The 61,188-nt window shown below is 42.2% G+C and overlaps 4 protein-coding genes across 4 annotated transcripts; 3 read left to right on the top strand and 1 right to left on the bottom strand.

Moving 5' to 3' along the window:
- The first annotated feature begins 5,873 nt into the window (after nucleotides 1-5,873).
- Nucleotides 5,874-11,296, top strand: LOC308139294 (15-hydroxyprostaglandin dehydrogenase [NAD(+)]-like). Its single transcript, XM_080508691.1, has 7 exons — nucleotides 5,874-5,991; nucleotides 7,256-7,379; nucleotides 7,816-7,922; nucleotides 8,064-8,160; nucleotides 9,312-9,388; nucleotides 9,476-9,633; nucleotides 9,723-11,296. Exons 1-7 carry the CDS (start codon nucleotides 5,899-5,901, stop codon nucleotides 9,841-9,843), a joined length of 777 nt encoding a protein of 258 aa, XP_080364817.1. The 5' UTR covers nucleotides 5,874-5,898; the 3' UTR covers nucleotides 9,844-11,296.
- Nucleotides 11,297-11,417: 121 nt separating this feature from the next.
- On the bottom strand, nucleotides 11,418-15,223 carry LOC308139295 (15-hydroxyprostaglandin dehydrogenase [NAD(+)]-like). Its single transcript, XM_080508692.1, has 6 exons — nucleotides 13,897-15,223; nucleotides 13,425-13,548; nucleotides 12,922-13,028; nucleotides 12,748-12,844; nucleotides 12,410-12,486; nucleotides 11,418-12,305 (listed from the first exon to the last, which is right to left on the bottom strand). Exons 1-6 carry the CDS (start codon nucleotides 13,984-13,986, stop codon nucleotides 12,147-12,149), a joined length of 654 nt encoding a protein of 217 aa, XP_080364818.1. The 5' UTR covers nucleotides 13,987-15,223; the 3' UTR covers nucleotides 11,418-12,146.
- Nucleotides 15,224-17,684: 2,461 nt separating this feature from the next.
- LOC308138956 (15-hydroxyprostaglandin dehydrogenase [NAD(+)]-like) lies at nucleotides 17,685-26,053 on the top strand. The gene is made up of 7 exons (XM_080508245.1): nucleotides 17,685-17,798; nucleotides 20,242-20,365; nucleotides 20,487-20,593; nucleotides 23,114-23,210; nucleotides 23,638-23,714; nucleotides 25,445-25,602; nucleotides 25,690-26,053. Exons 1-7 carry the CDS (start codon nucleotides 17,706-17,708, stop codon nucleotides 25,808-25,810), a joined length of 777 nt encoding a protein of 258 aa, XP_080364371.1. The 5' UTR covers nucleotides 17,685-17,705; the 3' UTR covers nucleotides 25,811-26,053.
- A 1,158-nt stretch (nucleotides 26,054-27,211) lies between these two features.
- Nucleotides 27,212-35,546, top strand: znf346 (zinc finger protein 346). Its single transcript, XM_080508397.1, has 7 exons — nucleotides 27,212-27,283; nucleotides 29,512-29,615; nucleotides 30,503-30,598; nucleotides 32,231-32,378; nucleotides 32,483-32,722; nucleotides 32,818-32,917; nucleotides 34,023-35,546. The coding sequence occupies exons 1-7, from the start codon at nucleotides 27,226-27,228 to the stop codon at nucleotides 34,312-34,314; spliced, it is 1,038 nt and encodes a 345-aa protein (XP_080364523.1). The 5' UTR covers nucleotides 27,212-27,225; the 3' UTR covers nucleotides 34,315-35,546.
- The last annotated feature ends 25,642 nt before the right edge of the window (nucleotides 35,547-61,188 follow it).

The raw sequence follows: 61,188 nt of genomic DNA, 5'->3' as shown, positions 1-61,188 counted from the left end.
CATTGCAAACCAACATGGTGTGTTATTAAATGGACACAGTGGCACAGAAACCTGGATAATCCTGCAATGCCATATTAATTTTCATCACTATCCAAGGAACTAATGTAGAATATGTGTGTTATTCACTGGATTTTCATTCAAACCTGCTTTTCGATGTGAATATTGAGAGTACTGGCAGTGATACTCTGGAACAAAGCAGTTCTTTTTTTCTGATTCACACAAGATGCTACAAAGACATACAGCAAAATCAAACTGCGAGAGCGATTATGGCGCATCCCAGGCCCCTCACCAGCCGCCTCAGAAGCAGCCCCCCCCCTCCCTTCCCAAAGTGGGTGTGGTGGACAAGATGGGACCGGCCGTTCTCCTCTGGCTGATTTTTCTGGTTTGAGTCATGTGACTGTTGAGTCAGTCCCGAGGCTGAGAAAGCAAATATCTTCCTGTCATATTCCTGCCTGAACATAATGTCATTAAAAAAAAAAAAAAAAAAAAGAGTTCAGGTGTGGAAATCAGTTCCAGATAAAGAAAAAAAAAAAAAAAAGGAAAATGTGTTATCGTCTTTTCATCAACTTGGTTTTGAAAACTAAACAAGGGCTCCACAATGCAATCAGGCTGTGAGATAGAACGCACTCTTTGACCCTGCCGGGTTACCACGTCCTTCTTTTGGCTTTCACCGCTGGTTACGTGGAACAAGTGACAACGAATGGAGACACTTTATACTTTCTGGAGCTTCTTCTAGTTCCGTGTATTTAGGATCAGATGGCTTTAACTGCATGTCACTAATATTGTGTGTACAATGTCAACTATTCCTGTCTCTCCATCTCTGTCCAAGCCGGTGCTCTATTGCTCTCCGCTGACCCAAACTGGTCCCAGCAGCACTATTACCTCAGTGTTTTGTTCTCTATAACAATATTTTTTTTATAGATTATATATATCCCATGTAAAGTTAGTAAACTAATCTGTTCTTCAGAGTCATTTCACAGATGCAGTCATCTTTCCCAGCTTTCTTGGGTTAATGAAATCCCATCGTGACGAGTCTGTCGTCGGTTTGTGTTTCAGTCCTTTAGTGCTAAAAGCTCCTGGTGGTTCTCCTTCCCACTGGAGCCAGCCGGCCCTGTTTGCTACAACGACCAGCTGACAACAAATCCACATATTTACACGCCACGCGGAGCAAATGTTTATTCTCGTTGAGTCAGCTCGTTGCCAGGTCGGGTCCTTCACTGAGGGAGGAAAGGTGCAGACAGTGCAGGAGGAGCACACAGACGCTGTCGCACATCATATATGGGTTATTCTTCAAGGGCAGAACAGTCGTGTATTCATGAATGATTCATGGGGGGGGGGGGGGGGGGGGGGGGGGGGTCCCCCCCGGGGGAGCACAAACATGCCTGCAGGTAAAAGACGTGACGCTTTTCCAACCATAATTGTTGGCAGAATCAACACACACACACACACACACACACACACACACACACACACACACACACACACACACACACACACACACACACACACACACACACACACACACACACTTCCTTTTTACCTGGAGCACTCGTCACACACCCTCAATGATCTCAGCACACACACATACAGGGTAAATCTCTTGTATCAACACTCGTGGACTCCCATAGGCAGCGACGTGTTGACATCGACACACACTCCGTCTACCCCCCCCCCCCCCCCCTACCAGGGCCCCCCGCACTGTAAACAGACCAAAATTTTTGCTCAATGCCGGCTGCCTATTGTTTGAGGGCCGATGACACTGGTGACATGTAAAGCTCTCTGGCATTGTCCAGCTCACCGGAGCTCTTTAGCAGTGTAATCACCGGTGAAATGGCAATGGGCCACTGGGATGAAAGCACAAGTCAGCAGCTGGTCAGCAAATCGCAGCTGAAAGCCGTTAAATGGTGGATTTGCCCCGTAAGCAGGACGAACCCTGGGTGGGTGGGTGGGGGGGGTGGGAGGGGCCTTTGTGAGCTGGGCCTGTCAGGGCGCTCGCGCTGAATGAAAAGATTTCCCATAAGCCATTATGTAGGCTTGATTCATAACGTGTCAATTTACACCTTGAATTCCAGCGATCAGGTTGACTTGGTCAAACTGATGTTCATTAGTTAATTTCAGTGTCACCGTAGGTCCCAGCAATCTAAGTTTACAGTGAGGGGAGAGTTCTCGCCCCTCCTCTGCAACCTATATGACCAAAAAGGCCATTTTTAATCGCAATTCACCAAAACAAAGTTAACTGGAGCTGCAAAACACATTTAATGTTTAAAATGAGGCGAATACAGCGGCTAAAGTTTCATATATAGTTTTGATATATATATATAAAAAATAAAAAAAACCTGTGTCTTATGTTGCTTTTATGAAGTTTTCATTACAAGTTAGGATGGCAAGGATTTAATTTTCATCTGATTTTAGTGGTTTCAACCTTAATTTTCAGCATCTTTTCAAACCCAATTTTGACATCTCTGCGGTTTTAAACATTTTGCCCCCAGATGGTTACCCCCTCAGCCGTGTCCCACACACAGTTGTTATCTGTCACATTACAAGGCCGCGTTTACACAACAACAGTGGTTGGAGTCACTGAAAACACAACTTTTTGAAAATGCCCCCCAAGGTTGAACATTTTGAAAACTCTCTGATAAATGCAGCTCCTACATGTGCAGCACGGCCGTCATAAATACATAGTTCTCATATAGTGTACGGACATCCAGTCCATATTTTCCCGGGACTTGGTCGTTTTATTTTGACAGTCACTGTAATAACACGAGAATGTCCGTGTTCTGTTCGTGTTCATGTTTAGGACAGTGGCTTGTTACCTGCTGCATGTGTTGTGTGTGATATACACAAACAACCAGCATCATTTTCAGCATTTCAAATGCAAAAACAATTCTTTCTCTCTTGAACGTGTTGTTTTGATAGAATGTTTAATAGTTTTACTAAGGTAGTTATTTGTTGTTTCCTCAATTTATTCTCATACATTCTACTGAAAAGCTAAATCATAACTGGGGAAACAGCTCTGGACTGCAGGGGAGGATCATCACAGAGGCAGGAGAGCTCACCACTGCTCCACTGTGCCGTATCACAATGGATCGAATAAAACAATCCGGCTGACTCAGCTGACCCCCCACGGAGTGAATTCTGAGTTTTAACTCTGAGATAGAAGTTACACGTTTACATGTCAATACGGGCAGAGGTCAGTTCTCTCGTGTGGCCATGTGTTTGCTCTGTCTAAGAAAACTGATGTAATGAGGTCAGAGAAACAGGCAACACCGTGTCACCATGTGGCGACTGTCGACGCCCCCTAGTGGCCGCTCGGCCGCTCTGCAGAGTCCAACACAATTGTGTTGTCTCATATCGTTACAAAAAAAAGTCGTGTTCATATGGTAAATGATTCAATCTATAAAGCGGTGTCCCACTGCCTGAGCAGCCCTCGAAGTACTTTACACTGTTAATCACATTTACTCAATACGAACATTGGAAATAGTTTGGTGGAAACGTGAAACAGCATGCTGGAAGCTTTTTGACAACTAATCAGATTCCAGATTGCACTTTCGACAAAATTCAGGTTGTACATACTAGACTTTATCGGAAAACATGTACCAGTTGTGAGTGGTTTTGCACTAAACCTAAATTAAATCTTTGTTTTGTTGGTTTTTATAACCCAATTGAGATCATATTAGGCTGTATGGGGCATCTAAAGTGAAATTAGTTGTAGAACAGCATTGCATTAAGTCGTTTTTATGAAAGAAGATTATAATCTGGATCCTGAAAATGAGAAAATCCAATATAATTGGCAGTCAGCATTGAAACGGTGTATTTTCTCTTATTAAAGAGGAATGTTAAGTCAAAAACATCCACGTTAAAGCTGTTTTTCTTCATGCCAGCTGTTAAAAGATATTTGTCTGACTGGTGCATCCTATCATAACAGCAATTATGCTTGTAGGCACAACTGTAACCACGTGATTTACTCCCTCTGACTCATAAAACGTTGAACTCAACAGAGCGCCTGGACCTGGTGCAATCAGACCACTGGCGCCCTCTGGTGGAGAATAAGGTGTATAGCTGTTGAGGCAAAGTGCAGGTCTGAGGCTTGACAGTACATTTGCCGATGCAAAAATGTAGTTTCTGCATGCATACATCGAATTATGCATGCAAAGCCTTTTCCACATGCCTGAAAATCTGAATACACATGCACAGAAACATTTACTGAACTGAAAAGTTGCAGCAATTCCAACTCAGTTGCACTTTCCTGTATTGTTTTTTTTTCTTTAACTCCTGTGACTCAAATGTTTTACATGTGCTGATGACATGCACAGTCATGTCAAATATGATTGTGCGCTGAACAAGCACACACTTTTATAGGTGTGAAATTCGAGACGCAGGATGCTGCAAAGAAAGATGGAGGTATGCCAATATCTCTTTCAAAAGCAAGTGTATAGACTCACTGACAACTGCTGCAGGAACATTTCAGCTCAAGGTTTTTCCTCCTCATGAGTTCACAGAGCAGATTCTCCATAAAACACGAGAATTATTTTTAAAAAGTAAAAAAGTGACAAGAGGTTCTTTTGTTCAGTAACGTGGCTCAGACTCGACTCATTAACAGAAAAGTTCCTTGGTTTGAAGATTTACTAAAGTGATTCAGACACACGTATCAAAGCAATGATCCAGATTTGTCATTTAAACCCATGTAAAAAATTTATTTCATTTGGTGTGAGATGGTTTGTGTGAAACCCCCGAAATCGAACTTTACATTTAAAATACCTCTTATCAAGGAAAAAACAAGCATCATGGTATTCATGGTTTATAAGAGTGACCACTATAGGACAGTCTGACGTTACACAATCCAATACAAACCCAATTCAGAGAGCAAAACAAGCGAGGCGGAACGTCAATTAGATGTAGGATGTATGTTTATTAGAATGTGTGTAAATATAGATGATCTAGATAACATATTGTTAGACACAATTTTTTTTTTTTTATCAAAATACAATTTGTCATCCCAGATAGACGTTTCCCAGTGAGACGACTTATTATAATTAGTGAATTATTTGTATCCTAGGTCACTAAAATGTTACAAACAATTCACTTATTATATTAAGTCGTCTAAATGTTTTTAGTCCAGCATTCTTTTTTCTTTTTCTTCCGCCGCCGCAATTTTGAACTGTGTCTTTATGTGTAAAAATACTTTACTATTCATCCGAGGTCACCGACGTGTTACACGTAATTCATTTATTATATTAAGTCGTCTAAACGGGAACCGTCTATCTAGGAATCATCTAACTGGGAATCCTATTGTCTCTCACCAAGATGGCAGGATGACATAGAAGAATTCAAGTTAATATAATCTAACAATGTATATGTTGTTGTTTTTTTTCCAGGCGTGAACACTGAACTGTTGCATGCCTGAAAATAATTCATGACAAAAACAGAAAAGATAAAATCACAGACTGGACGACGGAGATGATGGCGTGAGCATTGAAGAGAAAAGTCGGCCACACCATCGCTTCCAGGTGGAAAAAAGAAACAAAACAACAGACTGAACAAACAAGAAAGAAAGAAAAAAATTATCCAACAACCAAGTCCCATGAAGAAGTGGTCATGCAGCTCATGAGGATGTCTCCTCCTTGTATTTTCAGTTGTGAAACGTGAGATTAAATCAAGCCTTTGTCTTGTTTTCCAGGTTTTGTTCCACATTTTTCCAACAGAAAAAAAAAGAAAAAGCCTCCATTTGAGGTAAGAAGCAAAACAAAGTGAAACGTGAAGCTCCACCCTGGTGCTCTGTGCTTGTCTCAGCCTGCTGTGGGTCTGAACCTCCCACAGGCAGGAGAGGAGGTACAAAACCCTGGGACTCCTGTCCTCTTTCAGTCTTCTGCTGACCTCCTCCTCTCTCCAGCCACAGAAATGTCCCTCCATGGTAAAGCTGCAGTGGTGACCGGGGCAGCGGCGGGAATAGGAAAGGCCATCGTGGAGATTCTCCTGCAAAATGGTGCAAAGGTAAAGTTCTTTTTTTTCCCCTCCTCAATTATGGAGCACATCTCTTTACACGGAATCAAGAAAAACCCAAAGTATTTACTGCGTTGAGGTGAAAATACTTCAAATTTAAAATACTATAAAGAACAAAACTACGAACTAAAAAAAAAGAGGAGAAAAAAAAGGTTTCATTCACATTTGGTGTCTGATCACAATATCATTACCGTCATTTACTTGAATTCCTTCGTCCATAAGTACTCCAAGTGGGACACACTCATCTGGAAACAGTTGAAAACATGCTGAAGCGTTTCGCGCCCTACTGGGGAGAAGCTTTTGCATGCCATTTCCTTGTTTTGGCAGAGTATGTTGCACGAACGGCAGCTCAACCTCAGCCAGCTGGAATTTGTGACGTCCACATTACACGTCATTTCCTGCTCAGGCTCTTCTTCTTTGGCCTTTGGTTCTGTGGAAACCAGATTTTAAACAATGAGATGGACAAATAAATCAGAGCGACAGTACTTGTCCACACACCCAGTAATTTGAAGCACGCTGAATTGTGTCTCACACAAGAGGCTTCGTTCGAAGACGGGATTCCGATCGGTCGATTTAAATGAGAAATGAAGCAAAGCATGTTCCTCTTGAGAGACTGCGGATATTAGTGTTTGAACGAGCAGAGAGGAGAACTTCCAGGGTGGAGGGCGAGACGCTTGACAAAACTGAATAAAAGTGTCCTGAGCTTGCGTGAGTCAAATGGAAACTTTGGTAATCAGGCACGTTGCCTCATCATTCAGGGAATAAATAGCAGCGTGAAGGAGAAACAGGACGCGTCGACTCATCCAGCACTTTAAATGAGGACAGTTTAAGTGTTACGATAATCAAAAGTCTTTTGGCTGTCGGCTGATTTCCCAGGCAGGAGGACACGGTTCATGTTCAGGACGCTGAGTGAGGAGTCAGTGATTCATGGGGCAAAGTTACTGGTTTCAAGAAACGTGACCTATTACATTTTCAGCTATCTTCTGTGGTACAGATTCCTCCCGTGACCCCCCCCCCCCCCCCGAAGAGCGTCATCAGAGCCGAGCGTCACATGCTCGGCGATGGCGACTTTCAGAAAGTAGTAGATTACATCATCGCAGGTTGAGTCAGCAGGTGTCAGGAACTTTGTGGTTACAGGAGGAAGTTATGGCTCTTATTAAAGGAGTGTATTTTCTTTAGATTTGCCAGTTTTTGTTGTTGTTTTTTTTTTAAATAAATCTCCGTATCAATAAATCTCTGCTGGGCTCGTGTGCAGGCGGCCATCTTGGACCTGAATAAAGCCGCAGGAGAGAGTTTAAAGGAAGAAATGAACAAACAATATGGATCCGAAAAAACTTTGTTCCTGGAGTGTGACGTTGCGTCAGAGGAGCAGCTGAAAGGTGACACACACACACACGCACGTGCACGCACGCACGCACGCACACACACAGGAGGTGAAACAGCTGGGTTGGTAATTACTGAGATAAACTGATTGGGGGAAAAAACACAGGAAGCACAATGTTTTTGTGACTCAGACTTCAGGAAGCTCACAAATCATTTTGTTTTAAAATTTGGCTTCAAATGTGAGGGTTTAAAAAAAACAAAAAAACAAATCCACAGGTGAAGAATCCACATCTGTAAACTGACGGAGGATACTTTCGAGGACTGGATTGTGACTCAGTCCACCACAGGAAGTTCACACATTTAGAGACAATTCGACGTCTGTATTGATCCGTCAAAATAGAGGAACATTTCTTACCATATCACCAGTAATGTCAATAAAAAAAAAAAAAAAAAAGTAAGCTTCTAACTTTGTGGGTTTTTTTTCTTCCAAAGCTGCTTTTGAGAAAGCTGCAGGAGCCTTCGGAGGGGTCGACATCATGTGCAACAACGCCGGCGTCATGGACGAGGCCGCCTGGGAGAAAACTGTCACCATAAACCTGGTAGGAGTCGACACTTACAGTTATTATTGGAAATACACGACGGGTACAAAACTAAAGTGGGGGGAGACATGTCGAAATGTTGCATCCTCTTGTACGAGTCATGATTGTGACTGGGCCCCTACATGACCTCTGTTGGGGCAGATGGGCGTCATCAGGGGGTCGTATTTGGCTCTGGAGCACATGAACAAGCTGAGCGGAGGTCGAGGAGGGGTCGTCGTCAACATGGCCTCCCTGGCAGGTACGAACCGCCACGTGTTCTTCCACCGAGTCAAACAACTCTCCTGGTCGGCTTCCACTACAATTTAGTTTCTTCAACAAAGTGACTCCTCTTTTTTCTGACCGCACGGCTGAGAAGACACTTCAACTTGATTCCTAATCTACAGCAGATTATCATTAACAATTGACCCATCAATGATTAATATTGAATATTTTAAGAACCAACAGGACAACCTGTGCTATGACAAGCTTTGAGATGTTGCTGCAGTTGTACAGCAGCACCTTTAATCCAGATGTTATTATTGTTATTATTGTCATTATCATTGATCTAAATCCTTCTTTTTTAAATAAACTTATTTATTAGTACTTTTTATACATAAAACTTTGGAATCTGTCTCCTGGTGTTGCACAGTTTGAATTACAATAAAGCTATTTACATGCAAACAGGTGTATATATTAGAAAAAACAGAAGGAAAAGCTAAAACAATAGAAAATACTAATCTTCCTACATCTCTTAATCAAATGTCAAGCTAACATTATATTGCAGGACATGATATTGTACGGTGTATAAAAATGTTGGAGCTCCACTGGATGTAAATTTGCTTCAAATAATGTTGCATGACGATAAACATCATGATATGGAAATCATTTTTAGTTATGGTGTTCTGAAATTTGCAGTGAAAAGTAGTTTTCATACATGTAGTTGTCACTTGGAAATTCACCAACAGATGCCGTGTAACAACAACACTGAGATCTGAGATCTGGGTGTTGAAATAAAACCATGATGCTCTCAAAGACTTGAAAATCCTCCCGTCAGGGTGAATTTGTAAAAACACCTATAATGCAACGTCTCTGGTAGACGTGTTTTTGGACATTTCACTGTGTTTTGCACCAGAAGATTTCATCAAAATTGGTTTATTATTGTCATTTTTGGGAGGCATTTTGCCCCCAAAATATGAACCTTTCCATCACATACAACAAAGAAAACTTTAAAGGCTTAAATTTAAAATGAATTATGGCATTATTTTACTGGTCCAAACCACTCCAGATGAAATTGGGCTGCATGTGGCACTGGAACATGTTTGACACCCCCGCTGAAGGAAATCACTTTGAATGTCTTGAAGCTGATCAAACGTTTGGATCATGGCCTTTGCTCGTGTCTCGTCTCTGCAGGTCTCAGACCCGTCATTACCTCTCCTGTCTATTCGGCTACAAAGCACGGTGTGGTGGGCTTCACTCGAGCCATGGCGGTGAGGAAAGACCGACTTGGATCACCTGTGACTCCTTTGTAAAAAAAAAAAAAAAAAAATGTTGAATTGTTTTCTATCTGGACCCAGGCGGCCTCCACGGCGTTGGGCTACGGCCTACGGTTCAACACCATCTGCCCGGGTTTTGTCCAGACCGAGATGATTTATAACCTCTCGTCCAAACTGGGACGATACTTTCACCTGACCGAAGAGAGCAGTCAGCTGAGAGAAAGGATCGGGGTCATAAAGTGAGTGACGTCGGACGTGGACCAACGCACGTGTGGTGTAGCACGAGAATGAATGTACACAGACGGCCCCTCTGCTTCCTGTCGTCCAGCGTGTCCGAGGTGGCCGAGTGTCTCCTGGAGCTGGTGACGGACGAGACGAGGAACGGCGAGGCGCTCCTGGTGTTCCAGAAAGGAAGGAAATACGTGACCTTCCCATCGTTTAGCGAGTAGCTGTGAACCGCGACGTTAGCCTGTCGACCTTCATATTGTGCAGTCCAGACACAAATCAACTACAAAATAGATTACTTGAAAAAGTTGGCAGGAAAAAAACCCCTAAAAGACACAAAAGAACAACTGATTCCCTTTAAGGCAGTGCTTCTCAAATGGTGGGGCGCGCCCCCCTGAGGGGGCGTGGTGGGGTGTCAGGGGGGGCGTGAGGCGGGCACGACTTTCAGTATTAGTGTCTTTATTCATGCTTGAAGGATAAAAAAAAAAAAGGGCCTCCAGACACCAGGTGGCAGCAGTGCTCAAACTAATCAACAGGCTGCCTGTTCAACCCAGTAGAGTAGAAGAAGTACTACACCAACACCGGTGTACAGAGCTGGCGGAGGAGGAGGAGGAGAGGTGGAGAAGTTTCTGATAGGAGTGAAAAGAAAAAAGGATGAGGCGTCAGAGGAAAAGAAAACAGGTGACTGTAAACATAAAGCTAGTAAGAGCAGGAGATATGACGATGCCTACATAGCCCTTGGGTTTACCGTGAACACGTCGGAAACCAGGAAACACCCATTTGTGTTTTATGCCTAAAAACTCTGGCAGCGGAGCATGAAACCAAACAAATGAAGACGGCACCTGGAGACCATACACCATACACCTGGAGACCGGCGCTGAAAAAAATTCTGTCCTCTAGGGGGGGCGTGACAGAAAATAATTGAGAACCACTGCTTTAAGGTGTGAAGGCCTTTTCTTTTCTTTTCTTTAATTCTCTGAATGACCTGCTGACCTCATCATCATGGCTCCGCATTCTGCAGTTTCAGGTCAGTTCGGCAGGTTGAAGGTCACGATTTTAACACTTTGGCTTTACTCTCGATTGACATTATAAAGAATAGACGCTGCGTCGACCGCTACTACCCATTGGCGCCGCCATCTTGGCCCGGTCACCTGCAGGGTTCAGTCTAATCTGCGCTACAGGAGCAATGAAGTGGTAGAGACGTTAATCTATCACAACTCGCTGAATACCAAACTGACCTTCACCTGGTTTTCTTTCCTGCAAACTTCATACATGTAGTTCTGATACTGGACACATGGTTTGGTGTATTTTGATGTTCCCACTGGACTAAACAATAATGGAATGTTCTAGGTAGGTAATTTGTAAAATGCCACGCAGAAAAAAAAAATAAAACTTAAACCCTATCCAATATTTAATAGTGCTCCGTCACGTTCTCAAAATAGTATCCATGCAGTAAGTATGCTATATAATATAAAGACAATGTTCCATCTTATCTGTGACATAAATGTCTATGGGTTTGACGACCGGAGCAAGATGGCGGCTGTATTCCCTGCTCAGCCTATGCGCCGTCTACTCCCGCCATCAGCACATGGCCCTGATGGTACCCAGAAAGGTCACACGTCTGTTTCACTTCATTTGACTTGAAGAAAATAAAGTCGACCTTATGAGATTACTATAGCCGGCGCATCCGACTTGGTTGTTCTTGCAGGCAGTAATGAAGAAATTCTTCCCGTTTTCGCCCACAAGCACAATGTTTATTATCAGCGTTACAACTGTTACATTTCAGAACATCTGAAACATAAAGAGGTTGGTTACAGAGGAGTAGAGCTGAATTCAGAAAAATCTACCTTTTTTCAGACAGTCGTACTCAATGGAATCATGTGAAGGTCATCTTGTTCTCAATGTGAATTTCAAGTTCTTTTCTGGGTGTCGGTCCAGACATTGGACATTCATCCATGTGTCCAACAACAGCATGTTATGTGAGCTAAAATGCAACACTTTGAAAATGGCAATGCTAAAACGATGGTTTAGGATTCTGTTGAGTTGCTCAATGTTCATATACTTGGAGTACAAAAACAGGCCATCAGGGGGCGCAACACAGACTCACGTTTACCCTCAAATGTTTTCTGTCACAAGACAATGGACGAAACAAATTATTAGAGAATACCAAAAAAATTACATTTGTCATGTCAGCTGAATGTTTAAAATTGTTCCTCTCTTGTGAGCCAACGTTTCGTATGAACTCATGAAAGACGCCCGTCGTCCCTTTTAATTCTGTGATCAAGTCTTCGGCTCAGTGTGACGCTCTTGTGGTCTCTCGGGTCATTTATAATGTGGGAAAAGTCATGTATTTCTTCGTGTCAAACTTCAGGATGAGCGCTTCTCCATTCTTCACCTCGTCGGCCGCCAGCTCCAGGGCGCACTCTGCCACCTGAGACACACTGAAACACAAACGTACAGCGATTTACAACAACAACAACAGCCGCCGACCAACGCCAACGGACACCCGAAGCATAAAAACAATGACTTACTCCAGAATCCCTTTCTCTACAGCCTTTTCAACCAGGTAGTACAAGTGGGAGAACGGCCCCATTTTGACTTTCATGTCGGTGAAGAAGTCGGTCTGAACGCCGGCAGGGCAAAGTGCATTGAAGCGAACGCCGTAGCCTGAGGCGGCGGAGGCAGCCTGGGAAAACACGCACACACTTCAATTACTCTGAGACACAGTGTCATTAAATCTAACCTCAACAGTAGATTTTCCCCAAGCAGAACTCTTTACTGTGACCTTACTGCCATGGATCGTGTGAAGCCCACCACGCCGAATTTGGTGGCCGAGTAGACGGGGAAACTCGCTGCTGCCTGGAGACCTGAAAACAACAGACCGAGACTCGAGGACTAAGACACCAGACCCCCCTGAGAGCATTAAACCAGGGGCGTCGAACACAAGAGGCTCCAATCAACCAACAAGCAAATGCCAAAACAGATTTCTTAAGAGTCGTGGACACCGAGACCCCAGTGTCTTCATTTGGAACTATTGCAATTTGTGTATGTATGAGAGTATTTATCCTTTGCATTGAACTCCGAGCTGCATTTTTTTTTTATCCGTTCAATGAAAGCCTGAGTTTTACCTGCCACCGACGCCGTGTTGACGACGACTCCTCCCCGACCTCCAGTTAACTTGTTCATGTGCTCCAGAGCCACATAGACCACCCTGATGACTCCAGCCTGCCGCGGCAGAGAAACCCGGGAACAGTCAACGTCCATCCCGTGTGATTGAGGAGAAACGACCTGCAGGACATTACCAGGTTGATGGACAGAGACTTTTCCCAGTCGGCCTCATTCAGGACGCCAGCGTTGTTGCAGACGATGTCGATCCCTCCGAAGGTTTCTACTGCGCTCTGAAAAGCATCTGGACGGACGAAACGGAGGACAACGGCACAGTCAGATTTGGTCCCGCATGTCTCGCTGCTCAGGTCCACCTGAATCTTATAGTTATTTATGTAGTGTTGCCAAATGTACATTCATGACTACAAGAGAATTCAGAACAGCTTTTTAGCCTCCATTGCAAGTGACTCACCAAGTTTGTTTTATTCATTCGGACTTTTGACCATCTTTTTTCTCATCATTTTAACCGTTTGACTTGTTTTTGGTGCAGTCTTGAACAGTTTCAAACATTTAAACCAGGCTGCAACACACCATATTAAACATGTGGATGACATCAGCTCCCAATTCAACTTTGGGATTTAATGAAATATTAAAGCCACCATTTAACTTTTCTCATCCAATATGATCATCTTGTCGTCACCTTTGACGTCCTTGTCGGACTCCACGTTACACTGAAGGAAAACCGTGTTCTCTTGGCCGTACTCGTCGTCCAGAGATGCCTTCAGACTCTTTCCTGCTGCTTCGTTCACGTCCAGGAGGGCAACCTGCGCCGTTAAAGGTCGGTCGGAGAGCAAAACACACCAACAAAGTCTTTGTTTTTATGGCTCCTTTTATTGCTTCTATACTTTTATTGCTGCATCAAAGGTGGCTCGACTCATTCATTGCTGGAACAGGCTGTGCTTTCTAACAAGCTGAAACAAAGGGAGTAGATTTAATCAGAACCATGCAGTGATCTCGATGAGTTCAAAAGATATGCACGTTTGCACAATGAGACATGTAAACAAACAACCAAACAAAATCCATTTGATTCACATTCATAGTAAAACACCTCAAACTGTTCTTTTTTTTTTACTGTGAAATAGAGGATCTGAAACCATCTGAAGCCACTTTACCTTGGCACCATTCTGCAAAAGGATCGTGGTCGTTGCTTTTCCGATCCCCATTGCTGCTCCAGTCACGACTGCAACTTTACCTTTCAACATGATTCCTCAAGTAAAGGTTTGAGACCGGCGCCAAAATAATAATAATTTTTTAAAAAAGAAAAGAAATCCGAAGGAGTTGTTGGAACAGTTCACAGAATGAAGCAGTAAAGCTCCTGGGGGCAGTGTGTCAGGAGGCAGTGGGGAGTGGCTCCAATCAACAACACCCACAAGACACACACTGGTCATCAAGGTCAGACCAATCAATGAAATTCCTTAAGAAAACAAAATGAGAGAAGCCCCTCCCCCCCATTACTTTTTCATTTTGTTTGTCTGATTTCCTGTGCATTCTGTTCTATTATATTCTTTATTACTGGGAAATGACAGACACTGTCAGGGACCAAGCAGTTCGGCAACCAGGCAAACAGGTTTTTCTGAAAATGGGGTTCTATTTACTCAAAGAAAATACAAAGTACAAATTAGTTTTCTTTGACAAAGAAATGAGGTCAACAAAACAAACTCAAAATATCTAATGCACTGAGATGTTCACACAACAAACTGACCTCCCAAAATGAGCCACTCGGGAGTATATATATAGTGACCAGGTAAAACCAACTAAGACATGTTAAAACTGACCAAACTTAGCTTGGCCTGGCTTGTCATAAATAGTTAAGATAAGCCTCGGGGGTGAAAGACCGGTGACATGCAATGGGGGTTGAATGTGACTCTTTGTTTGTGTGAAGCTCACTGGGGGGACAGCGGCCCCCCCCTCAAACAATTCCATCAAACAGCCTCCCTTCAAGCAGCCCCCCATCAAACAGCCACAGGAAGGCGGAGACTAGGAGTAGAAAGAATATAGGCAGCATTTCCGGCGCGAGCATTCTCTCTCTCAGACTCTCTCTCAGAGTCTCACACTCTCTCTTTCTCTCTCTCTCTCTCTCTCTCTCTGTCGCTCTCTGCTGACGTGGTTCTGGAGCAAAATCCTCTCGTGGTGCCATGCTTCAAAACCCAGGAATATTCTTGTAAAGGCCGGTACTTTTTCTATCTTTTGTAATAAACTCCTGTGTTAATCCGTTCTCAAGGTTTGTAGGTTTATAACTCACTGTGTATCCTTTTCTCTCTTCTCGGGGAGAAAGATTGTCACTCCCTGTCTGTGCGGATTCGAAGGAAACAGACTTAGACAGACACAAGGGGGAAACAAATGACGATACACAAACTGATGGGGATGGGGATAATGATGGGGAAACTACCTCAAAATAGAAAAACATAATTAATACAACAGAAATGTGGCAGTGTGAAAATGTGTGCACTTCATTTAAACAGTGGAAGACTAGAAAATCAATTATAAATATGTGGAATAAATCAAGTGTGGTGTGAATATGAATACTGCATACTATTTATACCTTGTTAAGTCTTTTAATTGTTTATTGCTCAATTCTACTGTTCTCTATCTGCAGCTTGGTCCTCGGGAAACAATTCAACTTATGGAATTGTGCATTAGTGGCTTAAGAGTGTTTGTGGGTTGTTATTTTTGTTTTTGTTTTTATGATTCAGTTTGGAACAAAAATCTAAGTAATCAAATCCATGCGTGCCTGGAGATCATCTGTATGCAAACAAGTGTGCAACACATCCAACCAAAGTTAGAAAATGCTTTGCAAGAAAAAACAATTACAAAAAACAAATAGTTCCCTCAAATTAATGATACAACGGAACAGGATGATTTAATCTGTGGCCTCGGGATAGTAACTCGTGGCATCAGGTTATTAACTTGAGGGAACAAATTATTGTCTCTTGGCCACGGATTGCAGAAATGCATGCATGTCCCCCGTGCATGGGGGGTGACATGCAAACTCCACACACAGAAGCCCAGGGCTGTATTTGAACCCACAACCTTCTCGCTGTGAGGCAAAAGAAACCACTGTGGCACCATGTGCAAAAGGAAACAAAACAAAAGGGACAGTTTGATGTGTACGCTCCGCAGTCAACTATTCACAAATGTTCTCTGTTTAACATTGTTTTCAGTTCCACACAGTTAAGTTAAGCTCATTAGTCTGAAGAGTTAAACTGCTGAAGGACAATTTAAAAAAAAAAAGAGCCTCAGTGTTCCCTTGTGGATTATATTGGAGAAAATTATGAAAAGAAATTCACATACGATCTTGGATTTGTCAGGAACTTTAAATGTCAATCAGGAATAATGAGCAGTGATGCTGGAATTCATCACTCTCATATGACCTCTTTTATTCAGTAACAAGTAATTTATTGTGTTACTATTTCCAAACCAGTAATAAGATTAAACTTACTAAACATATTAACCAGAGCCTGGCAGTGTAAGCAGTCCCTACCCGCCGCCCTTCTCCACTCTCCTGAAGAATGGGAAACTTCAAACTTCATCACTAAACCCGAACATTGTATTGGAGGATATTACATGAGCTACGCTATGGCCACTGCTCATGTGTATGCTTAGATACTGAAACTCAGTTGAAAGGTCGCATAGAGCAGGTAGTGCAAAAGATAAATAGTGCAACAACAGACTACAACTGCGTCTCTTTGTAAATAAATCAATTGCGGTTATAGTCAAAATGTGATCGTAAAAGCGGGAATCACATATAAATACAAACAAAGAATGAAGGTCAAAGGTGAACTATGTACCAGCAGGAGGCCAGGCGGTGCTCATGATTGTCATGTTTATGTTGAGACGGTGGGGCATTGTCGACAGCTGCTGAACGTCACTAAACATTACTTGTAATCCATCTTAGTTACTGTTTAAAAACAGGTAATCAGTTCATTTTAAAGGAGTGACTCGTGACCAGTCTGATCACTTTTTCAAGGTAACCGTGGCAACACTGATAACGAACCAATCGAACCACAGGAAAAGTGACGTGCAGGAATGCTCCAATAAGCAATGCTTGTTGTCGTTTGGCCAGTCCGTCAACGTTCAAAGGAAAATGCCACAAAGAAAGTGCAAAACTCGTATGCATCACTTACAGAAAGCAACAGTAAGAGTCCTTTCATGTCTCCATGTCTCCTCCACCACACCGACTGAGGATGACTGACAGCATGTGACTGGAAAATGGATTGAAACAAGCTCACTCACACTTTCAGCAGCTTTGGTTTATTATCAGAATTTATGCATCAAAATAGCAGGTTTTTTTTTAAGAAAGGTTGTAAGGAACTGGAAGGAAGAAAATAAGCTTAATCTCTTTTATTAAAATGTTTTTGGTTTGACTCTCAAATCTCTTGTTTTCATTTTGAAGGTTTCCCAAAGACAAAGATCTGAGGAAGAAGAGGGAGGTGGCCTTCAGGAGGAAAGATTCAGGAGTGGGTGTGTGCATTGTTTTTCCTATCGTGTATCACAAATCAGAACATTGTATTGTTGTGTAGCCCACTGCTGACATTAAAATACGCCAAACCATGTGTCCAGTACCAGAACTACATGTATGAAGTTTGCAGGAAAGAAAACCAGGTGAAGATCAGTTCAGTATTCAGAGTTATGAGGGATTTTCTTACACTTCATTGCTCCTGTTTCATTTTATTTGAATAATCCATGTAAGCTTGCTGATAAAGTAATACAAACTTTGAATATTCTCTGTGTTTTTGTTGCATTTCCTCAGATTTTTTTCACGTTGATTTTTATGTCTGTTATGCGACCAGAGAAAAACAAATTGAAACCCCGCCTGTCCGTAGTAATGCTGCTGTTGGGCGGTGCTGTCAGTTCAGGATTCTCCAAAACTTTCCATTCGTGACCTGCAGCATTACTGCAGTCACTCTGCCGAACAGCTGAAATGTCTTTAAGTGGTAAATCCGCAGTGGTGACCGGAGCAGGGATGGGAATAGGAAAAGCAATGACGGAAATTCTTCTGCACAACAATGCAAAGGTAATGTTTTCCTTCTAATCTATAAAGCACTGTGTTTTAAAAAGGAAGTGTGTGCAGGGGTTTGTGTTTTTGCATGTTAAAAACAAACAAACATGCCGCCCACCAGATTTTCAGTGGACAAAAAAAAAAAAAAAACTCAACTGAGGTCATTTTTTCTTTAGTTTTTTTTGCAAATCTAGTTCCATCCACACACAATAAGAGCTCCGTAACTGCACACTGTGACAGCCAGCCTGCCCACTATGTAAGCGAATGTGGCTTCATAAATCAATTTGAAATGTATTAACAGAAATACTTTTTCATTTTCAGATTAAACTGCACTTTTTTGACTCATTAATAAAAAATGAATGAGAAAGGGTTAGCAGCTGCTGACGTCACTCATTTGGAAATGCAAAGTCTGAATTTCGAGCCCTTTTTCACACTGCGGACATGAAAGCGAAAAAGCAATCCTCTCTTTAGGTTTTCTATTGAGTTCTGTTACAAAATGTGCAACCTGAATAAGGAAATGCAAATGCAGTTTGGATGATGCATTAATACGTTTATTTATGAGTCAAACTATGCAGCTAGAACTTTGAAATGAAAAAGCATTTCTGCAAATGCATTTTAATTTTCAAATTTGGCATTCCAAAATGAATTTTGGCCACTATTTGCTGGAGTGTCTTTTGAAAATTAAAACTTAATCGTCATTTTCTTTTTCATTTTAATCAAGCCACCAAATAAGCATCCTTGTATAGTTCTATAATGAGAGCAAATACAATAGTTTGGACATTGCTCTCATTGGAACATAATAAAATGATTAACCAGGCTCTGCTGCAATAACACTGGTCGAAGTCTGTTTTTGATTCGTAAATCAAACCATGTTTACACCGTTTGACCTTGCATTTCAGACCCAGGCCTTCACTGCTGGTCTGAGTTAATCCACCCCTTAATAACTTCTCTATGGCTACAAAAACCACGTCACCATGCAGAAATGCAGTATAAAAAGCCATTGCATCACAGATGGATACTCGTGTAGCCAGAATAAATTCCTTTACGATTGAAAACAAAAATCCAAGATGACGTCTCTTCTCCTGCTGCAGCTGCATAAAAAAGCAGCTGCTTTTCCTGAAACTTCTGGAGGTTGAGGAAGGAGACAAACGTCAGCTTTTCCTGGTCTTGAAAATAATATAATCTTGAATCCTGCCAGGGAGTTTATAGTGAGTGATGGTAAATGCACTGGGAGTGCTGCGGTGCGTTCAATGACCTCTTAGAAAAGTCACGCTTCAAAATTGTTTTGACAATAAATCTGCAATAAAATGTCTTTATCTTCCCCTTCAGTCATTGTAGGTTGATAAAAACACCATTAAATAAACACAACTATATTGTTGTTCGTGCAGCTCGCTACAGATGCAGCTAGCTAGCTGGCGAGTGAACTCTCTGACGAGCCAATCAGAGGGCTTGAAAACGCTGATGTCAAGATAGGCCTTCGAGAAGGCCGAGCCTCCCCAATATCAAAATCTGATTGGTTGAAGCAGCAGCGCGATCGACACATTTTTAAAAAAAACTTTTTTTATTCTACCACTCGACACTAGTTTTACTCTGCAGATGCCTGCAGAATTGATTCTGAAGGCCTCAGGCAGCTTTTTTTACCCGGCAACAGACGATAGCTAAAATGCGATTGGTTAAAAGCTGTTGTTAGGTAAAAAACCTGCAAGAATGAGAGAAGAGAGACAACCCCAGTATCGAGAGCAATAAAGAGTCAAAACAATAAGTCAGCTTGTACAAATCACCTCCGGAGCTGAAGTTCATCGATCGGCAAAGATCTTCATTTCGCTGCCCAGTTTTATTCAAAGTGAAAGTAGGCGGTTACATTTTCATACACAGATACAACAAAGCAGATTAACACTGGTTCTCAGGCCTGTGTGTATATATGTGTGTGCGTGTGGTTGCACTTCTATATGGTTCACACAGTTGAAGCAGGAATCTCCTCAGATAAGATGTCCCCCGGCCCAGAGGCCAGAGACGTTGAAGACGTCTCAGAGAGTGGTACAGTTTCAATATATCTTTTCGTGAATACAAAGAACAAAGACTCGTGGCCTTGCAGGTGTGAAACAGTGAACAGTGGCTATAATAGACAGGCATGAATCAACGATAACTTACAAAATGTTAATTGCCATTATATCAAGTACTAATAATAAACATAAAGTACAAATTCACCTAACAGCTATAATGTGGAAGTACGTGTCTGGAAGCAGTGCAGCCGGGGAGAAGTGATGAGAAGAAGCGGACAGACCATTTGGAATTATTTAATAAGTATTCATGGACAAAATATAATCAACTTCAGTCTGTGATTCAGATCTTTTTCTTAGGCCTGCAGAGAAGCTCTTGAAGGCCCTGACGGCCACCACTGGTTTCCACACAACTGCATCAGGTTAGTTTCTATCTGATTTGTTCTTTGCGTGTCCAGGTGGCCATCCTGGATGTGAATAAAACTGCATTAGAGGATTTAAAGACTGTCCTCAATAAACAGTATGGACCAGAAAACACCTTGTTTCTGGAGTGTGACGTCGAGTCAGAGCAGCAGTTCAAAGGTCAGACCCACACGCTGGAAACACAGCAACTGCAACCAGAACTAAATACTTGGAATTCATCTACAATTTTTGTAACTCATCCCTAAAAAGTTCTACCGACTTGTTTTCTTCTTCTTTCAAGCTGCCTTCCAGAAAGCTGTGGACACTTTTGGAGGAGTAGACATCTTGGTCAACAACGCTGGTGTTTTGAATGAGGCTGCGTGGGAGAAAACCGTCTCCGTAAACATTGTAAGAAAGAGCTTTCTCTCATTTTGTACGAGACGTTCATGCGACGTAGTTCCAAGTGAAAACGCATGGTTGTCTGGTTTGTTTGCGTGTTTATTTATTTATTGGTATGTCTGTACGTATGTAGCCAACTTTTCACAAAAACAACTCACCCAAATTGCATGAGATTTTCAGGGATGATCTGTCATCATCCAAGGACCAATTGATTACATTTTGGGATGTTAATGGGTAATTGTTTCCCAATAAATCCAACAGAAACCTGTGAAACAATGTCCCATTCGTCTCCTTTTCTGTCATCACACTAAAGTTCCTTTGAAATTTCTGACTAATAAAAGCACGAATACATCTTCCAGAAAGCCTCGCAGCCTCTCTGTAACTTAGCTGATCCATTTATCTGCATTTATTTATTTATGTATTTATTTATTAGTCCGTATGTATATACTTTACCAACTTTGCGCAAAAAACTACTCACCAAAATTACATGAAGTCGCTACCTGACAACCTTAGTTAAAATCAACACGAGCTAACAGCTATCATGCTAGCAATGCTAACTCAGGTTCCATAAAAAAAATGTGGCATTGGTGAAGGTCTGAGCTCAACCCAGTGCCAGCTGTACTTCATTTTTGTAATGACACCATTCACACGTGCTTGCAGAGAACAATAGGCTATAAATATTAACAATGGAGATATTCGTATCAACGTTGCAGTGACTGTCGACCATAAAACTACCAAGTCGCAGGAGAATATGGACTGGGCGTCACGACACTCTGGAGGCCACAATTATTGTTATTTTCTATCAACTTTCACATGTGCAGAAGAGCCTTTTACTCCAGCCGTGGCACTTCCATTGTTTACACGGAGACTAGTCGGAGTGTTTTCAAAAAGCTGTATTCAGTGGCTTTGCCCACCATTGTCGTGTAAACAGACACCTAAAATGCAACAAACGTTTTGTGTTTTATCTTGAAACCGTTGTCGTGTAAGCAGGGCCCAGATGTGTTCATGCTTACATCTTCATAAGAAGGAATGATATTCAATGGAGTGTGGACTCTGTGTGGCATCCCAAGAATGCCTGTTTATTTAAAATGTTCATATTATGCAAAATTCACTTTTAATAATTTTCCAAAAGTAATCATCGTCCCCATACCAGGACCGACGCCCCAGAAGTGAAGAAAGTGTGTCCACTCTCTCCCTGGCTTGTTCCAGGTTTTAAAAAGTGTGTTGCTCCAACCAGCCAATCAGAAATCAAACCCTATATAGTGTCATCAGGGGTTTAGCCAATCACAATCAAGGTAGGCTCCTCCCCCTTTGACTCCTCCCACAATCAGGCAGCTCTGCTCCGGCACATGGCACCACGAGAGGAAGTACTTCCTCCTCTTCCCATAGATGTGCTTGTGTCTCCAAGTAAAAGCGCTCTTTCTCTGTTATTCATTTTAAAAGTTGTTTTTTAGTGTTTGATTCTCAGTTTTATGTCCTTATTTTTACCACCAGGTATGAAATAGTTAGTGCTTTGAATCAAATAAACATTTCCATTCATTAATCCCATAATAATTGTGAATTCATCGTGATTGTTCTTGCTTGTCTTTCATTACATCTTCATGCATTGCGCGGTCTGGTCTGTGTGTTAGGAACTTGTCATTGCAGTAGATTTACTCTATTTTGTGTATCCCTGCTTTACAGGTTAACAGGCTTTCTGACAGTAAAACTGTCCATCCAGTTAATACCGTAGAAATTATTAATTTAAGCCAATTGCAATATTCTTAACTTCAAGTATTTGTACTGTGGGAGGACTCCAGAGAAAAGTAGCAGCATCTCAACAGTGGACAAACTTCTAACCAGCACAGACCCCCAAAATTTACAATTTGGCACTTTTAATGTCCAATGCTGGTCTCTGGTGTGCAATGTTTCTGATTTATTTATTGTGAGCACATCATCTTTATCATCAAGCAATATCAACGTGCAATAATGTAAACAATGTCGTGGTTTTCTGCCTAACTATTTTCAAATGCATCAGATATTTTTTTTTGTAAACGATTCCTTCCACTTTTTATTTTGCCGGTCGCCATTAAAATACTCAAAGCAATAAAGTCATATCGTGTGTAAATTAGAGCTTATTGCCATCGTCTATTGATCCCAAAGTGTCCCAATTCTGTCACTGCTGATCTGAATGCAGCTCCTATGATCCAATATTGAAGTTGGAATTGGGTCAATCAACTTTGAATACAATGATTCTGGACCAACAACACCCATGTGAAAGTGTTGAAAAGTTGGATAATATGGCCCTTAATGCTTCGCTAACATTTTTGTCCTAATGCGGCCAGCGTGCTCATAACGGTTGCCAGACTCAGAACATTTTTGATTTCTTTCAACACAGTTTGCACTGGTCTTCATAGATAATCCATCCGACAGCTGCAGCCGATTCAAAGCGCTCCTCCAGTCCGTCATCGTTTTCCTTTCACGTTGTGCTTTATAAATAAAGTTGCATTGGACTGGAAGCTGACGCCTGAAATGAACTCCACGTTGTAGATGGGGGTCATCAGAGGAACATATCTGGCTCTGGAGCACATGAACAAGTTGAGTGGAGGTCGGGGAGGAGTCGTCGTCAACATGTCGTCCATTGCGGGTAAATCCCACAATGCAGACATTTTAGCCACGTAGTTTTGCATCTTGCATGAGTGTTTCATTGTGGAAATTCCCAATTTTCCATTACACATATTGAATAAAGAACTTATGTCAGATGAGTAGTTGACACGAATACACAAGTAGCAGATAAGACAGTCTCTGCAGATTCTTATCTGATCTGTCCTGCAAAGTGCAAAGTGGAGTTGACCTCATTCAATTTGGTTTATTTTGAAAACATTTTTTAAGACAGCTTTGTATTAACACACAAGGAACATATTTAAATGTATATGAGCTATCAAAGATAGCAAAAAAATAATACATATGTTAAAGATATATTTATATATTTGACCCCTCCTTACTGGCTGATGTTTGCAGTGTTTTATTGAAAACAGATTGTATTTGATTGTTTTCTAATTGTTGCCCCGCAGGTCTCGGCCCTTTCGTCTGTTGTCCCGTCTATACAGCCACCAAATACGCTGTGACTGGCTTCACTCGCACCATGGCGGTGAGGACATTTTTCTTGTGACACAATCCACCGTGACTAAAAAGATATTTTTGAAAGACATGCGCCACTGAAGGAGAAAACATGCACACTGCTGCCACAGGGAACGATAGAATCTGTAGGATGATAAAAAAATAAAAACAAAAAATTAGCCTGAGATGATTGGGATCTCCACTTCAGTCCAATATTCTTATGTTGTCAGTTTTATGCTCTGATGACGTAGTTCTGGTAAACACACACACACAAAAAAAAATACTTCCAGGACCAGAAGATGAACAAAATGAGCAGATGCACATTTATTTTAAGTTCACTTATATTAGATAAAGGTAAGGTTATGTCTGAATTATTCAGTCATGGTTTGACAGATGCATCATCATCATCATCATCATAGGTTCATATTGATGCTTATGCATCAGGCTATATTTGCCATTTACTTAAAAAAAAAAAAAAAAAAAAAAACTCCCAAGGGGATACTTTTCAAAAATGAACTGTCTTCATGTCCATGGAAACAGAGGAAAATGCAAATTTTCTGAAATGCTGCTACTGTGCATGCGCACCACGGCTGTAGTAAGTAGTTCTTCTGCACACACTCAGTAGATGGACAGTCAGAACCATGAACTCCCAGTTCATATTCACCTGGGACTTGGTAGTTTTATTTTGACAGTCAACGTAATAACAATCCAACTTGCTCGTCTGTCCATATTAATATCTGTATTCTTCTATTGTTGGTGTTTATAGTGGATTCTTCACTGCACACATGTTTGGTTTCATTACAAAACAACAGCACCCACTAGTGGCCCTCGAGGAAAACTACATAATTTTCTGTGTTTCTCCCGTAGACTTGTATGCACCGGTAGTTCTCGACCATCCAGCCAATGCTACTGGCTGACGTTGCCTTGGCCACGATTGGCGCTGACTTCCAATCGTGGCAAAAAGCCTCCAGCAGAAAATACAGCTGAACTGAGTCTTTATAGCTCGTCTAGCTCTGTTATATCATCATATTGTGTCAGTCTTTTTTTTTTTAATTATTAACAATTTTGGCAGTTGGGTGTTGCACATATACATAATTAAGTATTCAGTTTTACAATGATTCAAGTCCTTGTTGTCGCTCACCCACTGCTCCACTTGTGTCAGACTTTTATAAATTTCATACTATATCCAAATAAGGTAAAAACAATTCCACAATGTGTGATGTACTATCATTGTTATTCAGGCAAAAGATAATTTGCATACATTATATGACATAATTATGTCTGTATTCATGCAACTATAAAAAAAATAAAAAAATAAATAAATTTCACATCACAAATATTTTTGTTTAATGTACTTGCATGCAGAACGTGATGGAGGAACCCTTTGAGAAGTGATTTGTACAACCTACAGCACAGCATGACTTCACCCTGCTGCAACGCTCCTTTATGTTTTGCCACTACCGGAAGTCAGAGCTCACTGACCGCATCATACAGGCCAAAGTGTGGTCAGTTTCCATATGAAAAAACACATCGTTTACAAAATGTTGCCGTGTAAATGTGAAACTTTTCTGAAATGAAAATGTAAATACGATGTGTGTTCACTTGAAACATTGTTGTGTAATTGGGGCCAGAATACCTCTGAGTGAACTTGTAAGTTTGGCAGCATCAGTCCTTTTTTTTTTTAGACTATTTGATATTTATGAGTTTAAAAGAATGCATGTTAAGTGTATAAAACAAACCAAACTGTGTTTATCTGTCCAGGCTGCTGCTGAGTTATCAGGCTACGGCATACGATTCAACACCATTTGTCCAGGTTTTGTCCAGACGGATCTTTTCTCCAACACCCCGACCCACCTGGGACAATATTCCCACCTGAGTGAAAAACATCAGGAGTATAAGGATATGTTGGGAGTCCTGAAGTGAGTCTTCGTCCTTCTATTTAGGCAATATTCTGTGTCCTCCCTGTGGTTTATTAACAGGAACTTCCTCCATCCCATCACCTACAGCCCGTCCGAGGTCGCTGAGGGTTTAATCCAGCTGCTCACGGATGAGACGAAAAATGGAGCAGCGCTCATGGTGTTACAAAACAAAAAGGAATATGTGACTTTCCCGCCATTCACTCTGTAGCTGCAGGCAGTTTCACTACATGGCACAAGCAGGGGTGCATTTGATCGCGACACTCGCGCTGAATCCCAATCAGAAACTCTGGTGCTTTCACATATCTGTTGTCTTAAATGCGTCTGGAATTCATGTATAATATTTTCAAGATCAGATGAGATGCTGTGCTTGACATTGTCAATCATCATTTGTTCCTTGGATAAAATTTAATGTGGTTGAGATCTATAATCAATAAAAAAGCTCAATTCTTCTCAAAAATGTGTCATGTGATGAGATAATTTGCAGTTTTACACTCCCCTTGTGATTTCTTATGAACAATTAACAGGAAATATTGGGAAAAAGCCTCCTCCAACCCTTCTGAAGTTCCCTGCCCCACATTTTGAGAAACATTCATCTATTGAGAATAAACACAATGAAATGTTTTATTTCTAGCTGTGGGTGTCACTGTTCAGCATCTACCTGCCCCTCAGTTGTTTAGGTGGGAATATTGCAAAAAAACAACAACTGGATGACAGCAGGAGACGTTGAGGCTTTGAGTAAGAAGTACTAAAATAACCACCCAGGCTCATGAAAGAACAAAGACCAAAATAACACCAGAAGAAAAGACAAAAAATATAGTCTAGTTCGAGGTAAGTTATGTCTAACGTCACCGTACATAATTGAACATAAACGTATGTAGATGATGAATGCATCAAGGCAGGATAAATAGCATCCTATATAGGTGAAAATATAAATGATAAACATTAAAAATAAAAACACCTTTGAAGTAAATACACTTTAATTTGCCCTGTCTAAACTACATCTAAGAAGTTGTAGTTTAGAATCAAATAGAAATACTTCATTAATCCTACAAGAATTTTATTAAAGCATTGAATTTTATTAAAGCACAGAATACAATAAATATAAGACAGTTAAATTATCCAATACAATATAAAATAAAGAAGTAAAATTATTATTATTTACATTGTGAGAAATATTTACAAAATTGTGAGACCTCTTTGGTGATGAAAATCTCTTTCACTCCAACACCCTTTTATGAATTTTTTTTTTGAACGTTTGGGGATTTTATTCAAACGAAAAAGAAAAATTGTATTTCGACACAACATATTGCGCTAAAGGAATGTTTCCGCCCGGTTTCGAACCGGGGACCTTTCGCGTGTTAGGCGAACGTGATAACCACTACACTACGGAAACTGGTTGAGTCGTCGATCGAGGTAGTTCTTAACATATCTTAACATGGTTATAACCTTATCGGTCATTTCATCATAATTTGACACACTAAGAAATGTCACCACTAAGCTGGTAAGTTTCTGTCCTTCACCAGCTCAGCCCGGTTTGTTTGGTTTCTGTGTCATCTTCCCTCGATCGCTCCATCTGCCGCGCATGCGCAAAAACAGCTAATCCGAACGTGTGTACTGTAAATTATGGCCGTCGCGATGCAGGCGGAGGATTTTCCATGCTTGCCTTCGGGGCCGGCGGAGAGTATGAGCTGCTTTATTATTCACTCACCGCATGCATGTTTCACCGCAGACACCGTGACAGTTCGCTCCGTGACAGACACGCGGGAGCGCCCACTTTAAACGTGCTCGTGTGTTGTTGTTAGCCTCCGAGCTAACGTTAGCCGGCAGTTCTGAATGAGCGAAGCTAAGCTAAGCTAACCGTATCGGTTCCAAGGTCGATGAGAGCACGTCTGCATCCGATGTCGCTCCACTCTAATTGTGGATCTTTGGCTCCGCTTGTGGAAAAAAAATCGTTACCTCGAAAGACTTTGGGATGAAATGCGTGATTTCGCTTGAAATGCCGGGTGATGTCGTTGGTTTGTTTGTTTGTTTAGCTGCACAAGCGACACTCGCTCCCTTTTTGAACTTCTGGATGAAGCGCGTCGCTGCCTAATATCGAATAAACCTGTTAAAAACAGAGGTTCGATGACGCGATGCAATTGACTGCAGCATTTGTGCATCCCAGTGGTGCTGCCAGCTCTATTCCAGGTTACTTTGTGTTGAAAATAGCTTGCATTTGCATGTTTCATTCAATCCATCTATCAAACTATAACATCAGACATGAAATTCTGAGATTCTCTGCAATTCTGAGACTCTCTTCAATGACACCTCTGTTTGTGTAAAACGTACAGTCACTGTCTGCGTGGTATGCAGATTGAGATTCCCATTAGTAGTTTTTGAAGCGTCCCAAAAATATTCTAGTAGTTTCCTGTGCGGGTCGATCCAAGAGGTGCTTGCACACACATCCACTGTTCTGGATTAATGTCAGGTCACATATTTGCTCCAGGTTAAACTCTGACTTTTGTTCTGGGCTGGATATATGTTGGATAATCTTGAGTATTGCAGATAAACGGTATAATTGATGAGGTGGAGGTGAAGTCTTTGTGCTTGTGTCTCCAAGTAAAAGCGCTCTTTCTCTGTTATTCACTTTAAAAGTTGTTTTTTAGTGTTTGATTCTCAGTTTTATATCCTTATTTTTACCACCAGGTGTGAAATAGTTAGTGCTTTGAATCGAATAAACATTTCCATTCATTAATCCCATAATAATTGTGAATTCATCGTGATTGTTCTTGCTTGTCTTTCATTACATCTCCATGCATTGCGCGGTCTGGTCTGTGTGTTAGGAACTTGTCATTGCAATAGATTTACTCTATTTTGTGTATCCCTGCTTTCCAGGTTAACAGGCTTTCTGACAGTAAAACTGTCCATCCAGTTAATACCGTAGAAATTATTAATTTAAGCCAATTGCAATATTAACTTCAGGTATTTGTACTGTGGGAGGACTCCAGAGAAAAGTAGCAGCATCTCAACAGTGGACAAACTTCTAACCAGCACAGACCCCCAAAATTTACAATTTGGCACTTTTAATGTCCAATGCTGGTCTCTGGTGTGCAATGTTTCTGATTTATTTATTCTGAGCACATCATCTTTATCATCAAGCAGTATCAACGTGCAATAATGTAAACAATGTCGTGGTTTTCTGCCTAACTATTTTCAAATACATCAGATCTTTTTCTTTGTAAACGATTCCTTCCACTTTTTATTTTGCCGGTCGCCATTAAAATACTCAAAGCAATAAAGTCATATCGTGTGTAAAATAGAGCTTATTGCCATCGTCTATTGATCCCAAAGTGTCCCAATTCTGTCACTGCTGATCTGCGTTCCGCTCTCCATTATACTGTTTACTGTTTATTTAAAATTAAACTGCCCAGGCAAGTGTTATTCAGGGTGAGACGTTATTGTTTATTTAATGAAGTTATCCTGCAGACATTATCGGAGGTCGAGTTCTCCTGTATTGCTTCATGGCTGCTGTCCTGCAAACCGCTGCAGCTCCTCAGTGTCATTGAACACGGCCTCTTCACAGCTCTTGTCTGGGTTGTTGTTCAAATATAAGGCCCGTGGGCCGGTTTTGACACTTCACTGTATTTCACATAATTAATACTGGCTTTATGATGTCAGTGTCGTAATTTCCTGAAGTAATCTCTTGGTTTCTTCAGCATTTCTTAGAATGACTAACGATGGAAAGGTTTGCAGGCTCCTGCTGCTCTCATATTCTTGGTAAATGTGAAGAAAAATCCCCAAATCTTCAGCAGGATTATTGGTTTGCTTTTTTCCCACCACCCTGTTGTGTTATAATTATATTTCCCCCAAAGATGCAACCTGATTTTAAATCTCCTGTCTCTTCTTCCTCTTCATCTCTCCTCTCTGCAGTAAATAAGATGATAAAGGAGCATGGTGACCTGTTTTCTGACTCCCAGTGTAAAGTCTGCAGCGCTGTCCTAAATTCTGAATCGCAGAAGTTGACTCATTATCAGGTCCGTGAAGACATCTTAGCTCAATGTTGCCTAATGTTGTTTTTACGTTTTCCCACCACATTTTACGTTTAAAAAAAAAAATAATAATAATTATTCGGCTGTTAAGATTCAAGCACATCCGTTCTTCACGCTGGCTCACGGTGCGATTTCACTGCATAGACATAGAAACAAATAAATCTGACCTTAAGGGAAGAAGTCTGCACACGCTGAAGGTTTTTTTCATGATCTAATTAGGGAGTAAGAGAAAGACTTTATGTCGACCACAACTCAGATTCAGTCACAATTTTGTATTGTAGCAAACAGGTTTTTTTAAATATATTTTTCTTGTGTTGCAGCATGGATTTATATCTTGACAAACATGACCTGGAAAGTCTAAGAAAAAAAAAAAAAATTAGATGCGTAAAAGGTATTTGAAGTATCTGTGATAGTTGTTTTGGTGCCAGTCCCAAAATAGCTTTCTTTTCCTTACTTTTCCAGGCCATTAAAGATCAGCACAAAAGGTAAAATGTCTGTCACAAACTAGAGGAGCTCCACATGATGTCTCAGTTTATTTATATATAATTTTTTTTTAATAAGCAACAACAAGAGAGAACGATGGTTATTTATAGTCAAATAAAACATCTCTGTAATTGAGGAGTTGTAACTATGCAGAATGTCATTTAATTTCTTTAGTGATTACACATAAATAATTCACACATGAAAGGTTGCAGATGTCATGAAAATGTGTTTCTTATTCAGGAGAGACTAAAATAATATATAAAAAAAAACCAAAACACCACAACAGCCATAAAAAAAAAATCTAACTTTAAACACCACGTTTAACACAAAAAAATGCTCATTTTCCACTTTAGCGATGAAGGTTTGTAATCGTCTGTCTTTTTTTGCAGAGCAAGAAACATGCCAACAAAGTGCGGCGGTTCCTTTCCATCCAGAGCGAGAAGGAGTCGGCCGTCAAGAAGCTGAAGCTGCTCTCACCTGATGGCGTGAGTAAAACGTACACGACGTTTAATAAACCGCCGCCACGTGAAGAAACTGTCTGATCGCCACGAGAACGTACAAATCAAAAAGGTGACCGGGGGAGGAATGTGGTTTTTTTGTTGCGTAATCACTGAGTTAGTTTTGCTTTTAGGAAATAACTTAACTGGGGAACCGTTCAGTTGAAATATTAACATTTTTATCCAGATTTTAGACTTTTTTCTTTTTTTTTTAATGACTAAGTTCTTTATTAATTGTAAATTTGTGTATGTCTGAGTTAAGCAGTGTTGGGACTAACGCGGTATTAAGTAACGCGGTACAGTAACTACGTTACTTTTGCGGTAACGAGTGCTGTAACTAATTATTGTGGCAAAATCAGTAACGCGTTTATCATTACTGCGATTTAAAAAGGCTCGATACTCGTTGTTTCACGTGAATAACTCAGAACTACAGTTACCATGGTGACGTGAAGCAGACGTGACGCAGCGACGTGCAAGTTGTGATTTTCTATGAATGTTGGAGAAACTTGGGTTCTTTTAAAACTTTTAATAAACACTCGGTCACATCCCAGCACCCATCTAGTCTTACTCTCCTCTCACTCCATGCAATCACATACAACTGGAGGGGAACGCCGCCCTCTAGAGGTTGGATGTATCAGTGACTGGCACGACACAAGGGAATGAATTAATGTTAAAAAGAACAAATAAACCTCACTGTGTTTATGCTGAAAAAAATCTATTGAATCAGTTTTGCACTTTTATTGAATATTCCTACAGCTGCTAAATGTTCTGAAACACAGTTTAGGTTTATACTGCCTGTTTCGACCTGTTGCAATGGCCACAATAAATATGTCTATCAAAAGTTTTAGCACACTGTATGTTGTGTTTTGTTGGTCCACTGCTTCATCATAGGAATACTGGTTACAATGATCACATTTTTCAGTTGTTTTATCGAGTACTATGCCATAACAACCCCCAAATAGTGTTTGTAGAAGGTTGGAAACCATAGAAATGAATTAAAACAGTCGGATAAAATAAATAAGAGGAAAACAGACATTAAAAGTTTAAATGTATTTTCAGTCACTTCATCATTCACTTGCCATTGCACGTTCCAGTCACTAGGTGGCGCATTGCGCTTGTGGTAGGAGAAGACTTGCATGTGAACAAGCCAGAGGAGTTACTTTGAAAGTAACGGTAATTAAAGCAACTCCTGTTTATTCTGCCTCCTGAGGGTTTTTACCAGCAGGTTCTCCAGACAGTAATTCAACACAACTGAAGACACGTGCATCTCGAACTAATACAATATTTTGGGGAAGTTAATCGTTTTGTATTTCCACACTGAAAAGTTTCAAACATGTTAAAAGTGGTAATTGTGACAATTACACACACGAGCGTTTGGAAACTTTGACTTTCAGTCTTATTCCTTTTATATCCCCTCCATGATCTTCTTCTTGTCCTGCAGCTCTCCTCCATCATGTGGTCAGTCTGTACTGACCGCCCGCTTCTCTCCGCAGAGCTTCAAATCCCAAAAGCATATGTGGAAGCTCCTCTGTTTCAATCCACATGGAGAGAAAATAAACGTGTATTTGTTTGTTTCGAGACGCTCCCGTGGGCGAAACGTTGACTATCTTCTGCCTGCAGTCCTGCAACAACGGAGACACGGACCGGTCGAAGGTGTGCCACCTCTGCAACATGACCTTCTCCTCCCCGGTGATGGCCGAGTTGCACTATCAGAGCAAAGGTCACGCCAAGAACCTGAGGCTGAAGAGCGTGGGCCCGCCGGCCCCCGGTGGGTGCTTCACCGTCCGCCTGCTGCCGGTTCTCTCACAAAACTGGGCTCCGGCTCAGAGTTGACCCCTCCCCCCCCCATTTTTTCTTGTGCGTCGTCTCCAGCGGCCCCCACGAGAACACCGGCGGCCCCTCCGCAGAAGAAGAAACCGGCGGACGAGCCGAGCGCCGTCCAGGCGACGGGCGGCGGCGTCGACGGCAACAACCCCGACCGCTTCTGCTCCATCTGCCGGGCCTCCTTCAACAACCCGCTCATGGCCCAGCAGCACTACGTCGGCAAGAAGCACAGAAAGCAGATGACCAAGCTCAAGCTGATGGAGACGTACGGCCCGTCCACGGCGCCAGGTCCGGGGGGGGGGGTTCCCAGGGGGTTTGTACAGGTGAATCCGGCAGCAGGAGGTCATGCTGACACAAAGCTGTTTCTCCTTCCCCGTCCACAGCTTCCACCACGAACGGCTATCCCTGCACCGTCTGCAACATCGAGCTCAACTCCGTGGCCCAGTATCAGTCTCACATCAGCGGCGCCAAGCATAAGAACCAGTGAGTGACTCGGCGGAGGACGAAACGTGCAGAATAAACACACAAACACCTGGAGGGTCGTGAGAAGGAAACAAGATGAGATCCAAACTGAACCAAAACTGAAATATAAACACAAAGAAACTAAATTGTGACACATTTCAAAGCACAAAAAAAAAAAAATTCAAAATCAGTCTGACTCCTCCAGTGCAACATTTTTTTAAAGAAGATGAAACAACTTTCATAGATTAATGTCATAATTACACTTATTTATTATTTTAAAATTAAACACGTCATACTTCTTAATCGTCTTGGTAAAATTCCCCTTTTCCCCCCACATTGACTAAGCTGATGGAGGTCAAAGGTCAGGGAGCCACGGTGGTGACCTGTCCACTGTGGGATTCAAACTTGAAAGATTCCACTTCTCTAACCTCTCAACCACTGCCCTGCTTTGTTTTGGGTTTTTTTTAATCTATATTTTTTTAGTTTTTGGTCATAAAAATGACAAAAACAGGATTTATTCGGATTTTAAGGCTGTAATCAAATGTATTTCCGTCACTAAAGCATTTCATCTGACATGCTGGTGAATTCTGTCTGTAAAAACAATAACTATATTGTAAATATCCCACCGGTGACCGTAACACCTCCGTCACTCTGCTTTCAGGTCATTTCAAGGGATAGATTTTAAACTGTGAGCCCCCCTGTCTTAATGCCTCCAGACCCTCGAGCTGTTAATGTTACTGTGATGGTTTAGGTATATATATATTTATAGGTCCAGGCTCAGCACTAATATAGACTGTTAAAAAATGGTAATCTGGTGGGGTAAAAAACACAAATATGCAAATATCTGCTCATGCTATGTGCATGAGCAGATATTTGCATATGTGTGTTTTTTCAAACATGTTTTTGAAAACAAAAGAAAACTGGGTTATCCAATGAAATTACTCCAAGCTGCCATATTATTGAGTTTACTTCAAGGTGAAATAGCCGTCCTCTTGGTTGAAGTCACTTCCATTATTGTCAGAAATCCTCCAGGTGGATGTCACAAATGGTCTCTGGTCGTTTCCGACAGAAAAGGAGTCAGAAGTCTTGTTTTAAATGTGGGTGTCGTCTTGCTCCTCCTCCACAGCGTGAAGAAGTCAAGCCTCACCGCTGCAGAGAAGCAGAATCCCGCAGAACAATCATCGGAGAGCGAGCAGCCGGACGCCGCCGCCGCCGCCGCCGAGCCGTTCGCCGACGAGCCGTTCGCCGTCAAGGAGGAGGCGTACGACGGCGGCGAGGAGACGTACGACAGCGGCGAGGAGCAATACGACGGCGGCGAGGAGGCGTACGACGGCGGCGAGGAGGAGCAGTACGAGGGCGGGGGGGGGCAGTACGCCCCGGAGGACTCCCAGTACTCAGAGGAGTACCAGTACACCTGAGGCCCGGCCCAGACGGACTGCAGCGGGACGAAACTCAAAACGACAACCAGCCCCCCCCCTCCCCCTCCCCCCCCTTTAGACTCGTCAATCCCAACATCGACCTCCAGGGAGCGTCTGATGAGCTTTTCTCCTTCAAACTGTGACCGAGACCCTGGAAACCCCTCCGACCTGCTCGTATCGTCCCCCGGATGAACCAAGTCCAGCGAACCTGCCACTTCTGGCATATTCGTCGCTCAAATGTTTCACATCAAACAAAACGAATTCGAAATTACAGTTTTTAAATGGTGATTGGGTTCATTGTCGTAGCACGACGGTCTGAAACTCACAAATACAATTAGTTTATCTGGTCTCATCCTGCCTGACGGCTTGTTCCTGAAAGGTTTGAGGTGGAAAACGCAGCATATTTGACCCTCGGATGTCGAGCTCGTATTTCCACGTCGTCTCAGAGCCAAATGTACGCAGCAAACTGTAAAGAGCAAAACTATTTTCTACTTCTGCGCCTCGACTGAATGTAGTTGCCGAATCATCTGTTACTTCAGCTCTCAGTCCAGGAGACGGATCTGCCTCCGCTTGAATACGTTTCCTTGTGTCCTCTTGTTTTTTGTTTTTTTTTTTTAAACCCACGTCGACACCTTGTCTTTGCTTTGGAATCACTTGTCTGCTCGCAAAAAAACAAATCTGTTTTAGCAGGTTGCTGGCGTTTGTTTTGTTTCGATTTTCATCAGTTGTATTCTCAAAATAGAAACTGTCCCCCCCCCCAAAAAACAAAGTGGTGAGCCGACACTGTAGAAGGCGGGGCTTCGTCCAGTCTGGAGGCCGATCCGTGCTCAACGGTCCGTAGCAGACGTCGTCACATTGTACATGCTCATGGATCTATTTCCCGGGGGCGACGGCGCGTCAGCAGATAGAGCCGCTTCTCGTCCCCGGGTGAGAAGAGTGATGTCAGATTAAGCGAGTGATGTCAATATAGGAATAACTTTTTTAGTTTTCACACCAGACGGTCGGTTGAATATTTTTGTTACTGAATGTCTTCAACTTTCTGCTTTTAAAAAAAAACTTTTTTTTTTTTTAATGTTTTTTTTAATGTAATTTATACGAAGAGGGCTCATGCATACTGTATAGCAGTACATTATGTGTAAAAGAAAAAAAAAGAAGAAGAAACAAATGGCCTTTTTTTTGTTTTTATCTTGAGTTGTTCTTGTGTGTTCGATGTTCTGTGACTCAGATTTGCTTTGGAGACTTTGAGTTGTGTATCGTTGAGGAAAATGATGCTGCGAATATAAAGTAGAGAAATGTTTTAAAGACCGTTTGTTTGTTTTTTTTGTTTTTTTCCTTCTTCTTCTTCGTCGAGGATCCTCATGGCGGTGCAGAATTCCTCTTGGTCACGGTGGAGGAGTGGTTCGCACGCTCACCTCACACTGAGAAATTCTCCGGTTCGAGTGGCGGCTGACCTCATGACACGCCTTCAACTCACCAAAACAGAAAGAATTTGCTCGCAAAGCTAAAGCTGCTTCAACTATTACACTTCGGACATAAACAAAACATCTAAAATAGCCATCATACATAAAATAGCTAATGCAGTAGAATCCACGAGGGAAAAAAGAGAGAATCTCTAAAAACTGCTCGAAAAGGTGAAAATGTAGTGAAGTAAACGACACTTCATGAACTTAACCTCAGTTTTTGTCTGTAAAGCGACAGGCTTTCTCGATGTTTTTATATTTTACTTTATTCCTCCCAAGGTTTTTTCTTCATTTCAGATATTTAACAGGTTTTGCAGCTGCAGATACGTTTTATTTGATGGAAAAGCAGCTCCTGTGGTCATAAAGGTTGAGGAGCAACCAGCCATTGATAGGAAGAAAAAAAACATCTTTTGAATTTGTTCGTGAGAATCCAGTTTTAGAAGTGGATTTACTGATGACAAGGATGAGTTAAAGGTATATAACGAGTGAAAGTTGCAGACTATGAATATAATATTTTCTGATGTAATTCAGATGAAACTCCTCTGATGGATGAATGTGAAACCCTCAGGGAGCCAAATTAAATAGTTTTTAATCTGCCTGTGTTTTGACATGTGGATGTAAGCAGATGGTTGCTCCGAGTGTGTGTGTGTGTGTGTGTGTGTGTGTGTGTGTGTGTGTGTGTGTGTGTGTGTGTGTGTGTGTGTGTGTGTGTGTGTGTGTGTGTGTGTGTGTGTGTGAGCCTCAGCGAGCTTCAGGATCTGATTCAGTCCACATGGTGGCAGACTGGCTCTGTGCTTGTTCTGGATTAGAGGGAGAGAATAACAGTTATGCCACTTTTCCTCATTGTTTCTGCTCTGTCAATCCTAAAACAGCAGGATTTCAATCTGTTTTCAGAGACTACAGGTTTGGTTTTAATGGGCTTTTAGTAAAAATCTGTCATGTTTCTTGGGTACGAACTGCTTTAAGTATAAATATCTGTGTCAATACATTGCATTCAAGTAGTTAGTTGACTTTTGAGGTGAAATGTCTTGAATGAGATCTGTTTCAGTGACACAAGGAGACACCTTTCACTCACATGATATTTTATTTCATTTATCATATAGAAAGTGTGTTTATTCAGCCACTCTCTTTTAGGGTAAAAGCTAAAAACTAGCAGTTTTTCCGCTGGGTTTCGTACCAGGGTCTCCCACAATGTGCGACTTGGGTCATAATATTGAAGGGGACATATGAAAAATTCACTTTCAAATGGTTTTCCTACGGTAATGATGATCGACCCCATACCTGCGAATGACACTCCAGAAGTGAAGAAAGTCTGCCGTCTGGTACTCTGGTTTGTTTAATATTTTCTAAAGTGTCCGCTCCAACGAGCGAATCGGAAAGCAAACCCTGGGTGGCGTCACCAGGGTTTTTAGGCAAGCCGAATCCAGGTAGACGCTCCCTTTGACCCGCCCACAAGCAGCAGGCTCAACGTGCTGCTGCATTTCAACAAACATGGTAAAGATGAGCAAAACACGCCAGAGCCACAGTTATTACTTGTATCAAGGAGCAGAGGAGTGGATTTTTACTGCCTTGGTCTGAGCCTGTGGTGACCCAGTGGATTAAATGTGATGTTTAACAGGAATCTACAACAAGACTTCCCAAAGTGTTAAATGTCGCTCCAGCACTTCAGGAGGAGAGTTTTCAGAACATCGTCCAGAACGACGCTGGATTAGCTGCTAAACCTCTAATAAAGCAAATGTGGAAATGCAAGTAAAATGTTCTGATTTATATGCCTTTATATTACTTTTCGAAGCACCAGGCTGGTTAGTTTGCAACAGCTGATCCCACTTTTTTTGTTGTTGTTGTTAATTGTGAGGTATTGTTTATTGTGAGGTATTGTCCATGTCTGCAAAGTTGTGCTGATAGAGACTGTAGATCAAATGTAGGCTTTGCAGAGTCTGAGGTCTGTGTATGGGCTTGATAATTGTGAGGTGATCTTTTTATGTATTTCTATGATTAAATGGAGGTTCAGGATATTCCCCTGTCTGCTACTAATCATGATCATTAGTAGAGGATCATTAAATTATCAGATCGCACATAGTTCGATAAGGTCAGAGTCACACAGGCTGGTCTGAATAGTCATTTACATGCTTTTAAAACAGCACATCTTTGTAAAGAAAATATACATATTGAGACACACAATATGTTTTACTAACATTGTGAAATGTCCTGCGGCAGCAGCACAGTCACAACTCCTTCAGGAGCTTCACATTCTGCTTCTTATTGGTTTGGTTGAATTCTCCGTAACGTAGCGACAGAAAGAATGTAAATAGTTTGCATTCTTTCTGGTATGAGGAGATGAAGCACTTCCTCCTCTTCCCAATATGGGCATGTGGGGCGGAGCCAGTCCAGCTCCCTGAAACCAGCAGATTCTGAATGACGCTCAATGATCAAATATTCAACTGGCTGAAAATCAAAGACAAGCTGGATTTGGGCCAAAAAACTTTGAATACAACGTTTTTGGACCAACAGGAACCATGTGAAAGTGTTTTAAAGTTGTGTGATACGACTCCTTTAAGGCATCTTCTATACGGTTTGTATCACCAATTAACCTCACATGCAAAATCTGGCCATACAGAACATGCAACAGCTCCAACCACTGCTCCACCATTAATAATATAACAAGGTAACGCGTAGCTGGCTGAGTTTGTGTTGTGAATGAAACCCTGGCCTCACAGTGAGAAAATCCCCGGTTTGATTCTGGGTTTGAGGGTCTTTCTTTGTAGAGTTTATATTCAGCGCCCACACCCACCCACCCCCAAAAAAATCCATGTTTTTTGGTTGAATTAGTGATTTAATTTCCTGTTTTTACTGGATTTCACATAAAGCTGAATGATAAAAACATTTTATACAGTAACAATATCACCAGTTTATTTCAGAAGTCAGAGGTAAAGCAAACTGAACCTCCTTTAAAATCCATTCAGACCTTTCAACTGTATTCACCGGTCCCACCCCCCGTTGGTGTTGTGTGAGTCCACGTACAAAGCCGGCTGAGCGGGGCACAGTGTCGACTCAGTGACATTGAATTTCCTGGCTGAGTTTTCGCTGCTTTCGACTCCGACAGCACTAAAAACCTCAAGTTAACCCTCACAAATTACACTTTGGACGTACATTTTGAACACGCAGTTCTGATGCACAAAGAATGGATTATCCGGAGCTAATAGCCCCTCTATTACCGGCTCCAGCTCTGTTTGCTGAGGGAGTCAGTGTGTGTGTGTGTGTGTGTGTGTGTGTGTGTGTGTGTGTGTGTGTGTGTGTGTGTGTGTGTGTGTGTGTGTGTGTGTGTGTGTGTGTGTGTGTGTGTGTGTGTGTGTGGGTGTGTGTGTGTGAGAGAGAGAGTATGAACACATTCATGTTCCTGTCAGAGGAAAGAAAACACGATTGTGTAGGAGTGAAACAGACAGTGTGTGGATGAATTTTGGTGAATCTGAGTGAAAACTAATAGGGCTTTGAGCATTATTTGCGTGAGATATGAGTTTGATACGAGATGATTGACGTGTCCGTCCAGGCTTCTATCACATGATCATCCACTCATTTTAGTTTCCCACTGGATCGAACAGATCAGCTGGATCACTGATATCTCAGCTCAGTTCTCACTGTTTTATCGTGTCCTTCTACTTTTAAGATATTAGTTTAAATATATTGTGTTTTCTTTTCATCTTATTACAATTTCTTTGGTGGTTTGGCTGAATTGGGGCTTCTGTTGGCTGGTTTTGGCCCACAGGCCTCAAATACATGATTTATTACTGTAGGAAGAAACCAATACGTGCACAAGGAGAACATGCAAACTCTAAACCAGAAAACTCCCCATGCTGTAGAAATATATATACTAGGGATGTGCAGTATAAAATGTGTAAAAAAATATTCTGAATTTTTTTATATTTGGTTTCCAATCTGAAGCAATTCAATCCAAACGTATTTATAGATCTAATTTATAAGGTAGTTGACCAAAGTGTTTTCAATCCAATCTCATTTAACACAATAAACATGATTGACAAACATTTTCAAGAAAAAAAGAAAGACAGGAAGAAAGAAAGAACCAACAAATGGACCAAATGATGGACCGACCGACCACAAGAAATGAAAGAACTGACTAAACAACCAACTGAAAGAAAGAAAGAACTGAAAAACCAACTGAACAAAAGAAAGAAAGGACCAATCAACCAAAAGAAAGAAAGAAAGAACTGAAAAACTAACTGACCAAAATAAAGAAACACAAAAATTAGAAATGACAATTCATGAGACTAACTGAAAGTAACTGTAGCACTTCAAAATAAAGTTGTAATCAATAACTAATGTGACCAGTTTTAACATAAATGAGTGAATTCTTGTACTTCACAGGTAATCTTCAGTTTTCAGGGGAGTTTCCACCCTCATTTCCCACAAGAATGTTCTCAACAGTCACATAATCAGACGTTTTCGCACCCATCATATGTGCAGAAAAAGCAGACAGCTGCAGCCTCCTCGCACCGCCGTAATGAGGCCAAACGTCACGTCCTTTGACGGCGCTGTTTACCTAAACCAGGGGTGTCAAACTCAGATCCTCGAGGGCCGAAGCTCTGCACGTTTTCCACGTCTCCCTCCACTGAATGTCCTGATGCTTCATCACCAAGTTCAGCACAAAGCCAGGTAACGAGCCGCTCATTGGAATCAGCTGTGTGGAAGCAGGGAGACATGCAAATCGTGCAGGGCTGCGGCCCTCGAGGACCGGAGTTCGACACGTGTGACCTAAACCAACAATGTGTCGGTCAGAACGGGGCCGAGCCGAGCCGAGCCGAGCCGAGCCGAGCAGCTGTGAGCAGCGTGAGGAGCACAGGCGTGGACATCAGGGGAGTCTCTTAGAGCTGCCAGACAAGATGATTTGTCTTGGTCCCCCTACAGGCTGAATGGGCCTCACTGTTATTGTATTTCAATTAAAAGAGGCATGTCAGAGCAGAAATGTTCCCGATCTGATTTTCATATGGCGACAGTATCTTCTTACAGTATGTCCTAACGGACTGTCCCGAATGAGCGGTTGTTTATTGTCAGTTTAATTTGTGGATGTGCCTCCGGCTGCCACGTTGTGTTTGTGAGACTGCACGGTTGTCACGGGGGCTCCAAAATGTTCCCCCATTGTCTGCATGCAGACCCAACGCTGGGTTGAATCGATACGCATTTTAAATGCAGAAAATGTTGCATCCAGATGTTGCCTCTGCCCCGCCGGATCACTGTGACTCAAATAAAGTGCTCGTCGAATCATAAAAGTGTCTCCTGCTCTGCAATGAGGCACAGAAAGTATCCAGTTACCGTCTAAAATACTCATTCTGAAATCCCTCCGCCAGCACTTTCTTTGTTTTACAACTCAATGATAAATCAGATTAATAATATTATACCATTTGTGCTGCATTGAAACAAACCAAAAAGTGTTTTATTACACTGAATAAATATTCTTCATGAAAAATAGTCAATTATACTTCAAAGAGAAAGGCTATATGCAAACAGAGCAACAATAAGCTTTTCTTTTTATTCTTTTTTTTGTTGTTTTCTCAAGTGGCACACAATGTTTAAGGAGGGGATTCAACAAAGGTCGCCTACATTCGCAGACGTGCATGAATTCTGTTGCTTTCTGTTCAATGCAAACTACACAAGTCACCCATAAACCTGGAAAAGATCAATGAGGTGTAACGTCTAATCTCCATGTGTCACACCTGTTTATGTGCTTTCGAGCAAAACGGTGTTTTGCTCAAAAGCACATCGACATGTGGACAGACGTTAATGGAGATGACGATGACTTTCCCGCCCTTAGTTTTAGACCCCGTTTACAAATGAAAACGCTAAACTTTTGTTGTGTTTTGGGTGTCCGTTTCCATGACAACAGTGCTCGGAGACACAACTCTTGGGGGTGTACCTTCTTTGAAATTGCTCCACGCTGAAAACAAATTTTTTTTTTTTTTAATTCTCAAGTTTCATCACAACAAACAGTTCTTCTGCACATGCTCAGTAGATAACAATAACAATGGTTTTATAGTTGAGCGTCACCCCTAGGAGCATACGAATACGTGTGTTCTCCCATTGTTAGTTTATAGTGCACTGTTCTCCAAGTGCATGTGCACGGCTTCCTTACAAAAACAAACAGCGCCCTCTAGTGGCCCAGCATTCTGCCATTTCCTTGTAAGTGGAAGTCGCTTCGCAAAAACTTTAGAAACGTTTGCATTTTCACTTGAAAACATTGTCGTGTACACGCTTGAGTTTTGTTTGGATTTTGTTTAAATGAATCAATCTGAAATGTTTTCAGTCAGTCTGAAGTCTGATTGTTTCTCTTACCTCATCCTGTAAAGACCTGCCTCTGCCACAGCTGTGGCTCTGGGTCTCAAGGCCCAAAACACAGTCCAGTCCGCCGCTTTTCTACAGCGCGGTGTCTTGTTCCACCTTCTAAAGCAGGGAGGCCATGTGTTCAAAGGATCAAACGAGAGAGTCAATCCGACAAAGTTACCAAAGGTTTTTAAGGCTTCTGATCTCTTCCTCCTCTGTCTGCAAGAAAGAAAAAAAAAAAAGGTTTCTGATTCACATCTGAGATCTAAAAGAAAACATCGCAGTGTCTGACTCTGTTTTATTTAATCGCACGGCACAAAAAGGAAGGAAGGGTATCAACCATCAAAATCCTGATGTAACTCAAGATCTTTGAAATGGATCGTCATTGTTTCTCCACACAGTGGAGTTAGAACGCTGTGCCGGCTCGGCTTCACTGTGGGGTGTTTTAGGAAGGAGCACACTGGTCCTTTTTGATGAGTTTCCTCTGGGAAAACGTTTTGTTTTCCATTATATCTTGCATAATATCTTCAAAATCCATTCTGCCATTTTAAAGTCATGCATCTAAATTCACATTTAAGCCCATCCCGGACTGTCGCCTGTGAGGCAGCTTGCAGGGAGATCACAGTCTGAGAAGAAGGAACAAAACATGCATGGAAGGACAAGGCGTTTCAGGCCCGAGACACTTGGTGGAGGAAACTATACAAAAAAAACCAAGGCACTCAAGGTAGCATATTGTACAGCTTCTCAACAATTTCAAGTAGGTGTCAGAGGTCCCACAACATTGTATTTAAAGTGTTTTTCCCCAAATCCAGCCTTGGTCCTGAATGCCAGCCAGTCTAAAAGCCCTTCTAGTGAGCGCTACTGAGAACAGGCCGTTTCTGTGTCTGTACCTTTCGATGCTCATGAGCTGTGTCTGTCCACACCAACCACATGGGTACATCCCAATAGTCTCTCCTATCTGCTTTTCCATCGACTCTTCCTGAACAATGTGGATGACGTCACAGGGTTAAGGAAAGGAGTTAGGAGGCTTCCTAAAGGCGTTAGGAAAAGGTGATTACGTTGTTGTAGCGGTCGGACCGCACTTCCACTTGGTGACGTAATAATAATCCGACAGCGGCGAAGGTTAGTGACGTCTGCCGTGGTGAAAAAAACACAAATTTCCAAAAAACGATTAACAAAAAGCACATTTCTACCAATTTCCCCCGAGCCTCCAACCACTGATATAATTCAAATATCACAAGGTTTGAATTGAAATCAAAGGAAAAGAGGCTCAAGGTGAATAAATAACCAGTCAAACTGAGGAGAGGCTGCACAAAAACTTTACTTTACTGTATTCGTTTTACAACAGCCGCATAACTTTCATAGTTGGGATCTGGGTTTTAGATCATTTAAAGTTTTTCAAGGCATTTTATTGCATTTGTAACTTAAAATGATCTGCGTTGAGTCATCCTGAGTTTCCCTGAACGCTCGGATGAGTAGGTCCCTGTAAATGTCACCGCAAGGAATTGTGGGGCAACATGATCTGGTCTCCTTTGGTAAAGGAAGCATCAGTGTTTCCTTGGCTGAAGGAGGCTCTCAAGGAAGCATTGAGCCTCCTTTCCTTAGATCATAGAGAATTTGAACATTTCTTAAAAAAAGAAGGGGGTAAAAGCAATGTCTACTACTGGAGGAGGGGTTATTTCCCCACATGACATCATGAAGGGGAATTCTGACTTACAGTCCTATTACATCTTGAGAAGCTTTACTTTGTTGTGTAACAGAGGATACGTGATGAAAATGTGTATATATATATATATATATATATATATATATATATATATATATATATATATGTATTTGGACTGGATCAGGACAAGATTTGTGGCTGCTGTTGATTCTATTTACTGTAATGCTGGATGAAATATGTAATTTTATTAAGGAAACTTGCACAAAATGAACACTGAAGCCTCTTATTAACCTGGACTTCGGAGAATAAACGATCAAAAAAATGTCTCCCCTCTTGGTGCCGTCAGTGACGCCTGCTCTAAAACAGCAGACTGAGTGAAAGAAATAGTGAATCGTAGCAGGTGGGCATATCAGGCTGTCATCAGCTCATTCCCCAGCATGCAGCAGGCTATTTCCCATCAGCCATCAGTCAGCAGGCCACTCCATTACTGGCAGGGGGCCCTGCAGGACACACCAACACCTGCCTCCTGTCTACCTGCTGATGACTGCAGGTGTGTGTGTGTGTGTGTGTGTGTGTGTGTGTGTGTGTGTGTGTGTGTGTGTGTGTGTGTGTGTGTGTGTGTGTGTGTGTTGATCCCTTTGTCTCATTAGTCGTGTTTCTGGGTGTGTGTTTCCATCTGTGTGTTGACATCTTGTCTCTCTATGACAGATAGCCTCATCCCAAGTTGATCTTTCACATTTAAGTTTAGGTTCAATTCATCAACTACAAATCGTGAAAACATATAAATATAATTTACCAGGCTGAAGTTTGCTCATATTCATACAATAAGTGCATAGATAGCGGGTCAATGGACAATAAACCGTCAATGTTCAACTAAATCAGGCTCATTTCAAGAATAATTTACAAACAAATGCCAGATTTTCTCATCTTTTTCACATCATAAGTCATAACTGGACTCTACCGAATCTAATTGGATTAAACCAACTGTGAAATCGGTGATTTGATCATTTTTGGGGGGAATTGGATTGCAGGTTGGATGTGGCCACGTGCCACTAGTTGTTTGGACACAGATGTACTGCCAGTTCCAAAAATACAAAAGCCCACAAAAAACAAGAAATCAAAGTAAATCAACAGACAAGGATGAACAGAAAATAAAGACAAACGAAGCTCAGGTTCAGCAACAGGACAGACGGGAAACGCTGCTTTATAGACACACAGAGAAACGAGGCACAGCTGACAACAATCAGGGGTGATGAGGAGAGAGAGAGAGAGAGAGAGAGAGAGAGCTCAGAAACAGAACCTTGAACCAGACCTGCACTAAACATTACGAGAACAACATGACGTCTTAGGACATTAGATAACATGAAAATATGATCAAAGGTAAATTAGTGTGGTGTAATATATTTTAATATGAAAGAAGAGAAGATGAAAAGATTTTTTAAACTACAAAGATGACGAAAAAAAAGGTGTGGCTTCGATCCAGATAATTTTTAGTGGTTACAGAACTTAAAAATATAAAGGCTGCCACTGTGTCTTATTTATATTATTAAGTGTATTTTAGTGACTCTATATACCCACATTACTGTTGTTGGTTCAGTTAATTATTTCTCTTTGTAAAGATTTTGCATATAGCTCCCCAGTTTCACCATGTCAACATTAATATTGAGTTTGTCCATGTCTCTCTAGGTGTTCCACTCAACACCTGTGTTTTTGGTGCTTTTAATACGCTCTTTATTTAAATCTGAGGTGATTCAAACCAAGAACGATCCTATGAGCATTGTCACTGAATACAACATGGATCATTTAGCCTCGGTCCCGTTTACACTTTTTTTTATACCCGCAAACGTTTTGGGTGTCCGATTACACGAGAATGGTGCTACTGAAAACACAACTTTTGGAAAACGCTCCAAGCTTTTCTGAAACGCTGCAAACCACAGCCGTGATCAATCGTTCTTCTGCACATCCTCAGTAGATGGACAATAAGCAACAATGGCGGCCTCCAGGGTGTCGTGACCTCATGAGACATGTTTAGATTTAAACATTATTTCAAGATTACTTATCAAGTCAAATTTACTTGCGGCACGATCAGATAGTTTCACTAGTTTTCAGTAGTTTTCTTCTAGAATTTACTGTATATATCTTATATTTAGGGTACCCCTTTATGCAGTGTAAACGCAACACTTTCTTGGAACGAAAACACAAGGATGATGCATTTTCACTTGAAAACGTTGCGTTACCGTGGCCATATACATTTTTTTGATGCAGTCGAAAAGAAAATTGTCTCAGTGAAATGGTGGAAAACATCAGTCTAATCACACATATATATCTTCACGACAGGAGAGAAAAAAAGAATCAAATAAGTGTGACTTTTGGAAGAAAAAGCCTTGAGTTATATTAATTTACTAATAATTCTCTTAAAGCATCAGGTGGATAAAATAATATGTTGGAATGACACAAGGAGAAACCATCTTGGCTCCATTTTCCAGACTTATTGTTGGACTCGAGAGGGTTCTTATTGCTCACTGTTATGTCTCCTCCGACTGATAATTTGTTGCTGTAATGGTCATTAAGAAAGTGAAACAAGGGCGTGAAATAAAAACAGCTGTTTTGGGGTGAAATCTATTTGTGAATGGCTGCAGGTGGAGTGACTACGTCTTTCTCAGGCTGATATTGGATGACTAATAATAACCATGACAGTGCAGCTGCATGGGGCAGATATTTGGACCATGTGTTTCCTGGATGAGCCGACGTGGATCCAGAATGGGAAGAAAAGCACGAGCGCTTTGCTTTCTGAGGAAATGTTTCCTATAAATTCTCTTCTAGTGCTTCTTTATCATGGCTCATCTGTTGCCGTCATGCGTGAGTCTTCTTGATTGTCGCAATCAAATGAAGGAGCTGAGTGAAGGTTAACTGTGGTTTAAGTGCTTGTGTGACCGAGGCTGCGGGCGTTTCTGACCGGAAATGATGTCGTGCATCTTCTTCCCACGAGGTTGAAAAATATTACAATATTTTGTCGGTTGATTGAACATTCAGTACTGTAGCATTGGCAAATATGCAAGTAATGCAGAGAGAGAGAGAGAGAGAGAGAGAGAGAGAGAGAGAGAGAGAGAGAGAGAGAGAGAGAGAGAGAGAGAGAGAGAGAGAGAGAGAGAGAGAGAGAGAGAAGGGGGGGATTCTTTACAATCTACTGCAGGTGGTCAAGTGGTCGCATTTCAACCTCAGTGAAAGCACGCATGCACACACACACACACACACACACACACACACACACACACACACACACACACACACACACACACACACACACACACACACCTTCCATGACATCTGAAAATTCCTGTGGATTAAATATAATTCTTGTGACAGATGGACCATGTTGCTGTGTGTGTGTGTGTGTGTGTGTGTGTGTGTGTGTGTGCGTGTGCGTGTGCGTGTGCGTGTGCGTGTGCGTGTGCGTGTGTGTGTCAGCGACAGAACAGCTGGGAGCACAAGGAGGTAGAACCTGTATCCAGCAGGCCGTTGGGACTGTGAGCAGACACCTGTTTGAACCCTCCACCTCCTCCTCTCCTCTCCTCCCCCCCCCCCGGACACCCGATACAGGCATGGGAGAGCGATGGAGAGTGCGGGGGAGGATGGTGGGGGGGGGGGGGGGGGGGGGCAGATAGAGGAGGAAGGGGAGAGAGGGAGAGAGCAGCTGGATCAACTGAATGTTTCCGTTTTCTGTTTCCTGTCACAGATTTATCAGGACTGTTTGGAGCGCAGGCCGGAGACTTTTCACTGGTGTCCACCGCAGAACTGTGGATGATTAACGCTGACATGCTGTGATTGCTTTATTTTACCAGATGTTGGGGTTCTCCACTCTCAGAAACAGTAACTGCCAAAATAAAATGTACATTTATTGACAGGGCAAAAAAAGATAAAAGGGGTATTTGAAACTTTTGGCAGGAGAATAAATACAACAAATGTGGTGTGATATTAAAAACTCATGGACTGAATCTCTAAGAGCAAAATATGGTTCTATACTGAAGAACCTTTAGAGTCCAACAGTCTACATTAGCCTGGTTTTCATGTATGCTGAACCAGTCTGGAATCAGGAATAATCACATGAAAAAGGTTAATTGTTTCCAGACATATTTGGGGAAAATGTCTAATGACCTGTTGTCAATCAGGTCGGGAGGCTGTTGTGTTTACCAGAGAGCCTATGAGAACTCAACACATCACCCCTTCCAACAACAACAACAACAACAACAACAACAACAACAACAACAATCTTAACAACCATGGTATATTGGCAGATCAAGCTTTCTGTGTCGGCCTTGACAACCGTGTGTCTGCCACCACTTCGCCTCTTGTGGTGTTCCACAAGGTTCAGCTCTGGGTCCTCTTCTGTTCTCTCTCCCTTTATTGGCCCTTTGGTCCACACTTAGAAAACACTGTGTTTCGTTCCACTGCTATGTAGATGACATTAAGTTATATGTCCGTCTCCAAAAGTCTTACTCTTATTGTACCAAGCCACCCACTGCTTAACTGTTGTTTTGAAACCCGGATGCCTTAAAGTTTTTCAGTCTTCATTGCACCAAGACAGAGGTGAAGGTTTCTGGTGGTACCTCCGGGACAGTATGTCACACCCACCATGAGAAGCTTTTTTGTCCAATTTGACACTCAAATCAGGTTGTTTTCAAGCGGAGAAATTACTCATTCAGCTTCTAGTTTCTAGAAATGGTATTACAAGTCCTCCGACCAAAGATTGGGAGCTTTTTAATTTCCTACTTCTGTAAGTATCTCTATAGACATCCGTGCATCTTGTGACACATTTGGTGCGGTCACAATTCTTAAAACTAAAAATTGTAGATGTTGTACCTTCAAAGAACCTTTAGAGAACTTGAGTGAAAATTGGACCCAAGCATGACATAACAGAGCCATGATATAAAGTACCCATTGGGATCTTGGTTAAAAAAACCAAAACAAAAACCCTACACTTTGGATAAGTGATGAAAAAAGTCCTCCTTGATTTTTGCCATTGATTTACCTGAGGATGTGTTGCATTGGTGTCTCTAATAGAGTGCGGTGGAGATAAACGGGGATAAACACAAACACCCAGCCTTTCTTCGTCTTCGCAAGCCGCGGGGATGATCTGACCTCTCGGGGAAAGTTGCTCCTCTCACCAGGTCAAGGCCGTCAGTGCCGGCGAAACCACTCTTCTTCATGATTTATTCAGCGTCAAAGTGTTCGCTGGGAAAGTGGGGACGGACGGAGCGGAGAGGAAGCGGAGTCCTGACCGCAGAGGAACGCTGCCAAAGCCGCAGTCAGACAACAGGTGAGCGGTTACGCTCTCAGGCACGTCTCATTGATATTCTAACCTATTGCACTTTCCCAGAGAGAGGACTCCCCTGTGGAAACAAGTTACTGCCTTACAGCCTCCCCCCACCCTCCTCCTCCTCCTCCTCCTCCTCCTCCCAGCTTTGATCCTCTCAATGTGAAGCAGATCACGGACGAGGCTGAACGGGAGTTAATGCGATCGTCGTGGCTCAGAGGGGAGATATGAGGCCATATCTGTTAAAGCCAGTGAGTCAGTGAGAGAGTGTGAGGCCGGGATGAGAGGCGCCAACATCATCAACATGTTTAATATGATCTCTTGCTTGCGGTTGAATCCCTAATTTCAAAGGTTTATCAGCTGTAAATAAGAATATACGGTAAATATTTACAGGGGAAGTTCAGTTTTGGAGGAAATCATGAACATGTGACCGGGTGGCGGGTGTGTTCCCACACGGGTCGCACCGAGGCCCCGTTTATACCGCAGTTTGTTCAAATTGTTTGTGGCGTTTCGCTTGGAGCCACTGAAATTGCGACTTTTTGAAAATGGTTCCCAAGGTGGATCGTTTCAGAAAAGAAACCCTCCGTTTCCGTGTTAACGGGGTAAAAGGCAACTTTTCAGAAACGTTGAAAACCGCATTGTTTACATAACAATGTTTTGCGTGGCAACATCTTGAGCGTAAAAAGAAAGTGTTATCATTTACATGGCCACGGGGGGGTGCTCTTGCTTGTTTTTGTCATGAAACCAAAGAGAAGTGAAGAGCACCCAACATTTGTATGGACAGATGACGAATCGGAGGCCATCAGGTTGAGTCTCAACTATAAAAGTACCAATACGGACTAGAAAAGTAGAATACGGACCGCAAGTCTTAACACTACAGAGGCCGCCATGTTTACAAGGATCAGAAATAATTGATCATATAGAGGCTTATAAAACTGAACTGATTTTGAGAATGATCCAGGTGGACGTTTGTACTCCAGACAGCGGAGGTCACAACAGTGGCACCATAGACCAGTGTTTTTCAACCTTTTTTGAGCCAAGGCACACTTTTTTGTTTGGAAAAATCTGGAGGCACACCACCACCCGAAAATGTTAAAATTTGAAACTCTGTAGCCGATATTAACAATATAAAGTCATTATCATCAATGCTTTATCAACAGGAATTAAATAAATACAGAAAAAAGTATTTCCCAATTTCTTTTTTTTAATTTTTACTCACTCAGTGTGAAACTTGGACCTGATGGATGAACAGAGCTGAGATCCTGGTTCACATTCTTCCTTTTCAAAAACTTCTCCATCACTGTCACTGACACAGTACTTTGATACAAGATGGGAGCAGCGCAGGTGGTGGAGATTAACCAGACTGACCTCTGTTAAAGGTATACAGGAGGATTTTCCCGAATTTTAGGAAAGAACCGCCCTCTCCACCTTTTGAAAAAAATGCGCATGCGCAACGCTGTACCTGCTCCCGAGACGGAACGCCTACTAAAACGTGTGCGAGAGACATGCACGAGCCCAGTTCTCCTCGTGCACGCTCTGTTTACAAGTCACAAGTCGGCATCGCTCACATAAGCTCACTTTACAAGAAGATTTGCACCAGAGGGGGTGAAACTGTGTAAAAATGTCCGAGAATAATGCGTCGGGTCGGCCACCGGCATGATGAGAACCGTGTGGAGTGAGCTGCGCGCAGGGACGAGCACGTACGACGGGCTTACGTCATATATCACCAGAATGATTGACAATTGGGACAACCAGTTATTTTGATGATCCACCCGGAAGAAGAAAATCCTCTACTATACCTTTAAGTTTCATTTCACGGGCAACGTTCTGTGCTGCCATCTAGTGGTGAAGAGTATTGTAGCACCACGGAGTTGGTCGCTGCAGGGCATGATGGGAGTTCAGGTTATGTGTTGCCGGAGGTTATTGAGGGTTATTGTTGGGGTTGTTGTGTGTGTTGATTTGTGCTTGTGTTGTGTTTTTGTTCCTCGGTTCAGGTAGTTGATTATTTCGTCTAGTTTGGTTTGGTTTGTTGGATGTTGGTGTGCAACTATGAGTGAGAAATGTGTTGTGTGGAGTCTCATCCTGTTATGAAGTTGCAGTTGTGTATGATCATGTCAAAATAAAAAACCTCTGGTGATCAGTTGGCAGAAAAGAATCTTGACTCAAAGCAATTCTTCAGTGGCACTTGCCTCAGTATTTATACATGATTTTTCTGCATACTGCTCTGACAGCGGCTGAGAGAGCAAATGTTATTTTTTAGAAAGAACTTGGAATTGGATAATTTTCCCGTGGCACACCTGACTACATCCAGTGGTCGACATCCAAACATCGCCATAGACTGCGAAAATCACACTTCATTCTTCACGAGACAACTTTTCCTTAACATAGTTATGAAGAGCTAATCGACCGATCATAAAGTAAAGAAAAACCTGCTGGAAAGGATCAAGAGCAAAGCGAATACAGGACATTGTGTACAGAAGTCGGCATCGAATTGGGCTTTTATTTAACATAAATGTAAAAAAAAACCAACTGTATTGATGTTGCCAACAAAATCATATGAACAAAACCTGCTGTCCTTTAAAATCTCAGCTTTTTTATGCCTGCAATTCACTAAAAGTAAAAACAGGAAGGCGGAGGCGTGTGTTCAGACTCGTACAGCACAATGGCGTTCTTTCAGTTAAAAACCCCGAACACTCAGTGTTGAAATGGAGCCACGTCTGGATCTAACACCTCTTGTCTTGGCTGACCTCCGGGTGTTTAAGGAGGCACGGGTCACTGACTCCCCCTCGGAGGATGATGGTCTGCGGATGTTCGCTCGCTGTGCGGTGGCACCTCGCCTCCACCTGCGGCGTGCGTTCCTGGAGGAAGGGTTACACCGTCTGCCAAATACCAGGCCAAAGCTCTCAGGGAACTAAACCTGAGCTCGACACGAAAGTGGAAAAAAAAAAGTTCTGTGTAAATAAAATAAAGGATTACCGGACTTCAGCTTGTAGCAGTGAAATGTAATTTTAATTCATGGAGTTAGTGTCTTTAAATTGGAGTGAAGAAAGGACGCTGCCTGTGTAGGTTGACTCCGTCCAGAAGAGTCCTGGATCACCGCAAACAGGCAGTATCAATGTATTTTTATATGGGACCGCCCTGGACACGTCCTGGAACATCTGCATTTTTTGAGACGGGCAGTATCGCTGGTTTGGAACCAATACATTCTATCCAGAGTGGATCAGAACTAATTTCTTTTCTCTGTTTGCCACATGATTTAGTTGCAAACGGCTCCAGTGTTGGAAGAACTTATGCAAAGGTGCTAAAATAATGACGTCTTATCTGCAAAAAGCAGATTGAACCTGACGACAGGATTAGCAAGTATAAGATATTAAGGTTACCAAAGTAGGCAAGCAATATTTAGATGTCGCTGATACTTTGGTTTCACTTCGGTGACCATTCATTTAATCACATTTGAACTTATTTCAGCTCTTTTTGATTGCAGTCTCAATTTTACACAGTTCAAACTCTCACATGCACACCCATATGCTTCATTTTTCTTTAACTGTTAGGTAAATCTTCTACAGCTCCAATCAACAATTCTTTACTTTCCCCACAATTACCTTTATAAAGCCTGTTCTGGACTCCATTCTAAAGTAAATGCAGAATACTTTAAAAAAGTTTCCATGTTGCTGAGTGATGACGAATTCATATTTTATCTATCGTCAGTGCTGAGATTCACATTCCGCTCCACACCCAGACCATATAAATGTCAAAAACAACTGTAGTTAGAGTAATTAAGAGGGAGATTAAGATTTCACTCACAATGCATGCCCCATCCCCTGCTCTCCCTCGCAGTCACACTCATGAGGAGCCTTTGTGTTTCAAATCGGGGGGATAAAGGAGCACGTTAGGCTCCAGAGTCGTGCTCGAGGGTTTTGGGAATGAGGGGATCTTTTTGCTTTTGGTGCTGATAATCGGCAGCTTCTCTCGTTTCCCCGCAGCACAAAAACCTCCTCTGTCTGCCTCCTTATTCTCCGAGGGAGAGTTTTCACCTCCCCGGGGTGAGACTGAGCCACCTGTAAGCCCGGATTTAGACCCCAGGAGCAAGAGGCTGCTTTGGTCTTTTCAACTTTACCCAGTTTGGTCATTTGTATTTTGTTTCTTTGCGTTTTATACCACAGATCTATCCTCAGCTAAGATGTCAGTCAGCAAATTGTAGTGCTGTGTTTTTCAAAAAATAAAAGCATTAACTGAAAGATCAGGCTGTTTCTATATCAAAACTGAATAATCAAATCTGTGCTTTGCACAAGCAGAGCAGCTTCCTCCCTTTGGGGTTGGATATATGAGAGCTGTACATTGTAAAGGGACTGAGAGTCAGTAAGTTTACTGCCTGCTGATAAGAAGCTTATGTTCCCCTGCAAAGCAGAGCAGGAAGTAAAGGGTGGTTGTATGGAGAAGGGTGGAGGAGGGAATCCTGATGCTCTGCTGGACTCATGGTGAATTTACAGGCAAATAAAGGACAACTGCACAACTGTAGAGCTGTATAGACTGTATATGCATGATACATAAGAGGCATTTTTTTTTGCCAATTCCCACCAAATAAGAATGTCTGGAATTGCAAAACTCGTAATGCCACCAGCTGAGGCCAAGTGGGCTCCTCCTGTACGATGCTGATATCGACATTCTGTGTCTGAAGCACATCAAGATATTTATCTTAAAAACCACAGCTGCTGCACTTTGGACTGACTCAGGCCACGACGACACACAACAACAGCAATGGTGGTCAACCAGCTCCAGGTCGAGCTGCAGAAGCTACTGATGCTATGTTAGTTAAATAAGGCCACATGTTGGATTTCTCAAATACGAAGATTTTTGAATGCTCTCTGTCTTGTTTTCTGTTTCAACGTCTATTTCTGTGGCAGAGTTACAGCGCCTCCTGTAAGCCTGGAATATGCACTACATCATTTTGAGTGATTTTTATGGAGCCATGTCAATGGGAAACGTTTTTAGATCGACGGGGGAAAAAGATCATTTTGGCTCGTGTGGACATGGACTGAAACACACAACCTTAATGGAATAAAGTGATCAGCATCAATAAAAAACTTTTGTACTTCTGTGTAAATAGTTTGATCTAAATGAATCTTTCATTACAGATTTATTTTTCTCATCATCAATCCTGAACGGTCCTCCAGGTACTGCAGTATTTCTACCAGGGCCGTTATGCTTCACCACTAACGGCACTGAAAACCCCCCTTTTTAAAAATGTCTCTTAAGATGGAACCTTTTGAGAATAGGCCAGCTCCATCTCTATGGAAACGGAAGAAAACCCAACTTTCTGAAACCGGCCAGGCTCTGTCTCTGTGTAGACGGTGGAAACACTGCTTATGTGCATTGTTTTCAGCGATTCTTCAGTTTCCTTGTAAACAAACACCGTTTTCAAAATGTGGCCGTGTAAACAGGAAACTTTTATGAAATGCAGAAATGATATGTTTTCAGTTAAAATGTTGTCGTGTAATTGGGGTGTAAATAAAATTACATTTTGGCTCAAACCAAATACTCAAACCTGGTCCACTTTTCCAGGTGTGTAAGGAACCTCAATTCCTCAAACTAATGTAATAATCCTGCAATCACGTTCTTGCATTTTTACAGATTTGGGTTTTTTCCCCCTCTGCAGTTGATCCATTTCTGCTGACGTCTGGGCCTCGGCTCGAGCCATTGTTTGAAATATTGCAGTCACCACTCATCTGCGCTGGTTGGAATTGTTGGCAAGTCTGTACTAAATCTGGTTTGGCATCTCCCCTCCTTCCTCGTCCCTCCGGCTCTCGCTGTGTCGCCGACCTCTGTGGTTCCTTCACCCCGCTCCTCGTGTGCGGAGCGGCCGACAAACAGAACGCCGGCGACAGACGGTCAGACGGAGGTTCGGGATGTCAGACGGAAAACAGCACAGAGCGGCAGACAGTCAGACGGTTGGGACGGCAGACAGACTGGCGGTGGGAGTCTCTCCGTTAACGAGGCCTGACAGCTTCCATGCAGGCTCATGCGACAGTGAAAGGGAGGATCGGGTCAGATTCAGAGCGTTTGATGTCGGGGTGGCGCTGGCGTTTGAAGCCGCCGCTCATTTCGCCTCTGTTTGCTTTTTTTAAGCCCCGTTGTTGTGTCAGACCGCTCTGGCTGCCCGGCGCTGGAGCACACAGGCCGTTTCCAGTAACTCACAATGACAGTGAAAAACAAACCACCTGATCTCTGCAGCCAACTGACCATTTCAACCCACTGGCTGATACCAACACCACTTGTCTAGATTGTGGGATTACAGAGCATGCTAGTTGTTCCTGGTGCATACAAGAGTTTCATTCATTATTGTGCAGCCGGAAGAGTAAGACTATTTTTTTTTTCTTCTATTTTTTTTTTTTTTTTCATTGATTTAAGCCAGGAAATCCTGGGCTGGCGTGCTGGCCTGGACGCCACGTCCATTGTCTGGCCACTTGCTCACTGCTCCCATTGATGCTCTTCACCCAGCTGTAAAATCTGGTGTGGTGGTGGAGTGTGTGTGTGTGCGTGTGTGCGTGTGTGTGTGTGTAGATGGGGTGGGTGTTGCGGGGGCGGATGCAGTCCACTCTGAAAACAAGATGTCAGCGGCAGCAGCCACCCCAGGCCGGTCTGAGTGGGTAAGAGTGTGGAAGCACGGGAAGCACAGGAGGGATAAAAAACATGCCGTGTTGGCTTCCTGTGTGCTTCCAGTGGTCTGAACGTCCACCCCCCCCCCACCCCCACCTTCCCGCCTCCCCTCTGTGGGTCTGCCTATAGGTTTTCATGGTGCATTTCCCCTCTTCCACTGTGGACGTTATGCAGCGTTTAACAAGGGGGCAGATTAGCATAACAGCCTCTGCAGGAACCCTGTCAGCATTAAAACACACTTCCTCTGGAAGTGGGTTTCTGCATAATTGGTTCCTCCCACCGTCACCACTTTCACCCCCTCAATTCACCTCCACAAAGCCCAGAACGGAAAACAGCAACAACACTCCTCTACCTTTCTGAAACTGACGTCAACATGCCTTCTCAGTGCATTATGGGCAACTGCTGAATTTACACATGAACTTCTAAAGCACTGCCAAAAGATTTGATTGGTGTTTGGAGTGAAGAGGTGAAACCATCATATGATGAGCTGGTGAGACGATTTGCACACAATTTTTGAAGGAACTTGCACAATCATTTGCACACATATTGGACTCTCAGTGGATGTTGTCTGCTTTGGATCTACTCGTCAAATAAACCCAGACAGACTTGATCGCATTAAGATCAAGGCTCTGTTGGGGGAATCACACCACCACACCCAGGAACCCGGGACCCTGAGTACCGAAAGAAGTTTGGGAATGGTGTCCTTTGCTGCAGAATAAGGTCGGAGCCAATCAAGTATAAATCTACCAAGTCCCAGGAGACTATGCATCGGGGAGTCATGACACTCTGGAGGCCTCCATTGTTGTTATTGTCCATCTCCTGAGCGTGTGCAGAAGAACTATTTACTACAGGTGTGGTGCACATGCACAGTAGCAGCGTTACCGCTGTTGGCACGGCGATGGAGCCTGAGTGTTTTCAGAAAGTTGCATTTGCAGTGGCTCCGGGGTTCGTCGTCAAAAAGCTACAAAAGTCAAAAGTTTTCCATCCATCCATCCATCCATCCATCCATCCATCCATCCATCCATCCATCCATCCATCCATCCATCCACACCCTGGACAGGTGGTCAGTCCATCACAAACACACAGACAGAAAACCACCAGGGGCAATTTAGGGTCACCGATTAACCTCACATGCATGTTTTTGAACTGTAGTAGGAAACTCTCACACACACGAGGAGAACATTCAAACTCCACACAGAAGGACCCGGTTTGTATTTGGACTTTCTTGCTGTGAGGTATGAGATGCTATCCACCGCTCCACCATGCAGCCGTCCTCTACTTTTTCTTTATTTAAGTGGTGATTTTGAAAGAAAATTTGGAATTTGAAAGAAATTACAGGATGTTTTACATTTATTTTCCCAAAAGTACATAAAGATTTAAAGATTGTTTGATGATTATACCTCTGTAGAGGTGATACAAATGGTTGTTTATGTATGTATTTTCTGGGTCGTATTGATTTCATATCGACAAGTTCAGGTCAAATTTATGGAAAACAGGAATTGAGCAGTGTTGAAACTTGCCAACCAGTGGATGTTTTTGTGACTTCTACAACGTGGGGAACGTTATTGTGGCAGTACGAATGTTTTTACATCAAACATGAGTGTCGTGAAAGTGAAAAATACACACTTTATTGTCATTATTACATTTGTTAGAACTGATCATCCCTTGAATAGTTTTAGATGCTTTCTAAACGTTGCTGTATATTACTAATATGTGTGAATTCTTATGGATCATAATCAATCTGCATGAAAAGTTCTACAGTGTGTAATTTTCTCTGCAGCTCTGCAGTTGCGGTGTGCGGTGCTTTTAAAAACAACATGGGAGAAGAAGAAGAAGACGCTTAACGTTTGTCCGGAGGAGCCTTCCTGTGTTTTTCCCTTTAATCGCCTCAATGAGGTGAGTCACCGGAAAGTGAGATTGCTTACTGTAAGAGATCTGTCTTACATTTGCGCAACAACAGAGGAAAGTGATTGTTTACGAAAACGCTTTGCTTTGTTTATTTCTTTGAATGGATGTGGTTTTAGGGCCGAGGTTACAACCGGGTCGAAGCTGAGTTAGGAGTAGACAGTTAGCTGTGATGGTTAGAGTAAGACGAGGGGAATGCAATATGTCATTGATTGTGTGTGTGTGTGTGTGTGTGTGTGTGTGCGTGTCTGTGTTTGTCCAAAACCACATTTCGCAACAAAACACAAGCACACAGAGCCAACAACAACACAAAGTGAACATATCCTTTGTTTCAGGATATTTGAGGCGTATTTAGTATCTTGTGGCTTTTTAAAATGTAATCTCAGTCACATTCAACTAGAACCCAGGCCCGGGAGGGTGTGTGGGGGTGGGTTGAGGGGGACGAGACTCCTGATTCAGAAATACACGGCTTGTTTTTCCTCGCGGAGTTCATCCATATTCTCATGTTCCTCCATCCGGATGAGGAAGAGGCTGTGAGGAGAAACAACAGGTGAATCCACAGCAGAGGCCGCTGGAGGCGTGGAAAGATCTGCACATCATGACAGATGACTGGCTTTACATAGCTCTCGCAGCTCTGCTGGCCTCTGACCCGCCCCACCAAACTGCATCCACTTCTATCAGATTTGCTGGAGGCACTAACAATAAAGTGACCATCCGTATGCTGCGAGAACTCACGTCGAGACGGTAAGGCCTCGTCTACGTAACTAAATAAAAACACTGTTTGCCTCCCGAGTGTCACGACTCCCAGTCCATGTTCTCCTGGGACTTGGCGGTTTGATATTTGACTGTCACGCTAATAACAATCCAACTTGGTCGTCTGTTCATACAAATGTGAAAAGAAAACCGCATGATTTTCCGCGTTTCTGCCATTTTTGCGTTAAACGGACGCGGCATTTGAAACGTTGGGGTGTGAACATGAAACTGTTCTGAAATGAAAACACAAAAGCGATGCGTCCTCCCTTGAAACGTTGTCCCGTAAACTGGGCCTGAAATGCACACGTTCACCATTTTGATTTTCTGATTCAACGTGAAGTTGCAAAGTGTTGCACAAACGACCAGCGGTTTTGACAAAATACACTTTGATTGAACTTGCATGAAACTCGATATTCAGCCAAATAAAACATGGTTGGGATTGTTTCAAGTGTGATGCAAGAATCATGAGACGACTGAGAGCTCATCAATCCAACTTCTCTCCAGAGTCCAGCAGTCACGTTGTCCTGAATTGAGTAAAGTAAAAAAGCTACAGGATGAAAACCAGACAGACAAGCTAATAGCTCATTTGTCATTTCTTGCACTTTTGAGGGTTTGAAACAGGTTTGAAGATCTATCAATCACAATGGGATTGCTTCTGAAAAAAGAAAAAAGAAAAACCTAACCCTAACATTCAATCTCTGTTCTGCCGACGTTTAAGTAAGATTTGATGGTTTTTTTTGAAGTGTTGAATGTTGCTGCAGTGTCACCGCCACTCAGTGAAGCGCTACCGTCTTTATATCGTCTCTGAGACAAAAAGCCACTGGCAGTCTGAACATGAATTTGAATTTGCAATAACAAAAGAGGAAGAAGAGGAATTTCTTATGGTGCCTCGAGAACAAGACGGGGAAAAAAGTATAAACATGGACTGAGCATCTTTAGATTCTGAAAAAAGGAAACACTTGGCACAATCACCAAATTCTTGAATTATTGTCCAAGATGCTGTATAATTTTTAAATATCCAAAGCATGCCTCCTCTTCCTCTGCGTGCATAGAAAACTAAGTTATATAACAAAATAAGGATTAACTCAACATGCTTCTTTAACAATTCTTGATACAAAAATGGCTTATGAATGGCAATAAAATTGAGACTTTTTAGTATAAAAAGTCTCAAATAGGCCACAAAATAATATCTCTCTTGACTTGCTTCTTTTTTTAATGTTCTGCACGTGAAGCAGGAGAACTACAGGAAGGTAAATGTGGAATTATTTCTTCTCAAAAACAGCACTTTAATTTCTTCTTGGGACTTTTTTGACATGTTTAAACCTATTTTAACAAAAGGAAAAGAAGGAGAAATTCATATTTTAGGCACAGCCTTGCACCATTTAAACACAAAGCAATAGTGCTTCAGAAGAAAAGAATAGAAATATGTTGAAGCTTTCTTAACATAAAAGTAATAAAATAATACAAAATCTATGTTTTAATGGAAAGCCAGACCCAATAATAGTCTTAAGCCCTGATTTAAAAGAGAAAAAAGTGTCAGCAGCAACACAGGTTAAACCTCTTCCTGAGGCCCTCGGGGGTCCGGATGCTTTATATTCTATGAGTATATCTAAGCTGGAGTTGGTCTCGTTTAATTTGGGTTTATAAAGCTATAAATGAATGAAATACAATGTTTTTGCGCACTGTTAAATACACTCATGAGGTCATTTTTAACGTATAATCTAACCTTCTGAAAACTGATTTTCTATAAGTAATGTAATCGTGATTCTATGTATATAGACCAAATCCCTCAACAAACAAGCTCACCAATAGTAATTGCTCCGGTCACTTAATGTTGAAATGTTTTCAGTCCTTGATGCATCTGTACTGTGAACAAGTCACGCTGCAATGTGTTTAGAGTCAATGTGATGAGATCAGTACCCTCTCCTTCACGACGCACCAGGATTAACGTAGCAGATCCACATAGTTTTCTTTAATCAAACCAAATGCAAAGAAAAAAACACAACCTCTAAAAATGACTGGAGCAGAGTGATGCATCGAGGAGGGGGGGAGCACCGCTTAGTGGAGGTTAATTTAATAGAGACGGTTCAAGTGAGCGGCGAGATCGAGCAGAACAGAATAAAATATACCAGCTGGACACGATTGAGCCTAAGAACAAATTACACACACACGCACACGCACACGCACACACACACACACACGCACACACACACACACACGCACACACACACACACTGGAGGTGGACAGATAGCGCACAGTGCCAGGATTTGAGAGGAAACAGATTTGAGGAACGGTCGCGGTGCATATTTTGAGGTGCAGCTCAGGTTTCGGCCTCTCGGCCCGCAGCACCGGATAGATTTGATTACGGCAACAACCACAGGCCAAATCTAATTAGCACATTATTCACTGCAGGATGTCAGCCTCGCGTTTCAGCGTGAGCCTCAACTTCGACTCTGTTTCATGGTCATCAGGAAGAAGCTGCTGGCGCCCGGCCTCGGGGTGGTGGTGGTTTTATTGAAATGGTTGCCGGCGGGGGGTTGGGGGGGGGGGGGGGGGGGGGGTTGTAGTCGGGGAAAGACGAGTCACTCAAGAACAAAGTTTGAACACACTCCATTTATTTGCTTGAAACAAGGATCAATAACTCGTAGGGTTCATGTAGCATCCTTCCTCTCATGTATCTACGTCATGCTGTTCCGTGACGATGAGATCAGAGTTGACAAACAGCAGCAGCAGCCCAGTGGCAGATGTTTCAATGTTTGACACTTCCACTGTATGAACAGAACTCGAG

The sequence above is a fragment of the Blennius ocellaris genome (assembly GCF_963422515.1).
Source record: "Blennius ocellaris genome assembly, chromosome: 14".
Taxonomy (NCBI): domain Eukaryota; kingdom Metazoa; phylum Chordata; class Actinopteri; order Blenniiformes; family Blenniidae; genus Blennius; species Blennius ocellaris.
Note: the sequence above shows the minus strand (reverse complement) of the source record. Positions and strands in the feature narration are given on the sequence as shown.

Bases quoted from the DNA above. Each gene is read 5' to 3' on its own strand.
- LOC308139294 (XM_080508691.1), top strand. From the start codon at position 5,899: ATGTCCCTCCATGGTAAAGCTGCAGTGGTGACCGGGGCAGCGGCGGGA. The intron at 8,161-9,311 runs GTACGAACCGCC...TCGTCTCTGCAG, and splicing joins CAACATGGCCTCCCTGGCAG to GTCTCAGACCCGTCATTACC. The intron at 9,634-9,722 runs GTGAGTGACGTC...CCTGTCGTCCAG, and splicing joins GAAAGGATCGGGGTCATAAA to CGTGTCCGAGGTGGCCGAGT.
- LOC308139295 (XM_080508692.1), bottom strand. From the start codon at position 13,986: ATGTTGAAAGGTAAAGTTGCAGTCGTGACTGGAGCAGCAATGGGGATC. The intron at 13,029-13,424 runs GTGACGACAAGA...TCGTCCGTCCAG, and splicing joins GTCCGACAAGGACGTCAAAG to ATGCTTTTCAGAGCGCAGTA. The intron at 12,306-12,409 runs GTAAGGTCACAG...GTGTTTTCCCAG, and splicing joins GCTTCACACGATCCATGGCA to GCTGCCTCCGCCGCCTCAGG.
- LOC308138956 (XM_080508245.1), top strand. From the start codon at position 17,706: ATGTCTTTAAGTGGTAAATCCGCAGTGGTGACCGGAGCAGGGATGGGA. The intron at 20,366-20,486 runs GTCAGACCCACA...TCTTCTTTCAAG, and splicing joins GTCAGAGCAGCAGTTCAAAG to CTGCCTTCCAGAAAGCTGTG. The intron at 23,211-23,637 runs GTAAATCCCACA...GTTGCCCCGCAG, and splicing joins CAACATGTCGTCCATTGCGG to GTCTCGGCCCTTTCGTCTGT.
- znf346 (XM_080508397.1), top strand. From the start codon at position 27,226: ATGGCCGTCGCGATGCAGGCGGAGGATTTTCCATGCTTGCCTTCGGGG. The intron at 27,284-29,511 runs GTATGAGCTGCT...TCCTCTCTGCAG, and splicing joins GCCTTCGGGGCCGGCGGAGA to TAAATAAGATGATAAAGGAG. The intron at 29,616-30,502 runs GTCCGTGAAGAC...CTTTTTTTGCAG, and splicing joins AGAAGTTGACTCATTATCAG to AGCAAGAAACATGCCAACAA.